We start from the raw sequence: 61,095 nt of genomic DNA, 5'->3' as shown, positions 1-61,095 counted from the left end.
TGCCAAAGAGCTGCTGGCATGGAGCTGGCAGCATGACAAGCAAGCACCACGTGCACTGTCTTGGGATTAATTTCACCTAAGTTTCTATGCCAATGGCAGAGAAATTTATGTCTGGGCTTGTAACCCTAAGCTCTGGTTAATGAAGGGGGCAGCACGTCTGACCGCCGTCAGACCCCAGCTTCCAGAGGGATGGGTGGAAGGTGCCTGACAAGTGCCCATTTCTCTCCGTGGATGGTGCAGGTGGCCCTGGTGATAACTCTGTGCTGACATTTACATCTGGTCAGGTGAGCTCCAGATTTGGGGAGCTGCTGCGTGGGGTTGCTGATGCATTTGAAGCCTGCAGGCTTTGCAAACAGGATACCTCGTGCGGGGGTCCTGCCTGTCCTCCTCCAGTTTGCTCTTTCTTTTTTTGTCCCTCCTCTAGCTCGCGCACAACCTCTTCCAGGCCTTTGCTGAACAGGCACTCTGCTTGCTGCTTAATCCCTGGGGTTATGTGATTGCCAAAGAGACGGTGAACCCAAGGAGGGCGGCTTACACTAATGCGCGGGACTGCGAGCAGCAGGCAGGAGCGGTGCAAGCCAGCACATCTAAATCCAGCAGTGCCCATCTGTCAAAGCTGCTCTCAATAGACTTACAGACTATTGTTAAGTTTTGAATGGCTGCCTATTGTCCCAGGCTGGGAGCTGTTCGAGCCTTGTTTCAGCAAAGGGTAAATAGAGAGGCACAGAGAAGGCATTCATGCGACAGCCATTTTGATAGGAATGAGAGCATCATCATGCCTACTGAAATCCAGTCATGTATGCGCTCCTCGCATCGCTTCACCTGTCAGCTTCACTAGTGCCTGTCTCCTGAATTTGCCTCTTTTGTTCTTGATCTCCTCTGCTATAGTTTTTTGTTTTGCATTTCTATTTCTGCTTTGCATGCCCCGTGTTCCTTCTCTCCCTCGTGCTTGCTCTCTCCCACCTTGCCCTGATGTTCTGCTTGACGTGGCAACAAGGCAGTTGAAATAAAGTGCAGGCAGCGTTGTGGTCATGTTGTTTTCTCCCTTTGATGCCTGTGTCTGCAAAGTAGCTGAAAAAGAAGGATAAAAGGGTGTTGGAGCATTTCTGCACAGGTGGGTGCCGACAGCCCTGGGCTTGCATGGAGCAGATCCCTGAGTTTGTCTGCATTTCTGTGGGATCATGCCTGAGCTGTGTGACTGTAAACAGCCTTTTTCCTGCAAGAGCACACGAGAGACAGACCAAAATTTAGGTCATGCTTAATCCATACCAAAGATTAACATGTTGAATGGATCGTGTCATGGATGTGAGGTACATGTAATAAAATCAGATGAAAATAGTTATGGACATAAATTATTTACGTGATATTTATTTACTAAGATACGTAGTCATTTATGTATTTTGTAACTATTCCTAATCCATGAAGTCTCTGACCAAAACCTTCATCTAAACAGCCAATCCAGTGAATTTATCAGCCTGTTTCTTATGATGACTTTGAAAGATGAAGAGTTGAAGCTTTTGGTAAGCAGATGCTTAGGTTTGTGAAGGAACAGAATGGTGATGCACAGCCTTCCCTTGGGTGGGAGTCAGAAATCCAATCAAGCACATCTTTTCTTCTGTCTTACAGAATTAACGTGCTTCCCTCGTAGATTAAAGGACCAAACCTGCAAGGTTTCCTCCAGGCGTGCAGGGTTGGATGCAGCAGTAACAAGCAGCCTGCACCTGGCTCTGGTGGGTCTCCACACGAGGTGTCTCACTCTTCTTCCCCCCCTGCCTCAGGCTGCCTGCACTCATTATAGGGTGCAGGTGATGTGCTCCAAGGGGTTTTGTCTTCTGTGGGTCAAAGTTTTTCCCTCTTAGATTAGATAAATGAGTGCTGCCAACTCCTGTGAGGGCAGCATGGCTTTGCTCAGCTGCTTCCAGCAACGGAGCACTGTGGCCGTGGGGGACTGTGTCCTCTCTCGTCCCTGCTCTTCATCACCTGTCTAAGGTTTGTGAGGTGTACTTTATGGCTTGGCTACTTAGAAGGAAACACAGAGGGACGCTGGAATTAATTTAAGCAACCAAATTCAGATGCCAGCTTGAGTGCCTGAGGCAGCTGAAGGAACTGGACCAGGCTATCGTTCCTGATGAAGCTTCCACTTCCTGCTGTATAGGAGACCTCTTCCTGCCCCTGTGGCTGGGCAAGGTGGGAACATTTAAGGTATGTGCCCTCACCTGGTGCTTGTCCTATTCAGGGCCTTCCCCATGTGGTCAGTCAGTGCTTTATCACATCGCTAATGGTGTTGTCCTTGGAAAACTGTGCTTGGGTAGGACATAAAACATGTTTTATGTTATAGCAGTGCTTCCCAGCTCTCTTGTGGTTGTCATGCTTGAGAAACTTGGTTGGGCTTTACATCTACCTGGACATAGCTGCTCATCCTACCATGTTCTCACCCCAGTAGGCTCCAGCCCCGCCACTGGGCTGAATTCAAGTGCCTTTATGGCTAAAGATAGTATTGATATGTATGGTACATTAGGAGACGTGCAGTTGTGGATTGACCGCTTAGCAAAGCCTATCTGATACTGCAACAGGAGAGAAAACAAAAGCTGAATTCATTACCAGACCATGGCAAGTCTGGTATTGAAATAAACAGAAGCAACTGGAATGAGGTGGAGTAACTGATAAAATTACTTTAGTAACGTAATTAACAGTGAGATGATAAAAAAAAAAAGAAGTCAAGTCACCCTGGAAGACATATGCCACAGCCTTCCTCTTATGTTTGACAGGATTTGCTGTTGAGAGTTGCATGGAAGCGAGCTACAGCGAATGAAATATGCAGAACAGAAACACAGGTCATGTTCTATTCAGTTTAAGGGGGAGAGCAAGATTTGAATTACCTGGGCTCAGATTCTGAATTTGAACCTGGGAGCTGCAGGTCCTAAGGATGGTGGGATTTAATGGTGTGTTGCCATGTACTGATATTTCGGTACTTTCAGTCCACAGGCAGTATTTTTTAGTTGCACTGCAGGAATAATTTATTTCAGAGTATGCAAGTTGTCTTCATCAGGAAATAGTTAAATACCACGGCAGGGAAACCTTTATATTCTGATCATTTTGCATAGGTGTAGATAGAAAAATCTGGTATTGAAAGTGTAAGATTTAGCAGTTATTTCAAGTGAGTAGTCTGATTAAAGCCTTAACAGCAAGATTTTAAAGTACGTAAATATAATGATTATGTTGAAGTACGGTTTCTAGCAATGCAATTTCTGTTTTAGCTGCTACCTCTTAATGGTTGCTTTTCATTCCTGTAGGCAGGTTGTTGGGCATGTTCCCTTCAGATGCTTACTTTAATTCCGTGTCACACTCCGGTGGCTTTGAAATTCATCGAGGCTTCGATCCAGGAGGTTCCTCAGGTTGCACCCAACCAAGGATCACATTTTGTCTACACATCACTTAAGTTTATGCTCACCTTGTTACGTGGAGGTGTTGTGCTGGAAGAAGTGATTGCCTTCCAGTTGAAACTGGTGGTCAGGCTGCTCATAACCGATGTATTCAGGTGTGAGTTTTCATGAGCGATGATGTGGTTCACCTAGAATTGCTGTTTTCATTCCTAGCCTGCTTGTATCCATTCAAAATCTTTGAAGAGGCATCTCTACTATTCATTTCAAGCCATACTTTGACTTCTGCTTTTTTGTCTAAAACATACCTGTCCTTTTCTTTCTGTATTTCTCCCTGACAAGGATAGCATGAATCTTTCAGTACTCTTGTTCTTGGAACTGCGTTGTTCTTGCTAGCAAAGTTTTCTAGCTGGAATCTCAGTGCCTTTTATTATTCTTCCTCACAGTTTTCCTTAAAACCCTGCTACATGTGTGCACTGATGAGTGGATGTCTTTCTATCAGAGTCTGCATTAAGCTTAGGACTCATCTTCAGTGGGGGAATTACTTTAGTAGGAGCTATATAGGAAGTGTCAGGTCATAGCTGCATCCCAAACAGACAGTTATCGTTCCATATTTTTAGTTCTGCATGTTATAGGTTGCTTTCAGAGTACCTACTGTCAGCACCGTGTGTACCCCACTCTCCTCTGGGAATTCCTAAACATGTTGTGACCTTGCTGGTCACCATGGCTGATGGTGACTTGTCTCACTGTATCTGGGTAGACCAGGTGACTCTCTGTGAAGCAGCTCTGGTTAGGATTAAAACCCAGAAAAACAAAAAAACCACACACAACTTTTTCTCTTTTGTCTGAACTACTTGCTTGAATGACTCAGGGGGAAGGGGAAGAAAAAGTTACTGTAATGTGATTCTGAAACGTCAGTCCTGGCTTGTTAAAATATTGCATTGCACTAAGCCTTGTAAATCACACGTCATTTCCTAATTAAAAACTGACGAGCATAATTGGGTCTTTCACTGCTGCGACGGAGCCTTGCACAGACAGGCATGCTCCCAGGTTTTCAGGCGCTGGTGTATAACCAGCCACGGCTGCCTCCTGCTTCACTCGGGTTCCTTTTGGGAGGTAGGCTCCTCAAGGAAAGAAGCTCAGCATGTGACCACTTCCTTCTATTGCTGGCAAGGGGATGTTGAATAGCTGATAGTAAAAACAAACAAAAAAGAAAACAGTAAAGTGTATTTTCTGTGTGCTAAACCATAACTTTGAATCGAAGTCCAGATGTATTCTACTGCTACGAGAAAGTAGAATGTTGAAGACACTGATGGGCTTTCTGGTTCTTGGTCCCTTCTGAGGTATTGCACCTGTATCCCTTCCTTTAGAAGGCTTGGATTTAATAGCACTTATAAAGTGTCTTTCTGGGCATATCTGTTATGGAAAACTTTAGAAGTATATTTTTTGTTTTGGTGCAAATCCCCTCAGTGGAAAACTTCTGTGGGGTAGACAACAAGCACTACTGGGAAAGAGTGCTTACAAACTTTCCAGGCAGAGGTTGGGCATTTCTGTTTTAGGCACGTGGTTGGCATTTTAAGTAAGCAGTGACTGTTTTGCAAGTTCTAGTTGTACTTTTTTGGTCTCGTTCACTGTTAAAGGTAACTAGTGTTGCTTTAGTTACCTTGTTGTGCTCTCCGGGACCTCTGCAGCCCAGAGCCACACGTGCTGCCCTGACAGCACCCAGCCAAGCTGAGCTTCCCTTCCAGTGCTGTTGTCTGCTTTCTGCTCATACTCCTTCCGTGGGCCGTTAATTTTGTTCCAATGAATAAGTAAATGAGTGAACGCGCTGGTGAGATCAGATGTGGCCGCTGTTGGTGCTGAGAAATGGGCCAGTGGCTCTCCTTACCGACCTGCAGCCCAATTAGGCAAAAGGAGCATCTCTTCCTAATTCCCTTGGGTGTTCCCTCAAGCGACTGCTGCCCTGCCCTGGTCGGCCAGGCGAAGCCCATCCTCGCGTGGTCCTGAGTACTTTTTGGAGAACGACAAGAACTGCTCAGGCTTTGGATATCCCAACGGAGAGGTGGTTCAGAGCAGGCACAATTCTGCTTCCCTGCAGGGGCACGGGGCCCCTGTGTGCATGGGTGCGGACACAGAAGCCAGGCTGCCCCAGGGACCTGCAGCAGTCAGAGGCCATCCCTGTCCCGGGGCAGGGTGGACTGTGCCTGAATCACCTTTGCTTACATTACCCAAGGACTTTACACCTTACCTATGCAACCTGTTCCAGATCTTCTAGTGCAGATTTCCTATTAAAATCTTACTGTTAAATTCTTCCTGTCTACCCTAAGCTTCCTGATTTAAACCTTTTGGATTTTCCATGTGTTCAGCTGCCACAGAGGCAGCTTTTGGCCACTTTTAACATCTTTAAAGAGAGTTAAAGCATCTCAGTTCTCTCCCCTTGCCTAACTAACCCCTGATTAACCCAGTCTCTCCTCTGAAGCCAGATTTTCTGGGTCACGGACCATGCCCTTTTCCCTCCGTTGGGTTCTCATCTGTTTGTCCACACCTGAAATACGGTGCCCACGGCTACACGGGGATGTTCTGCTGAGGCCTTAAAGCCAAGAAGCCCTGGCAATGTCTTGGTACCTTTTACCTCCTTCACTCCTAGGTGTTTACTCGTGGTTGGATGTTTGCTCGTTTTGCACTGCGAGCTTGCACACCACTAGTGGTGCACAGTAATGTCCTGTTCCTTCCCTGTTTGCTTGCTGCTCACCCTCACCTTCTCATCCTGTATTTTTCCACTGTCCTTTTGAATTGCGTCCGATTTGTTTCCAGCTTAACTTTAGTTTTTTTTTTTTTCTTGCTTTGCTTTTTTCCCTTCTAAAAATATAAGGTATATAGCCTGAAAATATAGGGTTATATTTTATGTAAGGAAAGAATAACACTTTGCATGTCACAATTACCTTTCAACAGATACAGATAACTGCCTGTCTTCTCTGAGGTGGCATGAAATTGCTGTTAACCACGTGGAATATTCCATCAGAACGGTGCCAATTTCCTCCTGCAGCCTCTCAGAATAGCTGCCTTATAATACCGGGTAATTAAGTTGCACTTCTATTGCCCTTTTAACCAAGGGTATCATAACCTTGCTTTAAACTGCAAATTCACCGGGAAAGCTTATACCTATGTCCTGGCCCAGCAGGATCCCAGGTGAAGCGCTATTGAGGAGGAGTGATACCAGTGCTGTCCCACAGGGCTTGGGCCATAAATATTGTGCTGGGAGGGCAAGGGCTGAGGGGAAACTCACTGCAGATGAACAACCTTGGGCCATGTATCATGCCCGGAGGGACAAGCACAGGCTCCGAGGGCTCCCGGGTCTGTGTTTATGATGATAAATGTTTCACTGCAGAGCTGAGCTTGGCATTGAGGTGTCTCCCCTGTGATGCACTGGTTTAGAGCACGTCAATCTTTTCTCCCTTCATTTTTGAGTGATTTACCTGAGAACCTGTGCTGATGCAGTGATTTGGGCTACCACAGCCCATAATGAGCTCTTTCCCAGGGGTGTGCAGGGACCTAACTGTTACGAAGGTTAACAATGCCATGGAAACAGCAAGGATTCAGCGATGTCTGTTCAGCAGAGTGTGGGGTCTGGCAGGAGGCACAGAAATGGCAATTTTAATTATAAGTGAATTTATAATGCAATTTGCACTTAATGTGCCTGGCACAATATTTTTTCCATGGGAACTTCTAGGATACCGTGCTGAACAAATTGAGTGCAGCTTTCGCTAACTTGTACTAAGTTGCTCTAAACAACTGCATTTGTAATTAAGCAAATTCCTGACCTTTGCTCAATGAATAAATTTGGACTGCCAAAAGATCATATACACCAAGGTGGTTTTGCTTGACATTTGGGTACTGTTAATGACCAGGAGCGAAAGAATGAAGTTCTAACAAATATTGGTAAATTCACTAACTGGAACAGCAGCAATTCAAATTTAATTGCATATTTACAAGCTAATCATTCATGTGAAGCTTTCTAATGAAAGCTGCAGAGCCAGGCACCAGATTAAAAGTAGTATATTCCCTTTTTTGTAAGGGACACTGTCAGAAGTAACAGAAGAGGAGGATTTTATAGTCAGTCCATAATTTCAGGTTTCTGGGCTCCCCGCTGAGCCACTGAATTCCAGATAAGATCAATGAAGTCTTGTTCCCTGCCTCTGGGTTTAAATCCAATTCTGGCTGCAGTTGCTCGTGATGGCTGATTTTGGGGGTGGGCATGCTCTTGACTGCACCACGGGTCAAATGTCAGAACTTGGGACCATCCATCATCTGGGAGGTCGCTCAGATGAGGTCAGGGACTCTTTCAGATTGTTTTACTGGCTATTGGCCTGCAGAGAAGTACTCGGTGTTTGCTGATCTATATTTTTTTTTTTGGTTGGATGGATGGAATGTGTAAATGATGCTTTGCATTTTGAGCTCATTTCTTCCACCCCTCCCCTCCAAAAAAAGCTAAGCAGTAACAAAGGGCAGGATTTCAGAGGACAATGTTTTATCCAGATCATCTCTCTAGGGCCTGTATAATTCCAGCAGGAGATGGTGGTTTTTGTTGTTGAATCTACGTAGTTTCAATGGGAAATAGTGTTTCTCGTGCTACTGGAAAAGGCTGAGATAGTTAATTACCAGAAGGAAATGAACAAAAAAAGGAGGAAGCAACCTCACCTGTTCGTTGGATCAGATTAAAGAGTGAAGTAGATGGAGAGAGAAGTGCTTAAATATTATCCATGGAGTAGTTTGGTCTGTAAATAACTTCATTGTCTGCAAACACTTATGGGCAGCTGATGTTTAATTGGTTTTGTTAGGTGAGTTGGAAGTCCAGGGGAGGATGAATTTTATCCTCTGGGTGTGGAGTTGGGACGTGTGTGTGCCGTTACTTGTGCAGCCACCACCTGACAGGGCATCTTTCCTCAGCTCCTCCTTGTAGAAGATGAAAACACCTTGGTTAACGTGAATTTCTTAGCCCAAATGTAATTCACTTCCTCCAAAGCGTCCAAGGTCGAGGCTGTCTTGTTGATGGTGTCTCTATCTTACACCGTTTCCAGACTCCAGTCCCACTGGAAATCGCTGCTGTCATTTAGTGCTGGCTGTCAGATTGCGCTGAATGCATCGTCGTCAGAGCGCCAACTGCCTCTGACGTGATGCAGATTTTCATAATGGCTGAAGTCTTAATCTGCTGGCTCCTGCATGGGGAGAAGCCCAGGGCTGGGAACAACAGAACCTAGCCTGGAAAAGACTCTGCGAAGTTTCTAGCTACTGTGCTTCTGCCTTCCTGTCTTGGCTGGTGCTCTCCCTGTAACCCACAAGTCCCTTCACAATAGTCTCAAACTATCTTGGGACTATTTCCTTAGTTACTTATGTTTTGAAGTTCTCTGGCAGCGTGGCACCAAGTTTTATTGTAAACTTGGGCATTTGCCATCGGAGCTGTCAGATCCTAGCGACTTTGAGTAGAAAGTCCAAGCAATAGCAGGGAAGGTCAGTGTAAGTGTACATCTACATTTTGTTGTAGATGGTTTCTATCGGGAGCTCTTTACTTAGCCACAGCCATAGCAGCTAAATCCTGGCATGCAGTCTACAGCTGTGAGCTGCAAATATCGGTGGTTAGGTTAGTTATTGTTAGAAGCAAACAAAATGTCACGTATGAAAGATTTCTTATAAGGGCAATGACAAAGTTTTGTCTGCAAACTTGGAGCCTTGCAATCAGGTAGACCAAGGCCCTTCAGGCTGATTATATCTGGAAGCCTCCCCCATTCCCAAACCGTACAGCGACGTGGATGTTGCTCTGGCTGCATGCGGCAGTTGCCTTTCGATTGCTCAGTCAATAGGCAGAAAAACATAGCTGCCCTGTGCTGGCTGCTAACAAGCACAGAGGCTGATCTTGCAAGCTCTCCTAATTGAATTTTGCTTACAACACAACAGCCCCTCACCTGGTAGGATTAGACCTGTAAATTGTCCCCGTGTCTCTTTGTGTAACGGAGTGTCACACGGGTATGAAAGCATGTGCTGTGAAGTGACGCCTTTGGCTAATGACTCTGCAGTGTGAAAGAAATGCTCTCAGGTGGGAGGATGCTAGCTGAGTAAATGGAATCCGAGGTGGTTTATCCTTCAGGAAATGGTCTGGCTGGGTTCAGTTGGGATGAACGTGATGGTGAAACTAAATGATATTAGTTAAATCCTGCAACAGTCTTATCTTTTGTATGTATGCTAGATCATTCTGAAGATAAATTAGTTCTCAGCTAAAATCTAAAGACTATTATGGAGTAGATGTGATGCATAACATCCATGGGAATGTCTGGGTGTGAAGAGCAGGTTTGATCTGGGCTGGTGCAAAATTATCCAAAACACCAAAGCTTTGGCTTCCTATCCCCTTCAAATACTGATATTATACATATAGTTTATTGTGTACTGTAGTGATTCTACCAATACACAAAGCTGAACATCTGAACGGGCTCCAGGACGTCATCTATCAGGGGTTTAGGTTTCTTTAGGGGAGAGGCTCTCTTTTGTTGTCTCAGATGGTGCCTCTTGTGGTTTTGGCACAGATTGGGTAGAGGCTAGCACGAGAGTGCAGGTGGCAAGTTTCTCTCCATAGTGTGACCGGATTTCAGTCAAGTTTTCAACTCGCAGATACCCAGGTTTGACTTCTTAAATTGTTCTCATCACTTATTCAGCTGAAGACTTTATCTGGAAAACCCAGCACGTGCCAGGTTCTGTCAGAACCACCTACGCAGAAATTGCTTGGTTTTCCTAATATAGTATGAACTAGCTTTAAACATCTGAACATTTACTTAAAAGCTAATACTTTGGCTGTTTTAAAACAAAGATTCCTGCTCTAATTTTAGCAAGTGGAGCTGCTGTCCAGGAGCCCTCAGTAGGCACTGTCACTTCCTTGCAGTCTCTAGGTCACGCTGCCCAATGTGTACCGAGCTGGGCTTCTAGGAGCATCCAAATCCTTGAAAATCCCCACAGATGCTCCGTCTCATAAAGCAGTTGTTTTTCATTAACTACTCTTTTCTGAAACAGCACCGATGAGAAAACTGGGGGAAAAGTTTCTTCAGTGTTGTTTGTAATTAAAAACAGCAACACGGATGGCCCAGCTCTTGCAAAGTGCAAGCCCACTTCTTTAATTCAGTCTGCCCTTAAATCCGCTTAAGCGTAAACCAGCGAAAGCCAAAACAAACTGGGATTAATTAACAGTGTTCAACACAACTGTGTTGCATCTGAGACCCCTGCGGCCCCCAACCCTGGCTGGGGCTGGTGTGCTTCCAGCTGTCCTCAGGCTCCTTGCACGTCCCTGGTCTCCTCCCAGATGTGCCCATCTAATTCTGTGTGCAGTTGTCCAGCAGCAGTATGCTCTAAATGAGCTGGGTTAGGGGAGACAAAAGCAAAACCTAGCCAGAAAAATTTTGCTTTTTTTTTTTTTTTAAGCTAATCCCGCTTCATCACTTGACTAAAACCACTTTGGAGGCAGTGGTCATCTTCAGGGAATGACACAGGGCGATGTTCGCTAGAGGTGGCTGCTGCTAGTCCATGGCTGTGGGTGGGCAGCACAGCCTGGGAGCAGCTGTGCCACGCATGTGCCTGCTGCCACGGGCATAGGTCGCTGCTAGAGTTTTCTGGCCCTGATTTAACCCAGTGGCTGTGGTCCGAGGCAGGATTCGACCTTCTGACTGCTCTGCTGAGTGAGGAAGCAGCAGAAATAACCCGGTGAGCAGCTGGGGCTGGCAATCTCTGCTGTTATTGCCATTAGAGCCAAGAGAAGATGATTTTAAATCCTTTTAAAAGCCGGTTGAGGCTCTGCCCGTGGAAAACTTGAGTGTTTCAATCCATTTGTGTGTATTTGGCACTTGTTTAACCCTTTCTTCCTCACCAGTTTCCTGTGGCTTTCCTCAAGCAGAATGTCTCTCTTATAGGCAACCTCACCATCCTTGGGTTTGGAAGGAGGCGTGGGGACATCGTGGTGTGAACGCTGCTCCCTAACACAAGCAGTTTCCCAGGAAAGAAAAGCTTGCAGCTCATTCTGCTGATTGCCAGACTTCATTCCACTATGCACAATGAGACATACAGACCTGAACTTCTATTAAGACCCTCCTGTAAGTACCTACTGTGAGCCTGCTTTCTGTTACTTTGAGTCTGCCTCAGTTTGAATCCAGCTGCTGCTTTGCCTTTTTGGGATGAATTGTGGCCTTCTCCACCATTTGAATAAATACAAACATGCCCTATGTGCATCTGCTTTGGCGAGTCGCTGTTGGGTTATCTGAGCAGAGCAGCCATGTCATTACTACTTTATCTGGGAGTGAGATTTAAAAGCAGGATTTTGGTAATAAATACAGGCTTCACGCTAGTTATTAAAGCAAACAGAGTAGCAAAGATAAGCCTGCTGCATTTATTCACGGATAAGGAGGTAATATAGAGGAACACAGCAGTACTTTGTCAGAGGAAATTTGTTCCTCCTGAGAGTACTGCTTAATTGTGCTTGCCTGCAGGGAGCTGGGCGCCATTTGTGAGGTGCTACAGAGACACGGAACAAAGCTCGTGACCTCTTGGAGCCACGATCAGAGGCTCAGACTCAAGCTGCTACTACATAATGAGTGGCCATTCGTTATCCATCGGTACCCTTACCCGTGTTTGCCTTTAGCCCTGGGAAATGTGGACTAATTCCGCTTACAGACTTCAGGTCTCTAAACTCACCCCACATTTCCAGAGCCTCAAAGTGCGCACACAGACCATGTCTGGAAGGGGGCTTGTTAAGCACAGCAGCAAGATCGTGACCATAATGCCTAGTTTAAGGTGAGAAGTGGCAGGTCAGCCTACCAAAAGTAGGGTGCAAGGCAGGACTATTTAATTAACAGCAGTCCCCACTGCTGCAGTACCCCAGGTGCCAGATTCCTGCCAGGATGGATCCTAGACTTCCAAGGAGAGGACAACATAAGGTCTTACAAGATTTACTGGGTACTCTGTCCATGCCTAAAAGGCAATACAGGAGAAACACAGCAAGCAAATAGCTTAAAGGGAAGTCACATCATTTATACTTTTGATACAATGTACTGGAAGAAAAGATCCACCAGGTAGGTGCCTGATGGAGGATGTGGCTGCCATGATAAGGTATTCAAAAAGTTCTGGAGTGAATGAAGGCAAGACAGTGTTACTGAAGTCAGCAGTCACCGAGTGATGGTGAAGCAGCTGCTTATATATAAGATGTTATATATAAGCACCAAAACTTGGGTGGTGATAACATTTAGAGTGGATGAATGAAGAGGATTTTAACTAGAAAGGGAGGAAAGCACTGATGGCTGGCCTGGGAAGCTTATAAACAATCACCTTCACTAGTGTTTTCATGAACAAGCTACAGAAACGTGTCAGTGCCAGGCTAGGATCATTTGTTTCTGTCTTGGTGAGTGGGACCATTTAGATTTTTGGGGAACCTTTTTGGTGGCTGATATCTTTTTTCCTTCTGTAATCAGGAAACGATATCATTTGTCATGAGATCCATGAAGACAGCCTGAAACAAGAGATCCCTTTTGTTGCACTGAGTTCATTTCTGCTGTTTACTTAGGATGCTGAGAAGGAGGACCAGAAATGTCGTGGTTTCTGCCACGGGATGTAGCTAGGTTAAAGACAAGGTTTGAGATGCAGTTTAGGGAATCTTTGGACTTCTGATCCATCAAAACTCATGTCTGTTTCTGCAATGTCTGCTCCAAGCCCTTACCCTCGGGTGCTATCCAAGCAGGCTGCCTGGGTGAAAATAAATGCAGATCGTCCTTGATAGGTGCCTGGTTCGAAGCTTCTGATCTGAACACAGGTTTGATCCAGGCTTGCAGTGGCTGATGCGTGTCATATTGCTGCATCCTTTAGGTAGGATAGAAATTCCAAAATTTCTGAGAATCAGCTGGTGGATGCTGGTAGAAGTCTGAAAACTATGTGTTACAGATGATTTGTATGGCAATTCCTGTGCATTTTTTCCTTTGTGGCAGTGCCTTGGGGCTCTGTCATAAGCATCACTGTGCTAGATGCTGCGTAAGCAATGAATAAAAAGTCTTTGCAATAAAGGTATCTACATAAAGACAGGTTTGCCCTGGAGAGATAAGGAGGGCATGGGACGTACCCTCGGTAGTCTCTTGTATTACATGCAGATGCTGAAACAAGCAGTGCGTGACTGGTAGGATAGAAACAGCAAGCTGTCATTATTTGATTTAATACTTCTTTCAAGCATTGTTTAACACATGCATATGTATATTTTTTTTCCTGGAGTGGGTTGTTAAACTGATATTCTTAATAAGGTCAACAGCCTTTAATAAGATAGAGCTGTATAAATGAAAAATGAATTTGAATTGATCTTCATTTTCTTGTGCCTTATGTCCCAGTAACTCAAGTTTGTTTGGTTTCATGTCATCCAAAAAAAAAAAAAAAAAAGGAATGAAAGCATGAAGGAGAACTACTTTGCTTGGGAGGTGGAAAAGGTTGTTTTCAAACCCATGAAATTCTCTTGGATTGAAATTTTCCCTACAGTCAAAACAAGCTCAGATGTAGGGTTTTGTCCAACCTTATTACAGACAGCCTTGTCTCTGGTCCCAGCTCTTCTTAGGGTGCCTCCAGTGGAGGGAAGATCAGTCAATTAGGATAGCTATAACAGCATCAGTGAGAAGGTTTTGGCAGAGGACGTTGTCCTGTTTGCTTTTGAAAGCAACTGCCTGAGTGTCAGCAAGCACACAAAATACTTCGGAGACATTCAGCCTTTGGGTTTAATGGAAACAGCTGGGAAGACACATGGAGATAACGCTCAGGATGTCTGGGACAGATGCTCACTAAATGTCACCTCCAAAGGGGGAGAGGGCAGGAATGGAGGGAAGGAAGTCTCGTCTGCTACCATTGCCATCTGCTGCTTTGTGCACTTCAGAGTCCTGCCCAGAGGTGTCCCAACAGGCCTGTCAAAGCTAAGAATAATACCTGGGATCCTCCAAGCTTTTTTTTTAATGGCTATTTCAGTGTCCCTCTACTATGTCTTTTAATAAACTGCCTTTTGCCCGAAGGCAGAGAGATGGCTAAAGATGACTTCTGAAAGCAGAGGACGGTCCCTCGAGGGCAGCACGGTCAGGGGACCAGAGGGACAGATGTGGGCACACCACAGATTACTGCTTCAGTCGCTGCCTCGTGTCCTCTTGGAGGGACGTGAGCCAAAAAGCTCTGCTTTGGGTTCTCACGAACTCTGAAGGTGCGAAGATTTTGATGTACTTTGGTACCTATAACCAAGGAGCTTGAATAATTCATGCATGTTCCTCTGTTGCCTTCATCTAATCAGCTTGTTACTGCCAGCTGATGCTGAAGAGCGGCTGTAAATAAGACGAAACCCTAGCTGTACCTCGGCTGGATTTATTTCTATGGGTAGATCAGTTTTAAGGGAAGTTGCTGCGTTGTGTTGACCTGATGCTGGTTGTCACTTGCCTTTCCTGCATTTCAGTGTGCTGCTGCTTAGGGATAAGGCTGTTTAATTGATCTCCAGTTGCTTTTCAGTGTTTCAGTAATGCCTATTAAAAATATTTCTCACAGCTAAAGGACTGGCAGCTGTAGCAGACCGGGGAACTGGACTGGTATGAGAAAAGGAGAGAGTGATGGAGAGGAGACATGTTTGGCATCTGTGGTTTCTTAAAGACTTTCTCTCCAATAAAGTTGGAAAGCTGATTTTTTTTCTCTCCTTTTTAGTGCTGCTCATCAAGTTCAAATGGAGGGCTGGGAGTGGAGAAACGAACAATTGAAATGGAGAAATGCTCTCACACATTTGTGATTTGACCTAGTGCCAGTGCACCTAACCCATTAGGCAGTGGATTGACTAAAATGACTCCTCTGAATCACTGAAATTGTATCTAAAATGGCAGCTTGATTTTTTCTTTTCTCTGTCCCTCGCCTGTTGTCACCTTCCCTTGGACTCTGGTGCTGAGCCCTAGTGCTGTAGCTATCTGTGTGTGTGTGTGTGTGACAGTCTTGCCATCAGGTAGGTGCCGAGAGACAGCTGGGATGGATTCAGACACCCCCCATTTACCAAATCACCCCATTTTTTTTTGTACCATCCCCCAATTACCAAAATCACAGCAAATAGGATGAGACGAGCCCCCTGGGCTGATACCCCAGGAGGGGTTGTGTGAAGACAGGTTGGGGCCCTCTGGTTTGCAGAGAGAAACAGGCTGGGAGAAGGGTGCAGAAGTGCCCAGTGGTGGTGCAGAAGGTCATTTTGGTGTCCTTTGCTCATTCCCTTAATCCACGAGCAGGGGAAATTCAATGAAAATGGGAGCTAATCAAGCAGGAGTGGAGGAAGGTGTTTGTTAGCTCTGTTTACCGTCTGTCTGTGAGACTTCTCCGAGGCCAGGAGCTTAGTGTGGTCTAAAAACCAGAGACACCCACACAGGTGATGAAATCCCCTGTTTCAAGGCAGAAAAAGATGATATAAAGCTTGTGTATCTCATTTCATAGGAAATGCCAGCAAGGCCAGATGCTTCCCTCCGTGCACGCTGTCTGATGGATGCCGGTCTGTGTTGGCTAGTGGATCCGCCAGTTTGATCTCTGAAGACCCTCTTAAGCCCTTAGAAAGCAAGGCAGTTATTTGGAAACTACTTTGGCAGTTGTTTGGAGACTTATTTCATGAGCTGGATGGATGGCAGGAGATTTCCGCGGTGCAAGACTCAGAGGAGGGGACGTGCAGAGCGATGTCCCTCCCCAGGGATGCTCGGGGTGGTCAGAGGGGATGCAAAGACCAAGGCTGGCTGAGGGCATCCCTGGACAGAGCATCCTCTGCCTTCTCTGCCTCTAGTGACTGGAGGGTTGGAAGCCACAAAAAGCTTTGAGTCGGTGTTTGGGCTGTGGTAGACAAAGCAGTGTGAAGGAAGCCTTGCTGCAGCCTGTCCCTCTGCCAGACCATCTCCCAGCACACACCCCCGGAGGGCATCTTCAGCAGATGGACAGTAGCTAAGCAGCAGCTTTGTTATAATTTAGTTAAAAATCAGCAGCAGTAGGAAATCAGGCTTTCCTAGTTCTGGAACTCTTTCTTTTTCTCGTCCTCTCCTCATATTTCACATGTTTCTGTTGGAAAAGAGAAGCTAAAACAACACTCAAATTGTTTTTTTCAAGGAGAAATATTTCCTTTTGAAGTAAAGAAGAAAGCAAATGTTTCCACTAACTACTTTGAATGATGTGATTTAGCCACTTCCAGAAAACTTTTCATATTTTCAATCTGTCACAATCACGTAGTTGAGCCAGGAAAGAGGAATTTAAGCTCTGTCCCCCTGTCGAATCCGCCTGTGTGGCTCCTGCTATTTTCTCTCCTGATAGAAGCAATTGGTGTGCTGCTTTCTGTCCTCAGCTGCCACAAAAGGCCACGATCCGACGGGATGTCAAACTGCCTCGCACTTGTTAAGCTCCCATGGCTGGCAGCATCTGTGCATTTGCAATGACATCTCCAAATCCATCCAGGATACAAAAGTACTCTAAAATTGTAGCCTTTGTGTGTGTATGCGCTGTATGTTTTATTTATAAAGCTTTTAGAGATAGCAGCTTGTTCTCTAATTTATTTTGGGTTGGTGAGGAGGAGGAAATCTCATTGGCAAGATAGGGAATTTGCAATCTGAATGTAAAAGGAATGTGGGAAAAAAAAAAAAGTCCAGGGTTCTGGGACATGTTTGCATGAATAATAATGCCTCCAAAATGATAATGGACTGCCATCCATTTGTAGAACTGCAGAAGCTGCTTTGATAAATAAAATGATACGTCAAATTTTAAGCAGCATGGGGTCCGCATGTGTCACTTATCAGATGCAATTAAATAGGAATAATTGCCTGCCTGCGAAGCGAAAAGTTGCGATATCATGGTGCCATTCCCAGCTTTCACTTGCACGAGGTCTCTAGTTGCTGTGGACACCCGTTTCAGAGCCTGTCTGTGTTTGACTGGGAGCTGTGAAGCTGAAGGTGGGTGCGTGTTTGCCGAGCTCTTTGAGGAGCCAAAGCTCTGCTCTTCTGGTTCCATGTCCAAGACCTCCCTTAGGTATTTGTAGGGGCTTGATCATAACTGGCACTGCTGGGTGCTTGTCCCACACTGGGTACACGAAGTCCTTGCAGCCCGCAGTTGGTTTTGAGCCACACAACCATGACTTCACAGAATTCCTTAGCTCTTGGAGGATGTCCAAATCTAGCTGAGGAAGAGGTGCTCAAAGGCATGGCCCTCACTCTGGGGAACCTCTACGAGCAGTATTGCTTTTGGACAGCTTAGAGATGGTCAGGACCTGCTGGGGAGGGGAGCTGAGCCTGCCTTGAGGCGGGGGAGAGATGCAGACTTAGCAGGTCCTTGGGGTTGCTCTTGTGTCCACCTTTCCATGCTCTACCACGGTGTGGTTGGTGCTGTCTGGAGGCTACACTGGTGCTGGAGATGCGTTGGGTGGACCTTCTTGTACAGCTGCTGGAAATGCAGCAGAACCTCCTTTTTTATTCAGCTCTGGCTTGTTTCTTTGCTGCTTTTTGTTCCCAGTTGCTGGCACTAAAGTAAGAACTTCTAATTGCCATGTACTCATTAGCTAATTATGTGCACCTCCTTAGATGCAGATCGTGGACAAGTGTGTACTAGCTATTCTAGGTTGCACTGTATGCAAATACTTTACTAGAGGCAACAAAAATTTCCATAAAATTACTTGAAAATGGTTTTTGGGATCCTAGTTGCTCTAGCCAGAGTTCAAGGAGAAGGCTTTTATTTCTCTTTCCTCACGTCTGACGAGGTATTTGTTGTTTCTAAGTCCTCCTGTGCAGACTTTCAGTGCTTTCTGTCCTGAGTGTGTCTCTAACTCAGGTTTTTGTAATACAATGGTTTCCAACTGCATGAAAATCTGATGGAAAATACATAACTGTGAGACCCAAATTCTGCTTTTGTCACTTCAGGACTTTGAAGTAATCTTTTCTGCTGCAAGAGCATTTCTCTCTGTCCTTTCAGCTAATGAAAGTTTCTGTTCACTGTCAGCTATGTAGTCACCCACTACCCAAGGCTATGTTGGTCTACCAGAGGGTATTAGCACTTGTGTGTTACTAGTAAGGTTATTAAAATATGAAGAAATCCAATACAACGGCTTTCATGATGTCTGTTATTCTGCAAGGCACACAGATAAGATCATAACTTGATGCTGCTATGAAGCTGTGCCCAGAATCCAGGCTGGCTGTGGACAGAGCAGTCATTTAATGTTTTCCTCTTGCATGTACTTTCTAGGTTGGAAGTTCCCTGGAGCAGCAGTTTCTTGTGCCCAGCAGCGTGTGCTTATAGACCCTACCAGGACAGAAAAGCACAACAGCTGAGTGTGTTTGATGAACCTACACCAGACATTAGGCTGATGGTACCAACGACAGTAACCTCAGTGTTATGGCACCTCATCCCAAGAAGGCTTCCCATCATTGAAATATATTCCCATCATTGAAATATCATTGAAATATATTTCTAAAGGAAAATCTATTTACTTCAGCACCGTGCCTGGGTTATGAGGAAGGTTATGAAACTGGCTGGGAGCACTAAGCCAGTGCAGGTCCTTCTGCCTTCCAGCTGATACCACTGTACCCAGGAACATGCTGCTGGCGCCCAAAAGCTAGCAGCAGTGTCTAACTTTACTGAATGGTGAGAAGCATCCTGATCCCAGGGCAGGATGTCTCCCTCGGATCAGTCTCCATGGCTGACCCCCTGCATACTCACAACTCTGGAGTTCTGGTTGGCCTCCCAGGAGTGCCAGCAATTCTGCTGGCAGTGCTTATCAACCCGAGACCTGGCTTTAACAGTACAAGTGCAAACATCTCCAATGTAGACAAAGCCATTAGCTTTAAAGGTCAACACTGAAGCCTTCCGTATACGCCATGCAGAGGCTATCTGCGTTAGAGAGTCCTTGTAAAATTAGAGAGTGAAAAACAGGAGCGTTAGCACAGGAGCAAATGGATTTGCTGGAACGTGTTCAGCAAAACAAAGCTGAGGCTTATGTCTGCACAGTGCCAAACCTTCCTGTGGCACAGCATTATGTGCTGTCGGGCTGCTCTTCAGCTGCCAGCCCTGCGTGCCCTTCCTCCTCAGGTGTGGGACATACGATGATTTGCCTTGAGCCCTTGTGGGCTCTGGACTGCCCGGGGTCCCTGTGGCTTGTATGCAGCAGGTCAGGTGTGTGTACATGTCCATGGGCTGATTTGCCCATGGCAGTTGCTCGTATTTTAAAGGAGGCTCCTTTTGGTCTTGCTTAGGGTCCTTAGGGATGGCTGAGCCTGGATGCAGCTGACATTTGGCCAACGGCTCTGAAGTTCCCAAGTCCTCTTGGGTTAACTTATGGGAAAATGGGGTTGAGCTCCTCAGGCCTATCCGGGCTGCCCACTGCACTGTCTGTGGCCACATCTCTCCTCTCTGTGCATGGCCACAAGTTGGGCTGTTCCACACAAGACTTTAGGTTGGAAGACTTTAGGTTGGCTTTCTACAGAAACGAAGCTTAGACTTGCAGTTTGTGTGGGGTCATCTGTCTTCATGCTTGGAGATGTGAAGCCCTGTGAACACAAGCGCCTGTTCCAGCAGATTTTTACAGAGGTACAGTTGTCTCAAAGATGTGATGTCCTGGCATGTATGGGAAGGTCGGTCTGGTATTCCTCCACAAAAATAAGACTACGTTGGGACATTAGTCCTATGGATACCAAAGCGGGCTTTTCAGTGAGCTCACGTTAGAATGCCAGGTACCATTTTCCTACATCAGCCTCATGCTTTTATGCTGGTTTCAGCTAGTGCTACTCCTGAATTAAACTTGATGTGGTTTGGGCAGGTGGTACCAAACTTCAGTCTTACAGATGTGGTTATAAAGTTAATCTATCAAAATTTTTGTGAGGAGTGAAAGCTGGTGGAGTGAATTTGTGCCAGCATCATGTTTGTTTGCCTATTTTTATTTTCTTTTTGGTCCTGAGACTTCGTATTAGGAACCCTAAAGCAAGTTCTAACAAATTGGCAGAGCAGAACTTCATCATAAATACAGAAGAGGATTTAAATACCTAAATCACATTGGTACTTTCAAAAAGTAATGCCTCACTACTGTGTGATTTTGATAAACTTGGTCAGTCATTGGCAAACTCAACAGTTTAAGAAAAAAGCATGTCTGAACTGGAAAAAGGCCCTCTTTTGCTTCAAGAAAATCTGGAGGGGAGAGGAAAGTCATAAAATATTAACAGTCTCTGCTTTTAATGCTGATACAATTACCCCTGCACAGCTCTGTACACCATATTTTGAAAGCCTTGTGGTGCATTGGGAATAGCCATGTGTCTTCTTACAGGGGAAGTCAAACGGGCTTGTTCCTCCTCTTGACATTGCTAATGATCTTCAGAAGTGGATGCCGTTTGATACTGGTTTGGGGCCTCCTCATCGCAGATCAAACAGGTAGGGTTGTGGGGCTTCTTCAGGGGACTTGGGACCCAGAAGACCATGGTCAGGTGGACTGGTGGGGTCTTGCAATGTAGGCAGAGCCCACTGCACTGTGGTTACTGGTCTAACATGTCCACGTCTGTGTGGCAAATTTTGAATTTCCCTTTGCTTATCCAGCGACATATGGTCCATGGTGCAAATCCACCCACACAAGTGAAGTTGCACTAGGGGAGATTTTGTCCTGAAATCATTCAAAGAGAAAATTTTGGTAAATGTTTGTTCTAATTAGCATAAAAATATCTTTGGGCCAAAGCTTTAGGTGGATCTATGAATGAGTGGAAGTGATAGCTTCAAGCAAATAGGAAAATAAGAGAAAAGCTAAGACAGACAACACTCACCATACTTTTCAACTGTCAGAAATATTTTCTTCTGGTTTGGGTAAAGGAAGGTTTCGAGCAGTGTTTATTCATGAGGCTCGGCCCATCCCTGTGCATTTTTTATCTGCACATCCTATAGCAGGTATGTCAGGGAATGTGGCACGCTTTATTTGGTGGAGATCAGACTGTCATATCCGAAACAAGATGAAGGTTTTCCAGAATTAAAGAGCTTGATTAGGTGGGGGTCTTTATGTCACGTCATCTCTCTGAATGTTTTCATGTCAGCAGAAAAACAAGAACAAGGTTTTCTGACCTTGAAAAGAAATGCCTGAGGGAAAGACTCCTTCATGCAATTTTTAATACCCTTCTTAGTGACTTTTTAAAAATTGCTGTAGCACGATACAGGTTTGAACTAATGAATGTCACGCTCATATGGGGCAGTTCCAAAAATGAAAGACCTTGATTGACTGAACACTATTATTGCACTGCATGATGATGTTATCAACATCACCTACATTTCTGACTTTCAAGTGTCTTGGTATCTTATAGTTAGCCTGTCTGCTGCATGAGAGACACACTCTAGATTTAGTTTCAAAGCCATCACACAAAACTTTATTTAAAAAAGAAAAGTAAAAGTGAGCATTGTATGCTATTTTTTTGTTTTCATTTACCCTCCCCCCCCCCCTTTTTTTTTTTTTACTTAAAGTGGTATTTGCTAAAGACTGATTTCATTATGGCTGTTTCTTCCCATATACTGGGAAAGAGAGCATCATTTCCAGATCCCTTCAAAGACTGTTTCATTTGCAGGTCTTTGGAAGATGGATGGGACTGTGGTTGTGGTAAAACCTTGGCTCCATTTTTTTCACCTGTAGCAAGGCACCTCAGCCAGACTGCCACTTCTCTCCTGGAGGAAAGTCCTCCTTCCTCCCTCCCCAGCTGAACTGAAATGAACAGTCTGCATTTGTAAACAAAATATCCTGAGTTTTTCCTTTACTGAAGGGTTTGTGAAGCATTGGAACAGGCTGCCCAGGGAAGTAGATGAGCCACCATCCCTGGGGGTATCCAGAAAACATGCAGATGTAGAGTTTAGTGACATGGCTTAATGGTCGACAGCACTAGGCAGCACTAGGTTATAGGTTGGACCTGATGATCTTGGAGGTCTTTTCCGACCTAAATGATTCTGTGTGTCCTCTGGAGCTTCCTGCCCAAGGTGCCCAAGGCAGCATTGGCTTTGACACAGCTTCCCCGGCCACAATTAGCTTTTGGCAGGTAGAGATGGCTGAGCTTCAGCACTGATAATTTTCCAGCACTGTTGTAGCTACTAGAGGGAGGCAGATGTTAGTTCTTGGACTGTGGGGGTTTTGAGGCTGATCCTCTCATGACAAGTTCAACTCAGACACCAGAATTTTACATAAGCTGATCATGTGGGGATCTATCGTCATCAAGGCAGGTGTTGGGGATGGACTTTGGGTCCCCACTGAATTCAGTGATAAAATTTCCTCTGATTTCATTGAAGACAGTTTTAGGTGTCTCTGGTTTGGGCAGTAGCAGTAGAAGGTTAGGGTTCATCTTCCAAATTTAACAGATTCACTGTGAATGGCAGTGGATTGGGACTGGGAAGATCTAGTTCTGATTCTGCTGCTGGCTTCCGGGGCACTGAAATTAAGTTACGCTACTTATTTCTGTCTCATTTCTTCTAGCAAAAATATCTCCTTGTTGAGATTCAGCCATAATTACTAATTCCCACATTGACGATTTCCCCAGCTCATGGTGTTTTCACATCCATTCGTGCATTCTTTTCAGGACTGTTGCACTGGTTGTGCCTCTTTTTCAGTCTTATGTATTTCTCTGTCTGTTTTTGTCTTGAAGGTGCACAGAATTTATCTTTACTGAAATTCATTTCTCTTTTCTATATACCTTTCCCTGCTGCTTTTCTGGTTAGAAAAGCTTTTCATGATTTTCAGTCAGGACTTCAAAAGCTGGAGGAATACACATCTTGCCTGAAAGCTGCTGAGGTGAACGGAGGATTTTGTAGAAAAGGATCTTAGAGCACAGGGCTCTCAGGTCAAAAGTGATCTTGGTTCAGCAATGCAGAAGCACATACCAGCTGGGGAGAACTATTTAGGTGAGCTGCTGTGCGAGCCCTTGGTTCTTGTGTTAGTGGAGGTGTTGGCTTGCAGAGTGCAGTGAAGAGTCTCATCTAGTGCAGATGTTTCTTTGTCATGGCTTCAGAGCTCTTTGGCTTGAGTTTGCCTCAGTGGTTTAACCTGCAGTTATACAACAATGTGCACAAACTACTAAACCACAGATTTGCACTACAAAAGAATAAGATTTGAGGAGTTCTGCCTGTTTAACACGCATACATACAACTGGGGGCAATAATACCATCAACACCACAGATATCAGTTATGGATGCCCTCTACCCTTGGGAGAAGAGATGTTTAACCTAGCTTAGCAAGTGAAAGCAGGCACCGCACCAGCTTTATAAAGGTGGCCTGTGCTGGCTGTCTATGATCGCAGAATGACAGAATGGTTGAGGTTGGAAGGGACCTCTGGAGATCATCTGGTCCAGACCCCTGATCCTTCCATGTGGTGTGGATCCTTCCATGAGTAATTCATTTGTGGTCTGGTATGGTATAAACCTAACTAGCAACGAGAGAGTGTTGTAGGATACGCATCATCCTGTGGTGGGCAGAGCGTTATTCCAAGGAGATGGGTCTTAGCAGAAAGCTGTATCCAAAGCCTCATGGCCAAATGCATCTTGGAGATGCTGGTGGAGTCTGGCTTAGGGTCTGCACCCCATGCCACCCTGCAAGTCCTTCCAGCCACGTAGCCTCCCATAGCTGCAGCAGAAGCCAGGGAGATTTCTCTTCTATAATGGATTAATAGAAAGACCTTGGATTTTTCTTGGCAGCATGTCATGTAGGAGCCAGTGGGTTATGTATCTTCAAATGCCAGCGACAGCCCTGTTTTCTTTGTGTGTCTGCCTGGTGAGATGTCCCAAAGAGGCTGAGTGGAGTCAAGAAGTTTTCCACCAATTGTGCCCTGAAGGTATTTGCAGTTGGAGCTGGAAAAGTAAATTAAAGCAATCAATCAGGCCAGCTATGTAAAACAGTGCTCTTTTGCAGTTGGCAAGGTGGTTTTGTGATGTGAATCCCGGGCTCTTGGTTCAATTTTATTTTCCTTTGCTGTGACCTTCCTACAGCCTCTTACCCCAGTCCAGCATAAGTAATGGTCCAGACTGGGGTAGGTTGTCATAATTTAAGCAGAACTGGGACAAAAGTAAAGATTAAGGCTGATGAGGAAGAGCTGGGAAGAGGTGTCTGTTCCCCTTGGACCGCACTACCAAGGACATGCTCTTGCTCCACGCTCTGATAGAAACCTTCCAGATGTTTTCTTGGTCCTTGTTGACAGCACCAGGGGTTGTGTTTTCACTTATATCCTCTCTGTGACCAGCAATTCAGAGGGGTCTGTCCATGGGCATGGAGTTTCTGTTGTTTTGTTGTCTTCAAACAAAAAGTTCTGTTAAGATAAAATAGAAATTATGAGGGGTGGGGTGTAAAATCTAGTACTGTTTTATCCTTCTTCCTTTTTCTCTAGTTTCTCCTGAAATAGCTCTGGCAAAAGTTTAATCTTTAAATGCGCAAGCTACTGTTTTGAGTAGAAAGTATAACCTGGCAATGACAAAAAATATCCAATAATCCTGTTTTAAAATAGACACAGAACGGTTGTGCCTGGATTATTTTAGACTATTTTTCACCCATTTTACAATGACAGAAGAAAATACAGGCTAGAATTCTATGAAGATTGTTTTCATCAGAACATTTCTCATTTATTTTAAATTTACCAAGAAGAAATACGGCCTTTGTTTCCTTCATTATATTGAAAGACTAGGCTAGAGATATATGATATTGTCAGAAGCGAAGAAAAATTCAATAGTTAAAGGACTTCTCTAGCAGTAAGAATGATTTCTGGCATACAGAATAGTACCTACTTTTTTTTTTCTTTTAATAAGAAATGAAAAATATTAGATAGTCTCATGTAAAAAATTCCTTTATTTGCAAATATATTTTCTTCACTGCATTGGCTATGCTGAGAACTTGGTTATCTATATCAGCTATATTCTCTCATGTCTCACCATTCTAGTCAAGATACTCAAGATCTTATACTGCTAGTAGTAAAATATCCTTGGAAGTCCTGAAAATTTTAATACATAATAAAATTTTACAGTATGTTTTTATACTTTAAAACTACACCTGCCATGGGTGGAAGGTCACCCTTTGATTTTTCTACAGAGGAGGTCAATGGTGAAGTTGCTCTAAGCGTACAGAAACTTATCACTGAATAGATACCTCATTTTTTTTCTTACATTTTGAGTAATCAGGAGAAAAGTCCAACAAGCAATTGCATGTTCTGGGTACTTGGTGAGTGGCTGTTTTTCAAAGAAGCAAAAATAATCACATGAAAAGGTTATTTGGATGGTCAAAGAGACATAGTATTCTGTTCATTGATGAAAGGAAGTTTGGTTAAAAAAAAGTTCTGATTAAGAAAATTTCTGTAAACAAATCAATATTTAATAAAGGTGAAAGAGAAGTTGATGGAAGTCATTCACTGGACATTAGAAAATGCAGACAACATTTATTGAGGGAGAATAAAAACAGAAATTAGAAAAATATGTAACTAATGAGTTTAAGGATTTGGCTGCCCTAGTCAAGGAACACTTATGGATTAAAACCTGATTAAATGACAGATCCAAAAAATATCTGTCATCAATCTGCACCAGTGAACAGCAAAGATATTTGTTCTTGGCCCAAAGTTAGTCAAGATTTGTATCTATAAACTTAGACATCATTTTCTGCTGATACCATTTGTCCATGATTAGAACATTGACTGAGTGATAAATAATGAAGGCTGGTCATTGGCACAGCACAGTCAGCATGAATTGCACAAAATGTGTTCTTAGTTGGGAATGAGTTTCTCACTGAATTTCTAGAGAAGAAATTGCCTATTCATCATGGAAAAAAGAAACCATAGCAATAAAGGCTGTTTTAGAGTTAAGTCACTGTTTCCTTTGTGTGAGAGCAGGTTGCAGCAGGCTGCCCTGCACCTTGCAGGCTCCAGATCCCTGAGCAGGCTGCAGGGAAGCTGTTTTGAAAAGTGAAGAGCTGTGAGAATTTATTCCACTTTCAAAAAGTCTGGCTTGGAGCAACCCCACCAAACTACATTTTGGAGTATCTGAACATACAGATGACAGCTGGTCTTGTGCTTACCCCTGTTTTGCTTAACCAATCTCTGTGTTTTGTTACAGATCGCACTTTCCACTGGACGCAGACGGAGGGGCTCATCTCACTCCTATTAGGCATTTAGGTGAGTTACTGGAGTCCGAGCCCCTGATTTCTTACCATTAATGAAGAGAGAGTGGCATCTCCAGAGGTCAACTGACCTCTCCTCTCTTAGACATTTGTTCCTCCTGTTTCTCTTCATTGCCAGTGAATGGAGCCTTCAGTAATGGACTAGGCAAATGCTGGATAAAGCAAAGATTAATCCCACTCCTACAGCATTGTTAAGAAATAAGAATTCTTTGTCCATTATGAGACAGGGTGAAAAGCAAACAGATTTTAAGGGAAGTGAATAATGATGCTCACCTTCTGTTTGTTGGCTTGTTTTGCTTTGTTCATGTTGTCCAGCTTTCTTCAAGAGATGGAAAGAACGGAAACATCCTTTATAGAAATAAAAATAAAAGCAAGGATTCTCCCTTAAACACTTGGATCTGCAACTTGAAGCTATATGGAAAAATCTCAGCTGTCACGTGGCCCTGATTAAATTACAGTGCAACCATAATGCTTCTTCCTTCCTGCACCCACAGCCAGCATGTCATAAACGTGCCTGAGGTATGGAGAAAGTCTGTCAGCTCGAATGTCTGTTGTGGCACGACAAGTGAAAGCACCGGACTTTCTGTGTTGAAGACAGAGCAGCTTAGAGGTAGGATGAAGTCCTCTATGGACAAGGTGACACCATGGGCTGGTGTTCTGCTGCCAGCAGCGATGCTGGAGCCCTGGGACGCTGCCTGCACTGCCTGCTGAACAAACCTGCCCCAATGCATGGAGGCATAGCAGGGAAGTCAGTACCTGGCTCTTTCCTAGCACAGGTATGCTTGTGAAGACGTATCTGCTCCTTTTCCTTCTCTACATCTGGCCAGACAACCAAAGACAAGTATATGAGGGAACAAAGTGCTTTTTGCATGGCCACAGCTAGGCCACCATAAGGTATGGGATTCAGGTCAAGACCCTTAAATGTAGATGTCTACCTGCAGGTGCCTGTGTGAGCACTTGTTGTCTAAACTCACATTATAGTCACTGGAGATCAGGTCCATGGAGCCTGGACAACGATATCTCTTACTGCAAATCCGGGTAAATTGTCCTCTCGTCTGAATCACTCCTTAGGCCACGTAGCCTGCATTGTCTAGGGATGGATTCAGTGTCCTAAACACAGGCACCTTGCACCATCTGAGAAGTCCTAGGAGGCCCCCGTGGGTCTCCAGCTGCTGAACCAGGAGAACAAATCTCTGCAGGCACCATGGTGTGTCTACAAGCCCTCCGCAGGCACCTCGAGGTCCTGGAAATGGCACTCAGCAACTCTGGTTGGGGAACCAAACTGATGCCTAAAACTGCGCTGAATATGGTGGGAGTTTATACACAGTCTAAACATGGAGACATAAAATTTAGGCTTCTTCATCTGAAGTTATATATTATCGTTAACCACACTCTCACCAGCACCATCCAGCAAAGCACATGGTATGACTGCTGTGCTTAAATGAAACGCGTTGCATTTGTCAGGGGAGGTAAGAGACTTCCCAGACAAATCTCTCTCTTCTTGGAGCAGGCAATCCTTTGTAACCAACCTACTTCCAGCCCTGACTGCTGGATGATTTTCAGATGTGAGGTGGCAAATGGAAAACCTCTGCGCTTTACCAGGACAGGGGAGCAGGGGGTCTGGCCACTCTGCTTGTCCCACCAGAAGCTGGGGGACTTGCAGGCACAGGTGCTCTGCTCTGCTGTGCCCTTGTCTCCCCCTGCAGCTTGCCGAGGGCCTCATAAAGTCTCAATTTTTCACTCAGCCACCTGTGGACAAATCTGTGTGTGTGCGTGTGCAGGTGGAGAGAGAAGTGGTGTTTGACTTTCTCCAGCCTTCAGCTTCACGTCACTGCACGTAAAGCAAACCTCCAGATCATTTATTTCTGGGCTTATTCCTTGATTCCCAGAGTTTTGATTTAATCTTAAAATATTTTAATCATTTCCTTGGCAAATGACACTGAAATTGGACAGATGGTTTAAACTTAGCTCTTTTCCCCGGAGAAAAGCCGCTCAATTAAAACAACCGTAGCTTTCACACATTCAATTCATCCTTATCAGCCTGCCCCAATTAATCCTCTAAATGCACTGTTACATAAGGTGGGATCCTTTCTCCCTCATTTACTTTTCCATCTTGTCACCGTTTCCTGGGTGCTGGCTCACCTGCACGGTGTCACGGGGAGCGGAGACAAAGCCCCGTTGTCCTCCCCGCCGAGGCACGTGAGATTCCCAAGGTACAGCTGTCAGACAAAACATCAGCTGCCACGCTCACGCTTTCCCTCTCTGACGTTATTTTTCTCCACGGGTGAATGATCTTTGCAAATCCTTAAAACGGCCAAATTAAATTTCTATTACGCTGCTTTCTGCTTGGCCAGATAATCCCTTCCTGCCCCCGGTGCTTGGCTTACGTGGGGCTGGCTGCTCGCGGAAGTGCGTGGCTGTGTGTTGGAGGAGCACAGTTTGTTTAGCTACAGAAAGGGAAAAAATCAGATTTGGGCTCAACAAGATTGGAGTAAATGGTCATGACAAATCCTGCTGGAGACCAGGAGATCTAACACTGTTGGTCTCGCCCTCTGTGGGGCTGCCTGCATGGCTTCGCTCCACTGTGGTGTTAAGGACCACGGTCTGGATTTAATTGGTCTCAACATCCATCAGTCATAGGACATAACTTGGGAACAATCCGAATGTCCCCGAAGCTGTGGGATAATGGGACTTCAAGGTTTATTTCTGGAACATCTCCGCAGCAATGTGAGCGACATGAGGGTTGTAGCCGACATTTCCTCCACCAAGGGGTCGGTCCACAAGAGGCAAAGTCACGTTACGGGGACATTGTTGTGGCTGTGGCAGATTAGGTCAGTTTGGGGCATGGGTGTGCTGCTGCTTTTGTGAGCAATGTGATTCAGACAGCAAATGAGGGTGGCTTTCTGCCTTGAGGAGAACCGACCCAAGTCCCATGGCTGTGCCCCTGAGGAGGGGTGAAGAGCAGGTCTGGGAGCAGCCAGGCCCACAAACCGGCCTGACCCAAATTCACCTGCTCTGAAAGGGATGCTCAGGGGGGATGGACCCTGTGGGGTCTTCTCCTTCCACCTACCTCACTTGGCCACAGCTGAGCCCTGCTGCAAGCATGGCCCAAGCAGGTGGCCACGCAGGCAGAGAAGTCTGCTCCCAGACGGCATCTTCAGCCACGCTGGCTCTCCTCAAAGCACCACAGACCAGGCACCATGTACTTGTTACTGCTCCAGACGTGATGTACAGGGCAGCAAAACCTTATATATGAAGGACTTTGAAGCCGGTCCTGCTTTGAGCATGAAGTTGGACTGGGGACCTCCATGGAGTCCCTTCCAGCTTGAATTTTTCCAGCCTGAATGATTCTGCAGACAGGAAATATTGCGTGCAATTATCCCTTTAACATTTGCATTGACAAGGACAATCACCAGGAAATGTCAAACAAATTCCACTCTATTTTTCATCTAAATAAGTGAATAGAATAAGACAATCTGCTTTGCGTGTTTATTTAAAGGCCTTCCTAGTGTTTTGTTTTTGTTTTTGTTGTTTGTTTTCTTGAATAATTCCTTTGGCTGCAAACTGTACTGAGCAATTGGCTGTATGGTGAGAGGAAAAAAAAACAGTCTTTTAAAAAAAATTAAATTTTTCTTTGGATTCTACTGTAATTACAATAAAATTTTGTTAGCTTCCTGGAAAATAACTTTTTTTTTTTCTTTTTCTGGAGCACTATTTAATTTAACGTCAGTTGAGAGCATATTTGAATGTTGAGTCATGAAAGCAGAAGACGAATATTCTTTTTGAAACTGAAGAGATTTGTGCAGACCCACTGAAAAGCAGCAAAGTGTATGGCTCTTTTACTCAATCTCTATTTCAAAACGAAAAACTTATCTAGTAATACTGAAAGCTAGAAATAGAAACAATTTCTTGACAGGGCTTTGCTTTTTTTTTTTTTCTTCACTATTGTTTGTTTTTCCAGTGCTATATCCAAGGCAGCAATTTAATTTGGAAAGTAATGGAAGATTGCTTACCTGGGGAATTATTCCACTGCTTCATTCTCCAGGAATTCTTCTGGGTATTCAGGGAAATTTCAGGACCACTTAATTCCTTCCAGTTATTTCCAGATTTATTTCTGCGTATCACGTATTAAATCATTAATATCCATAAATAACATGTACTTGAAGGAAAAATAAACCAAAAACATAGCAAAGCTCCACGGCCCAAGACATCTCTAGGCTTTTCCAGGATTTCTGTGTGTACCTGTTACTTGGAAATGTGTAGTCACTGAGTTTCCATAAATCTAAGCATGCACACAATACTTCTTCGCAGTCAAAAGCCTGATGCCATTATGTCTAGGTAATATGCTAGCGGGATATCTTTGTCATTAAAAATGGGGAATCGTAAGAATATGAATTGAAGTATTTATCTAATTTTTATTATTCTTGTGGATTCTTCTCTTTTGGTAAACATGTTTTGACCTAAATTTTCCCTACTAGAGTTCCCATTACCACATTGAATCAAAACACTCACTTTTTGTGTCTCAGGCTCTTCATCTATGGAGAAATTATCTCCTGGCCATGGAATAATTTTAGGTTCAGCAACGGCTTTGGGGTCCCCTGTGAAGTGTTTTGAAGGTATGAAGCATTCTTTCTGTTATTAGGATAACTGACTTGCAAATATTTGTAAATAAATGAATGAAAATGCAAACTCGCTTAAGACCCTGATTGTTTCATTCTAAGCAGCCGACTCCAAACGCCCCTAATTTGTGGAAATTAATTATAAAACACAACCATATGTCCCTGTAATTACAGAAAAATAGATAGACGCTGAGGAGACGGGCTGCATCCCATACATGAATAAATCTTTTCATCAGCGATGCCAACCATAATCAGTCCTTTAGGGAATTCGATCAAGTCACATGCTCGTTGACTCCCTACGTGGGATCCAGCCATACTGCTAGGCATCAGGGTACCATGAAACTAAACCCCATGGTCAAGTGCCTAGGCTAATAAGCTGTTGAGACTCTTGCTCAGAAGTGGAGGAGTGAGGGCTTGGCTCTGACGCAGTTAGCCCTCATCGTGTGCCTTTTAATGCTGACCATTAGCTCTAAAACCAAGTCATCTCCTGAACCTGGGGAGCAGCAGGGATTACCCCAAGCTGTTTTCCCCCTGCCCCTGCTGGCTGGTGTCAGGACAGGGTAGGAGAGCCGTGTACATAGCACTGCAGTTTCAAATCTGTCCTGCTGTGTGCAGGCTGAGGATGAGATGCTCAGCGCTGTCTCGGCAAGGAGATGGTCTTGCAGAGAGCAGGGGTGGCAGCCACTCGAGCCACTACTGCCAGAGGACCCTGGCGTTTATTACTCCATTATCCAGGGAGATACTGCTCCTGTTTTCCACTGATGAGGCTGGAGCAAAGCTCTGTGAGGGTCTTGGTGAAGGTCAGCTAGAGGGGCGCCATACCTGGAGTGACCCAAAGATTTGCCGCAGTGCGAGAGCTATTGTCCTTTACCTGCCTGTGCTGAGAGAGCAGCAAGGATGTGATCTTCAAAGTCCAAGACAACAAGAAGGCCTAATGACTAATCCTGACCTTACCAGAGGTGTGTGTGACACTCTTTCAGGTTTTCATTTGATCTCTGGGAGACAATCCCTTGTTATTGAACTTCTGCAATCATCCTCCTCTCCCCAGGACACCGCTGCCAGTCTTCATAGCTTGGTGCTTTCAGTTAAAAGTGACTGGCAAGGAGAAAAGGATAGGAAGAATCCTGCGTTGCTCGTGGCAAGCTCAGTATTACAGTATCCTTTTCAGACTGTCATCATTCTGCCCAGAGCCTTTGTTATTAGAGCTGAGGCCCTGTGACACGATGTGATTTAAAGATTATTGCACAGACTCTGACATTGCTTTGCACATCTTCTGTGTGGCTATCCGTCCCTCAAAGAGGCAGCTCAATAAATGGATGTGCAGCTGAACACAAACGCGCACACAAGTCTTACACCCAATAATTTTATTTAAAAAGCTCTGTGTCAAGCTCGGCTGCCTTCTTACTGATTTTTCCTGCTTGAGGCTTTGTTGTTTTAATTTTAAGTGTACAGTAACGACAATAATGTGTGCTTTACTGATTGGATTAATGGCTAAATATTCGTTCTGGTTCTTAAGATTTTGACTGTAATTAAGTGACTGCTGCCAGCCATCTTACACCTCCAGCACACAGGCCAAACAGATGCAAAACTAAGTGTGTCTAATGTGCACAAACCCGAGGCTTGGAATTAAGTCTGTAAAGTGTAATAGAAAATGCATTGGAAACAAAAGAAATTTGCAGTCTTGTGCTTGACTGAACAAAGGCTCAGCCAAGGAAATATTTGGAGTGCGCATCAAGAAGCAGCAGCAGATTGTTTTCTTTGTTCTCAGGAATACCTGCCAACTTCATGACAATGCGTTTTCAATTTTGTATCCCTCCAGGCCCCTAGGTGCCCCACGTTGTATCCTTTGACATCTTGCATCCCGGGATCAGGACATTTCACATGGCACCTCAATAGCAATTTAGTTTTCCTCTGGTGCCAAATTGAAAAATTCAGCTGACAAGTCCAATACCCGTGATTTCAATGTGCTATGAATGTAAACTGGATTGAGCAGTCATTTCAGGTGACCTGTAAAGATATCGAAGTTCTTGGGTCAATTTGAGAATCAGAGAAAAAGCTATTAATATCTATTAATGTAAAACTGTCATTGAGAAGGGAGTATACCTTTAAACAGGTTATAGAAAGGCATAAGGGTGATGTGTTTGGAAATACTTTATGATTACCAGGCCAAGGTGAATACTGAATACATAGCCCTTGTTTTGTATTGTTGTTGTTATTGTTTTTGTTTTATAAAGTCAATATAAAATTTCTATTTTATTTCTAGAAGTATTGTGGGGAGTTGACAATCTCAGAGAAAATCCTGCTCATATTTGCCAGCAGTCAGTTTTCATTTTTATATTTAATCCCATACTTGAAATTCTCCATTTAATTATAAGAATCATTCAGTTAGAGGCTGGGCATGGTAGTACAGAAACCCAGTAGCTTCACTGCATCCCACTGAAACAGTAAGCATTGTGAGGAATCCCAATGTCATGAATTTTGTGTCCGTCCTTAATTGGGGTGAAAAGCTGGAAATTTGAAATGTTCGGTGGAACAGAGAACTGAAATATTTCTTGTTGGAAACATCAGACGGATTTCTTGAAATGCTGCATTTCAGTGGTGTGAAACTGTGCCATGAATGTCAAGCAATTTCATCTAATAAGGTGAAATATGTATTCCACCCTGTTCTGTCCTGCTCTCTTCTGTTGTTGGTGCAGTGGAAAGAAAAAAGGGGGGCTGGAGGTGAAACAAGACAACAAATTTTGATTATGAGCTATTTAGAAAATTTCTGCATGGAAAATATCAAGCGAGATCTTTTCCTGGGAAACAGAACTTCTTTATACAGCTGTCCTCCACCCAGTTTATCAAAGGCAGATAAAACGTGACATATCTTCTAGGCTGCTCCTGCCCATGGACACTTCTCATCTTCTCCCCTTTTTCATATCTTCTTCCCTCTTGCCCCATGACACTGGCTCGTCCTGGTGGCTCAGGTCCAGACCTTGCTGTGCCAGGCCAGCAGTTATTCTTTTGAACAAGAGGGGGATTTCCTACCTAAAATATACACAGCTTAAACAGAGCCACAGAGTCTGTTCTAACCTGGTGAACCTGGTTGAGTACAGCTGGACAATGCACCTTTGAAACGGGAGAACTTTGCGATCTGGGGTTGTTGCCTTCTGCTTTGGTGGTGGGTTGGATTCAGGCAGGACGTCCCATGGAGGTGGTAGTTCTGTCTACGTCTTCCTTGGGCTGCGGTGGGGCAGCCTGAAGAAATCAATTCGCTTGTCCTGGAGACTTCTGCAGATTTGGACCAGCTGCCAAAGCTGCTCATGGAGTTGTCCTGTGGCTGACAAAATTAAACGGGCACCTGAGTGCTTGGCCTAGCAAGGCCGAAGGCTCCAGAGACAGCAGCGATATGCACCTCTTTGTGGTACTCTTCTTAGTCAAGACATCTACAAGGGGAAGTAGATACTTTTTTTTTTACTGAGAACTAGATTTTAAAGTTACACGGAAAGCAAATGGGACTTGATGGGATTTCTGTATGTGGTTAGGTACCTGAATTGTGTGCTAATGGGAGCTGACCTCAACATGGTATTGGAAAATCCTGCTAGCTGGTGCCCTGCACCTTTGGGAGCTAACTATGAAAAATGTGAAAACACACAGTCAATGCAATCGATACAGATTCCCACTGGGCAGAGCATGTTACTAACTCTGGAGGTGGGTCCTCCATTTAGTTCTTCCAGTCTAAGAGATCTTAAGTGCATTTATCTCCGGTTCTGCTGTCTCTGAGTGTGTAGGCATGCACAAGCATTTGTCGAAGGAATTTAAAATGAGAGCATTATTCAAGTGTTTTAATTGTAACATTAGTTGTGTGGAATTTGGAACATCGTCTTTTCAATGAATTGCATTCAGGAGGACTAATTAGTATTCCGTCGGGGTGCTGTTTGTGCGTGTGCCTATCTGCCACGCAACATACCGCTAACAAAGCACAACACTCACATCTGTCCAAGATATTAATCATTCTTCAGCAGGAGAAAATACCTCATTTTAATCACCGTGCCATTCTACACATCCCATTAATTAGCATTCGTTAAGCACCAAGAGTGGGTTTGGTGCTGTGTGGGCACGGGTACCTACCAAGGCAAAGGCCACACAGAGTGGTGGACGCTCAAAAGCAGGCTGGGGACCGAGGGCTGGGGGAATTGAAGCTTTGCTACTTAGAGAAGACAGGGACAAAGAGGAGTTTTTGTAGACCTGGTGAATTCTGGTTAGCTGAGCGTTTTGGGAGGCGGGGGTCCTCTTAGTGGGATGTTAGGGAGCAGCTCTGTAACCCGGGGGGCGTTTTGAACAGGCTGGAGAAGCACCATGTCACAGCAGATGTACATTGAGACATCCATTACTGAAGGAGAATTCCCTGCTTCCAGCTCTCCTGTTAGCCATCCAGGTCCTCCTCCAGGGAGACAGGGTTGTTTCAAAGCTATTCCTTCCTGCATGTGGGCACTTACTCATAACAGACATTTGAGAAAATAATTGGGTTTCATTGATCTGTTGTAAGCAACCACTGTTTATCAATCTTCTTGGGTTCCTAGGTGCTGGTGATAGTAAGGGACAAATATTCTAGTCATAGGGCATTAGTTGAGCAAGTACAATTATTTCAAAATAGGAGAAGACCTGGTCAGAAGGAGAGACTGAAGTGCTAGTGGACTGCTTGGTTTTTATAATATCATAAAATATAGAACAGCCCAGGTTGGAAGGGACCTGGAAAGATCATCAGGTCCAACCCTGCACGGAAAAAGGGAGCCTGGGTGAGATTACCTAGCACCCTGTCCAGTTGCATCCTGAAAATCTCCAGTGATGGGGATTCAACCACGTCCCTGGTTCTGGTGAGTGAGTGTTCTCGCTGACAAAAATGTCTTTCTTATATCGAGATGAAACCTCTCCTAATGCAGCTTTTACCTGTTGTCCCTTGTCTTCTCCATGAGGCTCCTTGTGAAGGGAGAGACTCTCCTACTTGCAGTCACCCTTTAAGTACTCGAATACTGTGATGTTTTATTCTCAAATTCAGAATTAATAATGGGGATAATTTTCCAACTCTGAAAGTGAAGATCTATTTTTATTCTTTCAAGAGCTGCCTGCTTGGCAGGGAACAAACCCCATCAATGGACAATTTAAAAGCTCTGGACAAAAGTGTGGCAAACCCTCTCTCTCGCTTTGCTCTAGGACAACCCTCCAGCTGCTGCTGTGCCACCGGGGACGGGCTCAGGGTACTGCTGGGGCAGCACTGTCTCGAGGGGATCAGCTGGAGCACGATGCATGGTACAGCACAGCCTTCGGCTTTGGCTTTGTACCTGAGCCCTGAGTTAGCAGGACGGCGTGTTGGTATCTCCCTGCACCAGCGCCGCGCTCGTTTGCTGCCTGGGCTGGCTCGCGAAGGAGAATATTAATATTAATGCAGCATTTATTTCTCTTGTGCTCTTGACATTCAAAAAAAGTGAGTGTATAATATACACAGGTCAAAGTAGGCCATTTCTGACATTTCAAAGAAACAACAGCATTTACCTGAAAGGAGATGAAGACAGAATAGCTCTCTACTGTGAGTTCAACATTTCCATAAGGGTATTTCTGACTTATTCTTTTTATCACTCCAGGTGATTTCTAGGCATTGCTCTATGTATCTATACACACACACACACACAGTGACATATCTTAGGACAATATTTTATCTGACTTTTAGTTCTACACTCACAAACAGAGGAATTTATTTTTCTTCTACTTACTCGACCAAGGGACAATCACTAACAAAAACCTAAACCTGACTGAAAGATTCTGAAATGATAAATCTCCTTCCTCCAGAGATGAGAGGTTTAATTTTGGCCGAACAATCCTCCACACATTTGGTTCCCAATGATCCATTTGTACCTTATCAATTAATTTTCATGTTTCCTTTCTGTGGAGGTGTGGAACTCATTTCCTGCTGGAGAGGCTACTGGAATGATAATGTGCAGGTGGCTTGAGATATAGCATAAATATATTATGATTTCGTGTGCCTCATTTATTATGTAAATTTGCGATATGCTGTGTGCAGAAGGAGCAGCGTGAGGCTGCAGCGGGGTCATGCGCTGGCTGGCAGTGGTTTGTGAGGGTGTCCCACAAAGCAAGGCAAGCCAGGCTGGAGAAGCTGTAGCTCCAAAGGGGGTGTGCTCCCCGAGGGAGCTGGAGGGTGCGAGCCTGTTCTCCTCATTTTGTTTTTAAGGCAAATGACCCACTTAGCAGTGCTTGCAGGCAGTGAATGAATGCCTGGGAAAGGATGCAAGAGCTCTGTCATGGCTTTGGATGCCTGCTCTCCCTGGAAAGACCATCTGCTGATTTTTTGTAGGGGCACTTCCCTGTTAACCTTGGAGGAGTAGAGGAACTTTGGAGCGCCACAACTCAGTGCCCAGGTTAGCATCTGGGAACGTGAGTGAGCTGTCTGCTCATTCATCACCTGGCCTTTAAGGTGTTTGTATGGGAAAGGCTCTCTCCGCTCGTTGGTTGTATTTTGGGAGATGGCCTCTCATGGTTGTGGGAACCAGACACAAAGAAACCCTAGCTCCAGCCAGAAGACTTAAGAGAGCAGGTCTGTTCTGAGATGGTTTTGCTTCAGAGGGACCGTGCTGCCAGCTCCCAGCATCCTGGGGCTGGAAGTGCTTTACAGCCCCACGGCACTTGGTTCCACAACCTTTTCAGGTAGGCGTAGCAATAAACCAGGCACTTCCGCGGGGGTTACTGCTCAGCGTGGTCCTGCCCTCTCATCTTTCCTTCCCCTCTGCGTTGCGTTCAGCTATGCTCAGTGACAGCAGCCGAGCAAAGTCTGCAGCTGCTGCTCACTTCACCATGAGCTGCAGAACAGATCTGAGCCTGAGCGGTTGTTGCACAAATTGGGACCGACTGCTCAAGTGAAAATCAAACGCAAACAAATAAAACACAGCACATTGATGCACTTTCCACAAAACCCGAGCCGGGCTGGAGGAGGGATGTTCTTGTTTTCCTCAGAAAGCCACGTGGTTTGCCAGATACTTTCTCTGTTGATGGAAGAGCGGAGCTTGGGTAAGGCTCCTGCTCACAGGTGGCAAAGGGCATCCTGAAAGGGCAGAGTTTGGAATCATTGGAGCTAACTGCTGGCATCTCTCCTCTGCTTGCATTAGAAAAGGTGCTGGAGCTGAAGCTGTGAACACGCCTAAAGCTCTGAATGGATCCATAAATACATAAATATTCCTCTGGGGGAAAAAAAACCACAAACCAAAACAAAACAAAACACAAAATGAGCAAACAAAAAATGAAAACAAACAAACAAACAAAAAACAACAACACAACAAAACAAACGACCAACCTTACAATTGCTACTACAAGTGGGAGAGCTCTGAATACGTGCTGGAAGGGGAGGAAGGGGTCATGTGAAGAACAGATGGGGGATTGTTATTACAGCGGCCTTATCTCCTTTATACTTAAAAAAAAAAAAGTTTCCAACATGCTTCTCCTCTCATGCATGCCATGGAAACAGTTGTATGTGCCAGAACAAACACTGCACAAGCTAATGACCATTCTCTTGAAAATACTGCTATAAAAAATTCAGCACCTGCGAGCAGTTTATGAAGTCCTGGTACAGTCTGACCTAAAAAGTCATATCAAAATAGCTTTTTGCCTACTCACTTTGACTGAAAGGCTGATGCACAGCTGTTGGGTTGGGAACTGGGTGATTTTTCAGCTCTTTTGGTTAATGAACAAACCCCCAAATCGTCAAATGTGACTACTTGAGTCAAATGACTATAGCCATGAGCTCCAATGGACAGGTTTAATTTTGGTGAGGAGAAATCTTTGCTCTTCCATGTCTCTTTCAGATGGAGTTTCTCTGGGAAAAGTCCCTAGAGGTGCCAATCACAGCATGAGAAAAAGCCTGGCCTGGAAGAAGCAGCAGTAAGTGGCTCATCAGCAAGTAACCTAAAGCAGGAGCTGGTCCCAGCTCTGCTGCTCACCGATGGTATGGGACAAGTCTCAGCCCCTCTCTGTGCTGCAGCTTCTCAGCACGCACAGCACTTGCTGAGATGGCTGGTTAGCTCGTGCAGCTCTTCGCTTGCTGCTTTTGTGCCTGCTTTTGGTCAGCTTCCCCTCTGTGAAATTCGCTGCTGAAGTAAAACCCTAATTTCGCTGCAGTGCTCATGTTGGGATATAGGAATTTGTTGGGGTGGGATAAAGATTGTTCTTTAAGTCCCTGTGGATTAAGCTGTTATTGAAATAAAAAGTAGAAAATAATACATAAGAAATCCCCTTACCCCCTTTTTTGTCTCTGTCCTGATCTTCTTGGACATGTCTGGAAGCACTAAAATTCAGGAGAGCTTTTTCTTGTCATTCTGTTATTGCAGGTTTGTACAGACAGGTTTAAGCAGGTTGGTGTATGGGAAAGTTACCACTTCCACTTTGGCTTTCAATGGGAAAAGCATCTGAACATCAAATCTCAGTTGAGTTTTTGCATTTTGAAAATGCTGGTGTTTGGGGAGCAGTGTACAAGAACATTTTTTAAATGACCATGTATCTTTCAACAGGATAGGGAAGCAGATTTATTCATGAGTTTGTAATCATCATTCATGCCTCCCCTTGGTGCTTCTCTGGTGGCCTTCTTCCATCCATCTGCAGACAGCCCTTGTTGCAGAAAGTGCTATTACTGTGCACTAGCTTTCTATCAATAATGCATATATTAAAAGTGCTTTTTCTGTGCTCTGCATGCCTTTTCCATGCAGCAGAAAAGTGATGACAAATGTGATTTATATCTGCTCTTGTAGATCTCCACTCTGCCCAGTGGCTGGGGATTACCAGCGCTTCCCGTGCCGCTGCCTGCTCCTGGAGCCTGGTGGATGGGGGAGGACGGGTGCCTGCTTGTCTGCCACAGGTCTCAAAGGGTCTCTGAACCCTTCTGTGTGAGCATCGGAGGAAATGGAGAGGATTTCAATAATTTAATTGTACGCAGGAGGAGGAAACATCTGATGGAGCCAGCAGGCTAGCCTTTAACTGGGTGTTGGGACTGAAGGAGTGAATAGGAAAGCAATGAGTACACTTTGGTCATTGCTGGTGGCCCCACTGGTGTTGATGCGTTTTTGTCCTGAATTCAGGGCACCCCTGCAAAATAGACTCTATGTTATCCAATTTTCTTTTGTGATATGGGTGGTTTACAAAAAGATTTTGTTGCTACAGAAAATTACAGCTTTGGGGAGAAATATCAAAACCTGAAATATTTCAAATAAAAACTGGTCCATCTCCAGACCTAACAAGCCAGGATGATAAACTGAAGTCCCTGTCTAAGGAACGGGACAGATCACCATTTTCCAAAAAGGCAGCACTTTCTCTTCCTTTTTTGGGGAGGTGTGTGGTGTATCCAGGGGTATCAGGATTGCAATAGGTCCAGTTTATAACTCCCGTGTAGCACAGCAGTGCCATCACGGTGACTGGAAGAGGTTCCTGAAGAGTAAATATCACTCCTATCTTCAAGAAATGCAAGAAGAAAGGTCCAGGAACTACAGGCCAGCAAGCCTCACCTTATCCTAGCAAAGGTAAAGGAGAAATTGCTCCTGGAAAGCATTTACAGAGGACAAGGAGGTGATCAGGAGTAGTCAGCATGAGTTTATGAAGGGGAAATCATGCTTGACCAACCTCATAGCCTTCTACAATGAGGCGACTAGCCTGGTGGGTGAGGAGAGAGCAGAGGATGCTGTGTACCTTCACTTTGGGAAGGCTTTTGACACTGTTTCCCATGACATCCTCAGAGACAAGCTGACAAAGTACAGTTGCACAAGGGTGCTGTGAGGTGGAAAGCAACTCTGCAGAGAAGGACCTGGTGGGCAACAAGTTGACCATGACCTAGCAATGCACCCTTGTGGCAAGGAAGCCCAACAGCACCTTGGGCAGCATTGGTCACAGCATTGCCAGCAGGTTGAGGGAAGGCATCTGTCCTCTGCTCAGCACTGGTGAGGCCACACCTGGAGTGCTGAGTCCAGTCCTGGGCTCTCCAGTACAAGAGGGACCTGGGTATACTGGAGGGAGTCCAGCACAAGGCCACGGAAATGATGAAGGCACTGGAGCATCTCTCCTCTGAGGAGAGGCTGAGAGAGCTGGGACATTCAGCCTGGAGAATAGAAGGCTCAGGTAGATCTCACCAATGTGCATAAATACTTGATGCAAGGGAATGAAGAGAAGGGAGTAAGGCTCTTTGCAGAGTCCCCACTGACAGGCAATGGGCACAAATTAAAAAAAAAAAAAAGGATATTCAATCATAGCACATGAAAATATTTTTCTTTTTCCTGTGAGGACGGTTAAACACCAGCACAGGCTGCCTGGAGAGGTTGCTGTCTCTGTGGAGCTATCCAAAACCCAGCTGGCCATGGTCCTGGGCAACCTGCTCTAGTTGATCCTGCTTGAGTGGGGAGGAGGGATTCGATGATCTCAGGAGGTCCTTACCAACCTCAGCTGTTCCAAGATTCTGTGATGTTTCAGTTGTGAACGTTTGCTTAAGTCTGATAAGTTAAAAAAAGAAAAGGAAAAAAAAAAGCTTTCAGGGAAATGTTGCTTTAAGCACAAAACTTGAAAAACAGATAAGACAGAAACAGTTAAAGTAGCCCCAACATATTGGTCCCACACTCACAGCGTTGAGACCTGCCAGTTTTTAACATTTTTTAAATTGCCACCTGGCAGATAGCAGGAGCTTTTAAATGGGTTTTCTGTGTTGTTTACACTATGATAAATGGAAGCCTGACATACCTCCACATGCAAGAAAACGTGTTATTTCCCAGATAAAATGTCTGTCTTGGTTATTTTTGGAAAGCAGCACATGGCAGATATGTATATGCAAAGCTTAAGAGACAAAGGAATTTTTCTGATTGTCAAGCACCACCTTGTTTCTAACACATTATAAATGAATAAACCCGTCACTGGGCTGAGATAAATTGCCTGAAGTTTCTGGGAACTTATTATTGGCAACCCTTGCTTCGCTGATCTGACCCGCCTGTGTTAAAGTTTTCTCGTTCATCTGCAGCGCCTTCTCCGTGTGCTGCTGCGGGAAGCTCGGAGCGGAGTGCCATGATTTCTGCCTCTGCCTTGTGTATGAGAGATGGGTAACTGTATAACTGTACAAACACGGCAGCTACTTTATAGATTGACTTCAGAGTTTCCACCTATACAAGGTGTCGTTTTTCTTTCCCCCCGCCTTTTTTTTTTTCGTATTTTTTCTATGTTTATAATATACCTTATCTTTTGGTGGTCATATATTTTATTTATCATATTCAGGGGTTGGAGTTAGATGATCCTTTAAGGTCCCTTCCAACCCGAGCCATTCAATGATTCTATTTCTCAGTATCAGTTTTTACATCACCCAGACAGGAAAGCATTGAAGCTTTGATTGTTTCTTTTGCTATTTTTGTTTTTATTTTTTTTTGAATGTGTATTTTTATTTATTTACTTATTTTTCATTTCATTTCATTTCATTTCATTTCATTTCATTTCATTTCATTTCATTTCATTTCATTTCATTTCATTTCATGTCATTTCGTTTCGTTTTTTTCCCCTGCAGGTATTCACAAAGCCATACAAAATGTTTAAGGACTATGCACCAACTACAGAGACTATCAAGACACTATTTTTTAAGCCCCAGTCTTGCTAGAGTAATTCTGGGAGGAATACTGGCACATTCCTGTTGCCTCCTTTGAAATCTAGGGTGTTCTGTGTTGGCACAAGACAACCCTTGTGTTTATTAGGTTGCAGGAGATGAGTCTTGCACTTTCATTTCATTGAGGCTGACGTATATCTATGAAACACCTCGTACAGCCCTGAGTGGAGCAGCAGAAACAACACAGTCAATGGGGATTATAAGCAGGATATTTGGAAGTACCCAAGTCCGGCTTTTGTAGGTGACCAGAAATGTTCAGTTCTCAGCTCTCATTATCACTTGGTCTTGATTAGCCTTAGAGATGTTCAGATCACCTTCGAAAGTGGAATTTAGGTGCTGAAAGAACAGATTATGTTGTTGAAAATATGGCCTTTGGTGTTTAAAGAAGGGTTCCCCTGTACTTACCTGTAAAGTGCGCAGGTCAACCAAGTCAGTGCACGAATTAATACCTTTACAGGAAAGCAGATTCAGTACTGTTTTGCCCTCTGCTCCAGTGCAAATGAATTTTCTTAATCACATTCATGGATATGTTCTGAAGATGAAGCTCGGGTACCTCTGTTTTTGAAAATTTGTCCCAACTCATCATAATATGAGAAACCTCTCAACATATTTCTCCTTTTAAAAGACTGGATTGTATTTTAAGCCAATTTATCTTCCTTCTCATATCTCAAAAAAACCTACCCCAGATGCTGTTTCGAAATCCATCCCACAATTTCATGCCTGCTTTCACCTTTAAACATCACATTTCTGCTTTCAAACTGTTACATACCTAACCTTTATGAAGGCTGCAAGGTACTTGCATCTGAGGGGCAGCAGAGCCAGCTGGTGCATCTCGCAAATAGCATCTACACACCTACATCTGTTTGATGATATTTTGCACTGCATATACACAAAAATATACATGACTTGTTTCTCTGTTATAGATAAGAAGGCATAATCACCTCTGAGCAGTTCAGCAGAAGTCAGTAACTGTTATTTGATAAGTACTGGAAAGAGGAGACTTTGATACAGCCTGAAGGACGTTCACGTGTCTGGATCACGCTGGAAGTCAGTGAGAGAGGAGGGCTGACTCTCTTTGCAAACCATCTGGTCACGGCTCTCTGTATCAAAGGCTGACCTAAGTCCGTTGAACTTTTCTCATGTGCATACCCTCAGGAAGCTATTTGGTGAGACTTGTGGCCCCCCTGACTTCTTCAGTGGTGATCAGAGCTCCTCCACATGCTCCTCTGTTTGCCTCCCTGTCAGAGATGAGTAAATGTCTGATGGGTAGAGACCCTTGTGCCTCTGTCAGAGTAGGCACGTGGGGCTTCAGTGTGCCCCCTTGTCATGCTGTAAGTACCTCACTCCAGGAGCGGTCTGCTGGTGGCCGTGAGAGGAGAAGCCCTTGGTCTGTGTGGGGCAGGCCCTTCTGTTTGTCCTTGGGGTGCAGAACAGGGTGAGAAAACAAGACCAGGGAAAGGGATTGGGCCTGGAGGGGCTGATGATGGCTGCTGTCTTCACCTACTCTTCAGGGCTTGTGGGGCACCAGGCAGCAGCAGGTTGCACAGTGAGGTGGCGGCTCTTCCTGGGGCACCTCGTCCCTCCATGCCGAATAAAAGAGTTCAGGAAAATACCTGATATGCCTCTAGCACCGAGTCACCTGAAAGGACTGACCCGTCCAATGAATCTCCTATGATTAAACCCACTGTTTCCATAGAGATCCTCAATTTTACATCTCGATGGTGCTTGAAAAATCAGAAATTGCTGGCTTGCATTGTGCGTTGCAGGCCTTTCATCACTTGATAAAGCTGAATGCTGCTGCTGCTATGTCTGTGGCACAAGGGGGAGGATCTCAGCAGCGGATTTCTCATGGCTCGAGTGGGACAATGCAATTTCCAGGACACCGATGCTTGAGGTGAAGCAGCTTCTGTCCCTCTGCCCAGAAGGGTCTGCAATTTGTTTGTTTGGAAAACTGGCACCTTGTCAGCCACTGTCAGTGCCCCACGCCCAGACACCACCTACCTCCGTGCTGACAGCACCGTGAACCACCACGTGGCTTCACGTGATGGCATTGCCCAGCTCCACCAAGCTACGTGGACGCCCTGCTGCTCCGATTTGGGTGGCATCTCCTGGAGAAGCCTGTGCAAGCAGGTCCACTGGGTGCCTGCAGGCGTGAGGCCCTGCTGGCAGCCCAGGGCCTGGCTGCCTGGGGACCACGTCACCAGCTAATGCTGATACCTGCATTGACGTAGCCAGGTCAGCTTGTGTGGTTGCCCAGAAATGCTGGGAAGCAGGTAGCTGGCAAGTGCAAGACACTTCTGTAACTGTGACTGCTACCAACTGAGTGGCCAGAGCCTTGGGGAAAATCACAGAGGTTGACAAACTTGTCCCTTATTAATACATGCCGGGTGATGGCTAGATAGCTAGGCAGAAGCTTGCTGAATTTGTTGCTTATGTTTCCTGTGACAGCAACTTCTTTCTCTGGCACAAAGCAACCGTGAACTGAAGGTTAAAGCACACAATCAAATTTCTTTGTTTATTTTCCCTGGTTTAGGGCCAACGCTAACCTTGAAACGCTCAGAGTTAGTTAATTAGAGGTGCTGTGCGGGAAGCGAGAGAGCTGGAAGCGGAGCACCCTGCAGCCCAAGCCAGCTGCTGGCCAGCACATCACTGCCCAGGCTCCCACCTCTGAGCACCACAAAGATGTGGTCCCCTTTCCCCTCATCTTCCTCCTCTTCCTTGCCGGCCCCAGGCGAGGGGGCAGCTCAGCTTCTCCTCCCAAGGTAGCTCCCAAGTCCACAGAGATGGAAGCAAATTCCTGCAGGCGAGGGTTTTAGACTAAGAGTAAGACCAGAATTCTTCACAGCTATTGCAAATGCTGGAGGGAATTAAATAAATCCATAAATTAAAAAAAAAAAACCCTATATTTTTCAAAAACTTATAAAGCATTGTTCCGGCTCCCTGCATCCTCTGCCTTTACCCCAGCTGGCTCTGGGCTGAATTTTCTCTCTGGTAGAGAGAAAAATGGGAACTTTAAAAGGAGAATGGGCATTTCTGTCTTTGCTTTTCCTTGGCAAGAAAAATTCTAAAATTCTCAGATGAAATTTCATGTGATTTCTTTTTTCTCTGTATTAGCAGAAGATTTAATTATTTTTTTTCTGTTGCTAATAAGTATTTCAGAACTTCTTAGAATAATTAATTACAGTCTCTATAGACATAACCTTCCTTTTGCTTAAATGTCATTTACTTCCAGAATTTTAATTTGTGCTCCACAAGATCAGAAGGGGAAAAATGCATTTATTCTGTGTACAGTGTAGCTTCATGTCTACTAAATAGCAATTTAAGACATTCAGTGGCATTATTTAAAGGTAAAAAATGCATTTTCATTTATTTAATAGTATTTGCAACAGTATTTTCTCCCAACCATGGGTACTTTCTATTAGGGCTTAGCCTATGAACCATAACTAGAACCATTGCCACAACATTAATAAGTCACATAAGGGCAAAAGATATTGTAGAAACATGTGGTGCTGTTTGGAGCACGTGATGTCTAGCTTTTGGAGGCTTTCCTGTAATTTGACAGCTCTTCTCTTCTGCCTAAACTCTTGTGGTTTTTCCAGTCCTCGCTGTCACATTTCAGAACCAGTGGTGCACTCTGGAGCTCAAGCACAGATTTATGGAGGGCATTACCCAGCTGAAACAGTCTGTCAGAAAATGTTTGTGCTGTGGCATTTACAAAAAACATGGATAATCTTAAAGGCTCAAGAACAGTCTTGCCAGCCTCAAAGTTTTAATCAAAACCATCTTTGAGTTAATCGATATGCTGCTGTATTTTCCATATGCTCTTCTTGTAAACTCGTCTGCCATCACCATAAAGTCACATAATTGCATTATCTGGTGATAGCACCATTCTGGAAATATGTAGCAATAACTAAGTTTTATAGGGAAGCAAATCTTAGCATTCACAAAGGCCACTGTCTCTGCCATTTGTGTCTTGAATTTTTGGAGAAGAAAAATGGAGCAGTGCATGATGACATTCTTTACAATACCTCAGAGAGAAATTTTAAATGATGGCTCTGTCTGCGGTGTAGTAAAGATTAGAGTTGCTTGGGAAAAGAATTCCTCCTTCCCCCCCCCCCCCCCCATGCAATTTCTGGCTGAAATTTTTCTTTAGCATAAATGTGTATGTGGTCAACTAATTATTTTTTTCACCGAAAAACATCATCAGAAAATTCTCAAGGAGACTCATTGCGAAAAAAGGCAGCTCTGGATGTAACCATTGCATTCAGCTGAACGGCAGAACTATGGCGTGAATGCATCTGGTGCATGCACAGATGAGTGTGTATAGATTTATGGACTTGTAGGAGGGAATACTTCTTATTAATTCTTATATAATGACATTATTCTGCCATATGTAGACTGTAATCTAACAGTCAACAAGGACAGAGTGTAGTACATCAGCAGAGCTGAAGAAGGGAATAATTGGTGTGTTTCCTCTTCCTTCTTCTTAATGAACTCCATTGTTTCTGCTAACGTGGGACACCCATGGCATGGGACAACGGTGGAGCAAGGTGTTCATGGTAACCCAGCAGGGCAGGGAGGTGGCTGCTTTGGGGAGTGCTTCCCAAGCTAAACCACTGCCCCTGCCTCCCTCTGGAAGGGCCTGTCTCTCCCCGGTGAGCAGAAAGAGGAATTTAGGAGAATCATCTATCCAGCCCAGCTGGTGAAATCAGACCACATGGGTTGTCTGTGATGAGTATCTCTTTTTTTTTTTCTCTCTCCCTCACCTGTGCAGGTCTCCCTGAAGAGCAGACGGAGAGGTCAGTGTCCCTGAGGAGCAGTTGAGAACATCAGTCTCAGGGAGGGAAGATGTCTGCAGAAAAGGAAGGACCTTACCCGTGGTCTTTGACCACCCTCCAGGTGGTATCACAGTGACCTCTTTCACTGCCGCAACAATGAGTATGTTAAAAGAGAGAAAGAAACTAGTGCAGGTAATGGAAGACACCTGTGGGTGTAAATCAGCAGTTTCTTGCAGCAGCTAGTCCCAGGATGCACAAGGAAAGCCATCAGTCTGGATGTGGTCTTCAGTGGTGCACAGGGTCAAACCTGGGAATCATTAGTGGGAGAGAGAATCTATGGCAGCAACCACAGTACAAATAGTTTTAACATTGTGGTGGGAGGGAGCGGGTCAAATTAATGCAGCATGTAGATATCAAATACAGAAACTGGGAGCAACATTAAAAGGAGGTAGTTAGTCAAAAAAACAAACAAACAAAAAAACTCCACAACAACACACAGAACAAGCTAAAAGAAAGTCTGAAAAGCTATAGCCCAGGTGAAATGTGTGCTACAAACTGAAATGAAAACAAAGTAGTTCAATTAAGCACACAATGGTCAATAAAATGTCAGGGTGACTCTCAGAAGGAAAAGATGAGTGTCCAAGAAGAACAGGACTGTTTTCCAAATCAGGGTAATAGCAAAGCCCATAAGGTACGTGAGATTGAATGTAAGCAGGAAAATAAGAGGGCTGAAAAAATAACTTGGGAAACACCTCACAAAGGATGCTCAAGCCAAGAGTAAAAATTTGGTTAGGTACATCTAAAGAAACAGGGAAACAAGGAATTAGTGGGAAAATATAGTAGGACCTCAGGGGTAACGAGGCATAGCTGAGTGGCTAAATGGATTTGTGATGAACTTACTGCCGGAGATGTTGGAGACATTCCCACATCAAATTAATTCCTTGGGGCCCATAGGTCAGAGGAGTGAAATTGATGTGGAGTAAATGCATGGGAAGTATTAGATCAAATGGATGAGTTAGATACTGCTGGCCAAGGTGTGTAACCCCTCTTTGTAAACTGTTAAACTGACAGTGCAATTCTCAGCTACCCAGGAGACAGTGGAGGGGCTCTTGGAGATGGCAAACCAGTGAGCCTGACTTCCATTCTTTGTAAGATGGTGGGCTTCATAATAGAGAATGAGTTTTCTGAGAACTCCTTCTGAGCTGGGAAGGAGTTGTCCTGCTTTCTGGGAATGGGACTTCTGCCCTGTCATCCCGCTGCAGTTTTGGAAAGGTGGCAGAAAGCAAGTGGATAAAGGGGATCCAGTGGGTATCAAGTACTTGAGTTGGACGGATGCTTGTATGAGCTCCAGATGTTGTTCTTAGGAGGTAAGCTGCCACAGGACTGGAGAAAAGCCCTGCTATGGCACAGGACAGGTCTTCATGGCCATTATTCAGGATGGAGAAGAGTTAGCAGTCGGCAGTGAGGAGGGCAGTGGATGAAGTGAAGGTAGAGCTACCATTCACCAGATCCATCAGCAAACTGAGGACATTCAGTAGGGTGGGGCTGTCCTGTGTGAAAGCGCTGGGATAACGCTTGTGGATGCTGAGTGTAGTATGAAGGGAATGGATCAGAGAATGTGGCTAGACTTTCTTGCTGTCCCTAAACACCGTGTCTTACCAAGGCCATTGGTCCAACTCAGCTGGGCCCCTCTTCTGTTCCTACACATTGCCTGGAGACATGCACATGAGGAATATGGCCTTGCAGCATCCCTTGCTCTCTTCGGGCTTCTGAACACCTTTTCAGCCACTGGTCACCTCCTGGTTAGGGAGAGGCTATGGTGGAGAACAAAGCCTAAGCAGGTGTTGCCATGTTTGAGATCTGGTGGTCTCACTCACTCGCTGAGGTTCGGCCATGGGGCATTGTAGAAGAGTAGGATGCCAGAAGCCTTGTGTGCCACAGGCAGAGAAACAAGAATTAAATTATCTCAGAAGTATTAACAAGGTGGAGGACTGGGTTTGGGGGGATGCAAACACAGTGCCCTCCAGTGTGATAAATGGGGCTCCTTGGTGCCACAGGTGGACAGACAATAAGTTAGAGATCCACACTGCTTCTGTCAGATGTACAAAGCAGAAGACTGAAGTATCTGAGATGCTTGTATTTGTATAACACTGTGTGTCTGACAGAGATTCACTAAAGAAATGCCACTTGCTTGCATGCCGTATGCCATGAGCTACCTCTTTTGTTCATTTTCTGCTCAGGCAGGCAGTGCTGGGTAAGAAACTCACACAGCTTGCCTTTAACAAAGACAAATTTATAAGCCTGCAATGTTTGGTTTTCTCGTCTGAGTGGGAAACAATAAGGATGAACTTCCTCCTGACATTTAATCTATTACTGCGTTTGCAGCAGTTCAGAGGCTAGACTAGTAAATCTGAGCATGCTGATAAGGGATTTTTAGCTGATATCATTTGTTTGGTATGTATGCTGACATCTTTGGAGAGAGGGCTGCAGGCTTTAATGGAAGGGTCCAGAGAAATCATGTAGATTTATGCTCCTGGTAATGCACAGAATTCCTACAGCTGGAAATAAATCGTCTATTTTTCTTGATTTATAACAGAGTGGGGAATGAGAGGTGTAAGATACTGGTTAGAAGAGTGCAGAAATGTTTAAATTAACATGTTGTACAAATTAATGATAACTCAGTTTTTAAAAGTTTGGAAAATGTTGGTTTCCTGGGTCAAGAAGATATTTAAGTGGTTTTATCATGCTAAAAATGATCCTTTCAGCATCATTGTTTAGCAGAGAAGAGGTGTATATATGTATATATATTTTACATAGTTAAAAATACGACTGTAAAGATAGATATATACTATGCACTGTTTGAGATTCAGCCACAGAAATGGATTCCTGCTGTTCGTATCATATGAATGCAGTGCCTAGCAGTAGCTTTTTCAATATTGTTCAGTTAATCATGGGTTGTATTTGAACCTCATTTCTTTTGTCATGTATTGTAAATACACCCATTGGGCTTCTAATTGGAAGAAAGCTGAGCACCTTGTTTGAGGTCGCACATCTCTTGTCCCTTGGCAACAACCGCATCCTGCTCTTCAGCAAGCTCCTCTCTTAATGGTGTCACAACAAGCCGCGTAGGAGTCTACAATAAGAGGAGTTATTGTGTTAGCAGGAAGCGCTAGGCTATGCGTCTGGTATCAAAAAAGGTCACCCTAAGGTAGGAAATGCTGCACCATTTTGTTTCCAAATACTTGCTAATGACTTATTATAAAGAAACAAACAAGTGAGTGTTCTGCATATCCACACTCACATTAGCAGAGGGAAAGCGACCACTGATCTTATATATTCCAGTAAATTATCTTATTTGCCAGCAATAAGGTATTTTTTGTTTATATTCATTGAAGAATTGTGTTCTTAAACAAATTTGTAAAGGAGGTACTGTGGTAGTTTTACAGAAGAAGAAGCAGCCCAAGTAAACAAAGTAGTTTAGTGGCCCTAAGCCTGACATCTGGTACAACTGAAGCCCATCGAAGCTCAGGCCAGAATCCCAGCAGGATCACTTTAGCTTTTCAAGACCATGAGAATAAATTACAAATGGAGCTGATTTTGGCTTTTGACCTTATCTGTTGTACATGCCTATTAAATATCCTCTTGGGCTTTCAGCTCATATTCCTCACCTACCCCACCACCGTCCTTCTCCCTCTGGAGCAGGTGGACCAAAGCCCCACAGATGCACATCAGCAGTGCTTGTGGCATGCAGCACTACATCCAAAGGTCATGGAAAGCAATAGCTATGTGCAGAATGCAAACCAACCCTGGTCACGAAAAGCCCTGAGGTCCTGATCTCTCAATCATTTATATGGTTGGCTAAAACTTGTCCACGCAAACTGATTTTCCTCCCATTGAAGCCTGTTCATAGGAGGGTGATTCATAGCCCATCTGTATTTCATCCTGACGTCAGATTGGGACGCAGAGAGGCTCATGAGTTTTGCCTTTCTCAACCTGCAAAGCTTCCCAATGACTCCGACGGCATTTGGGTCAGGCCCCTTATTTTAACAGCAACCTGTGGTGAAAGGATCATGTCAGAGGGAAAGCTGTCAGCCGCAGTTGTATAGATCAGTCTCCTGTTGGAGAAAGGAGCTGGTAGTAATAGCCCTGTTGTGTCCATTAAAAACACATAGCATTTATGTACAAAGTAATCTGAATGGTGCTAAATGCTATCAGAGAGGATATCAGGGTGAGAAAGAAAACGGTAGGAAATACTCATCAGTGTAATGATTAATGCAGCGCAGAAATTTTAAGATGGTTTGAGGGACTTCAAGTAGCTGGGAAATGCATCTCAGCATTGCCAAGAGTTGTCAGGTATTTGAAGGATAGGCAGCCTAAGTAGCCGTGTTGGATGTGAGGGTAAAACCATTTTGGTAATGATCTAAATAGCCTTAATAGTACAGACTAGCCTTAAATGACAGAGATCTCTGAGAAGACCTCTCCCCAAATACAATCTCTTCTCAAAATGAGGGAGTTCAGTTTCTGCTCCCATATCAGGGTAGTTTTGTAAAATTTCTGCTTATGAAGTGATGGCTTATCTAAAACCATGAGTAATGCTTTGGAAATTCAGGCTATTTATCATTTTTCAAGGCAAAGGGGAGATGGGAGTTACAAATGTGTCTTTTTCAGTTGATCTTATAATTCTCCTGTCACAAAGATCAAGATAAACATTTTATTGAAATTCTAAAACAGCTGCATGTTGTGAATCTTTAAGTAAGTCAGATTAAGAACAGCCCTTCACCTTACCATAGAGCTTGTCCTTCAAAGCCATTTAAATCAGTGGAATTAGAAGCTGCTTTGTCCAGCTGATAGCATATTACGAGAAAAAATCTGGCATGTAGTCTTCCTCCTTGTACCTGTTCGAGAGCTCTTCTTTTCTGTTTCCATTTCCTCTACAGTAAGTAATGGGGAAGAACATAAATACAGCTCTCTTGCCCATACAATACACATATCTCCCTTGAAATCACACTAGCTTCAATGTGTGCTTAGCACTAGACCATCCCACAAGCTGCTGGGAGTTCTGTGTGATTGCTCTTCATATCTGATGCTGGGGCTGATGAGTCCCATGATTGCCAGAGCACAGAAATGTCAGAGACGGCATCTCTGCCGTGGCTTTTGCCAGCGATGACCCTTTGAACAGCTGATGCCTGGAAGGAGGAGATGTGAGATCACTGTCTGGGTCTGGGGATGTGAATGGCTTTTCTATCGCATGGTGTTTTGGAAATGTCAGCTGTAATTGAAACTTAATCTTCTAACAAGTTTCAGCTAGCTGCTATTTGCAGACAATGTGAATGTTGCATTTTAGTAAATGGCATCTGAACTGAAAGGTTCTGTTGATTTATCCTTTTTTTTTTTTTTTTTTTTTTTAATTCTAAAAGGACACTGACAGCTAGGGTTTGGGTCCTGCTTTCTCACACACCAGGTGCTTCCTGTTCTCCAAGTATATATTTAAAAAAAATACCCTGGATAGCAAAAGCCCAACATGCCAAAGCTTTGAGCTGCCATAGCAGGACCTGCAGTACTGCTGCTATTTGGGAACTGGCAGAGTTGAAGAGTGCAAGCTGAAAGATGAACCTGAACTTGTTTTTGCACCTAGCTGGTGGGTAGTACACAAAAGCAAGAAGCAAGCAAATTTGGGTCAATGTGATCAGCATTTATGCAACACCTAACTATGGGACAAATAAATAGCGTTTCTAAAGGGAGGCCTGCCATCTGAATGACACTGTTATGATACTCGATGCTTGAGGGGTTTTGGAAGGTCTTTGATCATGCATGCTCATTGATATGGACAGAGATTCCTCCTTTTCCTTCCTCCATCTGCCAGCCCTGCAAACTGATCTTGGCTTGTTTAAGGAGCCAGGAGGGTTTTGGGTTGCTCCGGGGCTACCAGACCCCAGTTGGTGTGGAGGCAACCCACTCCTTGCAGCAAGTCTCCACACATGTAGTGGGTTGGGCTTCATTCTTGCAGGCATGAGCTGTTTGAATGCAAAAGAGACTTTCTGTTAATCCAAAGAAGCTTTGTGTGAAGCTCATTAAGTTTCCACTCACTGTGGTTACAACGGTAGATGTAGTGGGGGCCCTACCAGCAGGTTTGAGTGTAGTGACACCTCACCATGCAAGGTTTCTGCTCGTGTTGCACACGCATGTGGAGGATACATGTGACTAGGGTGCACAGTGCCCACACAGCAAAAAAAAGAAAAGCTCAGCAGAGCTGTTGGTGGGGCTTCTGTGCTCCCAGCTCCTCACTGACCGAATTTGAGCCCTGCAACCTCTCCTTTCCATAGGAGTCTGTTTGAAGTTTGCCAAGTACCTTGGCTTTGCAGGGACACTGGTGAGGCAGGACCTCAGGCTGTGCTGGGACCGAACACCAAATGAGAACAGAGATATATGTCTGGGACCCACAGGAGCACCCAAGCCAAACAGTCAGCATTTGTTTTTGCCTTTGAAGTCAGCAGCTGCAGGCTGGAATGCATCCAGAAAGGAGGTCTGTGAACCAAGAAGGCATTTCTGCTTACGGAGTAAGTCCTGCTGTTAAACAAACTAATCTCAAAAGCGATACGGCTCCTGTTTGGTAGATTAAGTGCAGGAATGCCTTATACAGGATCCATCTCAAAAATGCATCTCAAAGCTGTATTTAATTTGTTATATTGATGGTTTGGAGTCAGCCTTTCAAATCTGGTCTCCACACTGTGCCCATGGAAAAATGTACACGCACACAGTGGGCTGCAGGCAACACTTGGAGCATGTGCCCCGCTTTGAACTTGTTTGAGAATTCAGTTGTATTTAAACATTCTTTAATACCTTGTGTTTTATAGTTTGTATAAACAGAAAGGAAAAGACAACAACCCAAACCATCACTCTTTGTGTGATGCTGACATCCTGGATATGGTACACATCCTAGTCACTCCATTCTGAAAAACAGCTACAGTAGAAGTTTCAGAGACGTGTGCTAAACTGCTTTCATAGTGAGAAATACTGAATAGACTTTCAGCATCTCTTTCAGAGATGACAGAGGGGTGAAGTCAAATGGTCAGAGGAGGTGAATAAAGGACAGTTACTCACTGTCTCTCATAATACAGCTATCATCAGAATATAAGGTGTTACCAGAAGGAAATTTCAAACAAGCAAAAAGAAGAACTTTTCATACATATGCATGGTTAATTCATGGATGTTGTGAAAAATATTGTGGAAGTGAAAAGCAAAGAGACACTTGAAGATATAGTCAGTTGTGTCAGTCAAGCACAAAAGTCAGCTGCGTCCCCCAACCCAAGAAGTCTCCGAGCTGCTGATTGCAAGCAGCCAGGAGGAGCTGGGAGGGAGTGCACGCCACTTGCTTCCCACATTTCTTACACCTTTTCACTGCCACCTATTGCTGGTCAGTATCAGAGACTTTCATGGCAGCTCTGCATTTAATAGTAATGGGCTTTAACTGTATTTTGACCAGCATCCAAGGAAGGGCTCCTCCCGTCTTCTTGGCAGGGATCCCATCACTCTGAACCCCATCCAAGTCTCAGACAAGCCCATCCATCTGCTTTCCAGGATTGCCTGAACACATTCTCATGCTCAGTCTCAGAGCTTCTTGGGTAAAAAATGATTTTTGCACAGGTGTGTATAGGTGTGCCTGTCCTCAGGAGCAGGGCACCTCAAATGCTGTTGTGGTCCAGGGCTGGTCAGGGAGTCCTCTGAACTGACCCCAGAGAAACCTGAATAGTTAGATGTGACGGTGTGGTTGATTTAGGGCGGTAAGAGCTGCCAGGCTTAAAGTTATAATTTAGTGCATGAGGCATTCCTCCAGGGACTTCAGTTCTGAGTAGGCTATGTGATGTTGTACCTACTTTATTACTGTCCTAACTACTAGGCCCTGGAGCATCCTGTGTGGTTGCACTTGACACTGCTCCTGCCAAAACTGAGCCATTTTTTAGATATGTAGACATATGCCACGAGTTCAGGTGAGGAACTGATTAGAACACAGCTCACTTGAGCCCTGGGGTGAGGCATCCTTTTTGGAGGAAAGGAACTTGGCTGCTAGGCCCTGCCTAGGTGTAGCTACATCTGAACAACAACAACAAAAATGGCTGTGTCAGGGGAACCACGTCAAGAATTTGATGGTGGGTCATGCTCCGGCCATGTTTAATTACAGAATCATAGAATCATTAAGGTTGGAAGAGACCTCCAAGATCATCTGGTCCAACCATCACCCTACTACCACTATCACCCACTAAACCATGTCCCTAAGCACCACGTCCAACCTTTCCTTGAACACCCCCAAGGACAGTGACTCCACCACCTCCCTGGGCAACCCATCCCAATGCCTGACTGCTCTTTCTGAGAAGAAATGTCTCCTCATTTCCAACCTAAACCTCCCCTGGCACAACTTGAGGCCATTCCCTGTAGTCCCAATGCACAGGGTTAGTGAAGTGCCATTAGAGACCTCGCCTGTGTGGGCTCTGCAGAGGAAGGAGGCCCGAGCTCCCCAGAGGCCCACCTCTAGCCTAGAGGAGGGAAGGTAGGGCCGAATCTTGCTGGGGCTTCACGTTGCCCATCCTCCTGGTGGTGGCATCTCCCGGGAAGTCACTCGCCCTGTGGCATGCCAGGACCACGTCCCCCTGCCCTATGCATCTGTGGGAAGCACCAGTGTGGGGCTGCACATCGTCAGCAGCACCCGCACATCTCCACGAATTGTAAAGAAGACTCCGCAAGGGTGTATCTGGCTGCCAGAAATCTCTGCTCCTCGCCCAGGCCAGATGCCTAAAATTGCAGTGGAGCTTTGCCTAAATTAGTCACCTAAATGAGACTGACTGGAGCCTATCCAATGTGTCTGCTCTAATGGGTGGTTTTATTGCCTCGGCTACAATTGTTTTGGAATGTGCTTTGTTTATAGTGATAATTGATCATGTCTTTGTTAGCACTGAATTAGTGGCAGATGGAAGATCTAAACTCTAATTTTCTTTCAAATAGGGAGAAATTTTATAGCTTCCATTGCTCATGTATAAGAAAACCTTTTTTTTTTCTCTTTTTTTTTTCTTTTCATAAAATCATATCACAGTATTATAGAACGGCTTGTGTTGGAAAGAACCTTAAAGATCATCTAGTTCCAAGCTCTCTGCCGTGGGCTTGGGATGTAGGGTGTTGTGTTTCTATTTTTTTTTTCTATTTCCATACTTTTGGAAATGTATGTTCAAGTGTGCAACCCTCAGTAGCAGCCCATCATATGTACTATGGTGAGTTTAGTGCTCAGGAGAAGTCTGTCATTTTTCCTTTTGATTTAAAAGGATTGTTTGATAGTGCCCTTCGTTAGACAGAGTCTAACAAAATGCTTTACAAATATTACTCCAATATAACCCAGCTTTCATACTGAAGCTAAAGGGAAGTATTCCCGGATGCCATGAAAATATAAGCTTCTGAGCTCATTACCACTAGCAAGGGCAATTTTGTATGCACAAAGAACACATTGGTGAGGGGACCAGGAGGCATGATCCGCCTAAAGTGTACCCACTTGGGCTCATCAAGGTCTGCAGGGTAGTTAGATTTTCTGTGAGATGTATGAAAACCTCTGAATAACAAAACCCTGGCACTGGGAATGGAATATTTTAATACTGGCTTCCAATTTAATGGTCACAGAAAGCAAAATGAGCAGTCCAGCTACATACTGTGGCATTTTAAAAGCCACTCCAGGCAGTTTTGGTCCTGCTGCAATTCTCCAGTGACCCCAGGTTCAAGCACTGAGCAGAGGGGCCCTCAGTTAAGCCACTCACCCACTTCTGGGTGTCCGCACAGTGATGGAAAGAGGTGGGCACTTTCCAAGGTGGTCCATGTCTTACGAGAGCTGAATCATGCTGTGGACCTCTCTGTTTCTCTCCACGCCTTAGAGAAGGCAACAAGTCCCCTCTCTCAGATAGGGATACGTCTGGGTACAGCCAACCCCGTGGGCTTGGGGGAAGCTGTTTTGCTTTCCTGTCTCCCTTTCTCTGCTTAAAAAGGTAGCTTAATAAAAAATAATGACTATACAATTCTGCTGTGGGAATTAAAGTATACACAAAGGGCTTAGGCAGAGAGAACATAGTTTAAAATACAGATGGGTTTTAGAGCATTGGCTGATTTTTCCAGTAATAAGGGATATTCACTTTAATTCAGTGAGGGTCAGCTGCAGATCTGATTTTAAGGCTGAAGCATCTGAATCGATTCGAACTCCTAAGCACTCATAAAAAACCTTGTTTTTCTGGGCCGGAGCAGGAAATGAGCAGAAGCCAATGACAACACAAACAAACCTCTATTTTCCATCAGCTATAGGCAATGAGCAGGTGCTGCATATTTCCTGCTCTTTGATCACATCGCTTTGAGTCCTTCACGGCAAAAAAATGCTTAAAAGCTGTTGAAGACTTTTTGCTATGTTACATGATATGCCAAGACAGTAATGCCGCTATGCTCTTCTCTGCTTGAAGAAAATTAGACAAAGCAGCTCTTCTGGTGGCTGTTAACCCTGAGTTTAAAAACATTGCATTGACTAGTTTGACACCTTACACTCTCGTCATATTTTCATTTGCAGAAACAGGGATTAATAAGCCTGGTGGATTTTTTTATTTTATTTTTTTTAAAGCCATACGTTCAAATGCGTCACCTGTGTCTATTGACAAAAATATTTTCAAGATTAGAGACTTTGCAGTTTCCTGGCAGAGCTCTCTACACTGTCTGTTTGTCTGTGCTCCATGGACAGCTTCTCCGGAAACCTAAGCTGTCATTTTAGGCACCTATATCAGTGGCTCAAAGCCTCAGGAAGGCCTTTGTACACCTCCTGGCTGGCTGCCCAAGCCCAGTGTCATTGTGTGCCCCACTGACGTAAGGAGAGCAACAGCACCCTGCAAGTCAGCATCCAACCCCATGCACTGGGCTCTTTAGAAAATGGGGCTCTTATTCTTTGGTAACCTTTTAAAAATAACCCAAGGGACTTGGAAGCCTGAGAGATGAGGTCCTGTTGAAAATAGGCGTTTTGTTGTGAAACACCTAAACTGAAATTTCCATCACATCTGGTCACAAGTTATCCTAGTTCTTCAGTCCCTGAAAACCTGGCCGTGTGTTCTAAATATCGATCCCAGCTGGGAAAATGTTTGTTGTCCATGGCTGTCCATGGCTGGGGACAGGTATTTACCCAGCTGGCTGAAGGATTTAACTCCAAGCACCTAATGACAGAGAGGGACAGAAAAGGTGCTGCAGAAGGTGCTCTGGAGGACATCAGTTTGGCTCTTGTTCTGGCAGGCTCTGTGAAGATGTCCTCCTCACACCACTGGCCATGTGGAGCCTATCTTGGCTGGTTGGGCAGGCATTTTTTTGGGGCTGTCCTGCTTGGTTCAAAGGTATTTATGTCCTTGGTTTCTCCGCAACACAGTCCCTTCCTTTCCTTCGCAGCTGGGATTAGATCAAATGAAAGAAATAGTGCCTTAACCTTGAAAAATTGAAGGCTATGGCTGATTTTGAAAAATGGGTCTTTTGCATTTTTTAATAGACCCTTTTTATTCAAGTTTAATGAAGGTAAAAGGAAGAGCTCTGAAAAATACAGCCAACCATGACAAAACGTATAAAGCCCTGGAGAAACTGTGTCTGCAAGCTGGAGTCCCACTGTGTAGCAGTGTAGAGAAAATGCCACAGAAAAGGAGGCAATTTTACCGCTATTGGCAGGTCCGAGCCGCACAGAGGACAGACTTAACTCTTTCAGAGGGATTTGCTGAGGTTTTGAAGAAGCCATCTCTGTTCCTTGAAAACTTGGCTGCTGCTAACCCTCCCTCCACCTCTCAGAGGCAGCCCGGCTGTGTTGCAGGAGTTTGGGCACGCTCGGCTGCCTCTCTCCGCGCTGCTCGCGGGCTGCTGCGAGCATCCTGCTGTGCAGGACGAGGGGAGGTGGTGCTGGGCTCTCAGATGTGCTGTCAGCACCCTCTCCTTCAATACTCCGTTGCACTCTGCAGAGGTGGCTGCTTTTGGATCGCTGGGCAGGCTTGAATTTTGTCTGGTCAGAGAAAACTGGCAGGGTTATCCCTGGCTCTGCAGCTGACAGCCCAGGTGAAACAAGAATGTGTTGGGCATGTGGGTACCTGCATGAAGGTGCTCAGACCTGAGTCCCACCTTTGTTGAAATCTGTTAACTTCAAGCCCAAGGCTGCATGAGATGAGATTTGTCACAACCAGCTCCAGGTGCTCCATGCTCTCATGTCCTATGGCACCTGTGCACAAGCACTGGAATTAAGAAGGGGATTTCTGTATCTGAGCTGATTCTGCCTTTAATGACTGCTCCATCCATCAGTTTTTCATCTTGCACAGGACAATATGAGTGCCCGCTCCTCTCCATGGACTATAAAGGGAGCTCACAGTGGCTAGTGCAGGAGGCAATGTCTGGGCAGCTGAATCCCAGCCCTGCACAATTCATGTTCCCCTGGCACCACGCAGCTCCTGGGACCTCTCTGGACTTGAGGAAGCTGTCGCTCCCTGCTGTGGCTTTGTCTTTCAGCAGCTCAGAAGCCTGTGCTTCTCATGAAGGGTGCATGATAGTAACAAAAACAGGCAACGAACCAGTGAAATGGCAGGATTTATGCGATACGTGTGAAAAGTCCCTGGAGCGTGTCCCTTAAAAACAGTTTGGATCCTACGCATAGAAAGCCAGGCATGTTTCCAGACAGCTTGCTTTGGAAAAGCTGTGCTGCTGCTCACATGGTGAGTGGCATAGGGTTTCTAGCAAAACACTAGAGCCCGTGCTTTATCGTAAAACCACCAGCTTGGTTGATGACCCCTCATCCAGGTGGGCGAGGGTGATGACACTTCTGCTCCTTGTCTCCTGGCTATTCCCTCATTCCCCGTGGAAATCCCTCATTCCACATGGAGATCCTTCCCAGGTGGATGGATTTTAGGGTGGTGATGTGTTGGCACAGACTTCCGGCCCTGCAGCGTGCCCTGTCCTTGCCGCAAGTCCCATGGAGTGGTGCATGCACTGTGCCTTGCTTGCTGGGCGCAGGCAGTGGCATCCCATGGCCATTAGGTGCTGCAGAAGCTGCTGCTGCTCGTGTGGGACGTGGTTAGCTCATCAGCGTTAAGTCCTTCAGACCCCACATCCGAATGTGGATTTCAGCTTCAGTGCTTGTTTGACACTTCTTAACTAGATTCTCAAATGCCCCTTTACAACACCCGTAAATTTAGGGTCTCGTATCTGGCTCACGTCACACCACCCTTGTGACTGGAACCTGTGTGTTTGCGTAAAGTCTTATTTGGAAAGTTATCTTCATAAGGAAATCTAGGATTTCCTCTATTCCTGTGTGCATTTCTCATGGAGTAACACCATTGTTTATAAATCTTATGCTCCATTTCCCACCGTGATCTTATCAAGTTTCAGGCGGGAGGGAAAGGAAGCAGTCACAAGCAGCAGAGTAGCACCGCCCAAGCAATACAACCTCATTTTG

At 44.8% G+C, this 61,095-nt stretch overlaps 1 long non-coding RNA gene across 1 annotated transcript; it reads left to right on the top strand.

Annotated features, from left to right (window-relative positions):
* The first annotated feature begins 1,954 nt into the window (after nt 1-1,954).
* Nucleotides 1,955-28,577, top strand: LOC310896098. Its single transcript, XR_014581171.1, has 5 exons — nt 1,955-2,202; nt 11,327-11,506; nt 20,719-20,822; nt 26,493-26,551; nt 26,872-28,577. It is a non-coding gene; the product is annotated as an uncharacterized lncRNA (long non-coding RNA).
* The last annotated feature ends 32,518 nt before the right edge of the window (nt 28,578-61,095 follow it).

This window comes from Anser anser (assembly GCF_964211835.1).
Source record: "Anser anser genome assembly, chromosome: 3".
Lineage (NCBI taxonomy): Eukaryota > Metazoa > Chordata > Aves > Anseriformes > Anatidae > Anser > Anser anser.
This window is presented reverse-complemented; position numbering and strand designations above follow the sequence as displayed.